The sequence below is a fragment of the Ranitomeya imitator genome, chromosome 7 (genome assembly GCF_032444005.1).
Source record: "Ranitomeya imitator isolate aRanImi1 chromosome 7, aRanImi1.pri, whole genome shotgun sequence".
NCBI lineage: Eukaryota > Metazoa > Chordata > Amphibia > Anura > Dendrobatidae > Ranitomeya > Ranitomeya imitator.
The window spans coordinates 166,566,598-166,638,686 of record NC_091288.1 but is presented as its reverse complement, the minus strand read 5'-3'; the positions used below and the strand labels follow the sequence as shown (position 1 = coordinate 166,638,686).

At 43.0% G+C, this 72,089-nt stretch overlaps 2 protein-coding genes across 5 annotated transcripts in view; one reads left to right on the top strand and one right to left on the bottom strand.

Moving 5' to 3' along the window:
- Nucleotides 1–15,331, top strand: part of USP7 (ubiquitin specific peptidase 7) — a 91,183-nt gene extending 75,852 nt beyond the window's left edge. For both annotated transcript variants that reach the window (XM_069734024.1, XM_069734022.1), the window contains exons 23-31: nucleotides 2,151–2,218; nucleotides 2,522–2,630; nucleotides 2,714–2,791; nucleotides 3,318–3,418; nucleotides 10,592–10,691; nucleotides 10,856–10,975; nucleotides 11,112–11,183; nucleotides 12,394–12,484; nucleotides 13,976–15,331. In XM_069734024.1, the coding sequence (XP_069590125.1) occupies nucleotides 2,151–2,218; nucleotides 2,522–2,630; nucleotides 2,714–2,791; nucleotides 3,318–3,418; nucleotides 10,592–10,691; nucleotides 10,856–10,975; nucleotides 11,112–11,183; nucleotides 12,394–12,484; nucleotides 13,976–14,082 (846 nt within the window). In that variant the 3' untranslated portion in view covers nucleotides 14,083–15,331. The remainder of the gene's footprint in view (nucleotides 1–2,150; nucleotides 2,219–2,521; nucleotides 2,631–2,713; nucleotides 2,792–3,317; nucleotides 3,419–10,591; nucleotides 10,692–10,855; nucleotides 10,976–11,111; nucleotides 11,184–12,393; nucleotides 12,485–13,975) is intronic.
- A 10,531-nt stretch (nucleotides 15,332–25,862) lies between these two features.
- LOC138645025 (lipopolysaccharide-induced tumor necrosis factor-alpha factor homolog) lies at nucleotides 25,863–58,190 on the bottom strand. Of its 3 annotated transcripts, none has more exons than XM_069734019.1 (6): nucleotides 58,068–58,190; nucleotides 35,920–36,020; nucleotides 33,593–33,736; nucleotides 29,885–29,950; nucleotides 29,636–29,786; nucleotides 25,863–26,046 (listed from the first exon to the last, which is right to left on the bottom strand). In XM_069734019.1, the coding sequence occupies exons 2-6, from the start codon at nucleotides 36,005–36,007 to the stop codon at nucleotides 25,938–25,940; spliced, it is 558 nt and encodes a 185-aa protein (XP_069590120.1). In that variant the 5' UTR covers nucleotides 36,008–36,020; nucleotides 58,068–58,190; the 3' UTR covers nucleotides 25,863–25,937. The 3 variants fall into 3 exon arrangements, with proteins under 3 accessions (XP_069590120.1, XP_069590122.1, XP_069590121.1); XM_069734021.1 differs by lacking the exon at nucleotides 58,068–58,190 and adding an exon at nucleotides 39,767–39,843; XM_069734020.1 differs by lacking the exon at nucleotides 58,068–58,190 and adding an exon at nucleotides 37,093–37,242.
- Nucleotides 58,191–72,089: the final 13,899 nt, after the last annotated feature.

Sequence of the window (72,089 nt, the reverse complement as noted above, 5' to 3'; positions counted from 1 at the left end):
ACCACGGCTGTGGAGTCGGTGTCTATTTTGGTGGAGTCGGTATAAAATAGAGCTTCTCCTAAAATATATATAAAATTGGGTTTAGTGGTACATTGTAGGATGTGCTGTAAATGTTCTCATAAGAATTTGGGAAAGTTATGAAATGTCGCAAAAAGCAATAGTGTAGATCAACCACACCATACAACACCCTCAGGATAAACAGATAAGGTCAGCTATGGAGGGTAACCATTATTAAAACGTTACTTTTAATACTAGATATACCTAAAATCATTGGAACCCAACAACAAACACCTACAAAAAACACAAAGTGCTCAAATACCCAGTGCTCAAAAAATAAAAATTGGAAAGGTCTCACCAATAAAGACGGACATATGGATATAGTAGTTGTTTTCAGCCTCTCAGGCTTTTGACTCCCTTGGACCATGACTCTCCAAAGCCTGAGGCTGAAAACAACTACTATATCCATATGTCCGTCTTTATTGGTGAGACCTTTCCAATTTTTATTTTTTGAGCACTGGGTATTTGAGCACTTTGTGTTTTTTGTATGTGTTTGTTGTTGGGTTCCAATGATTTTAGGTATATCTAGTATTAAAAGTAACGTTTTACCGTCACATTTAGCGACGCTGCAGCAATCTAGACAACGATGCCGATCGCTACAACGATGCCGATCGCTGCAGCGTCGCTGTGTGGTCACTGGAGAGCTGTCACACAGACAGCTCTCCAGCGACCAACTATGTGAAGTCCCCTGGTAACCAGGGTAAACATCGGGTTACTAAGCGCAGGGCCGCGCTTAGTAACCCAATGTTTACCCTGGTTACCAGTGTAAATGTAAAAAAAAACACTACATACTTACATTCCGGTGTCTGTCCCCCGGCGTTCTGCTTCCCTGCACTGTGTAAGCGCCAGCCGTAAAGCAGATTACAGCAGTGACGTCACCGCTGTGCTTTACGGCCGGCTGGCGCTCAGTCAGTGCAGGGAAGCAGAACGCCGGGGGACAGACACCGGAATGTAAGTATGTACTGTTTGTTTGTTTTTTTACATTTACACTGGTAACCAGGGTAAACATTGGGTTACTAAGAGCGGCCCTGCGCTTAGTAACCCGATGTTTACCCTGGTTACCAGTGAAGACATCGCTGAATCGGCATCACACACGCCGATTCAGCGATGTCTGCGGGAGTCCAGCAATGAAATTAAGTTCTGGCCTTTCTGCTCCGACCAATGATGTCACAGCAGGATCCAGATCGCTGCTGCGTGTCAAACACAACGATATCGCTAGCCAGGACGCTGCAACGTCACGGATCGCTAGCGATATCGTTGTTCAGTGTAAAGGTGCCTTTAGTTGAAATGATTCTGTGCTGCACTTTATGTACATGCTCAGTAGTGATTAGGGCTGTGGGGCTGGAGTCATGGAGAGGAATCTGTGCTGCACTTTATGTACATACTCAGTAGTGTTTGGGGCTGTAGAGCCGGAGGTTTGGCTTACCGACTCCACAGCCTTGCTTGTGACCTTGGCTCTGTTCACACGGTACACAGGACCTTGCTTCTGTGCCCAGGTGATATGCTGTGATTGTGTGAGAAATCCCTTAATACGGATTTTCCAGGCTTGAGCTAAATTTCTGCAGGCACTCAATAGCTACAGATTGGCAAGTGCTGACAGTGTGCATTATGCGCACTGTCAGGATCCTGATAATTGCCAGATTGAGTGTGTGGTCATGGGGCTGCCATTATTCAGTCTACTTTCTGGCAGTCTTTTGCCAACTAGTTTCTGATCTGCTTCTCTAAACTTTGGATTAGAAACTCTCAACGTTGATGGAAGCAGAGGAGAATCTAGTTGCCACGTGACCCCAATATGCAGGTCACATTCTACTGGTCACATGGCCTCTAGCTTGATCTGGTAGTGATGGCAGAAATTTGGCTCAAGCCTGCAAAAAGCCTTTTTAAGGTTTTATAACCAAGCTATAGAGCCCTTTCAACAGTGAAACAGTGGGTGGTCTAATATCAAACACCGGTGCAATATTCTTCCACGACTGACTTATTAGAAAATCATGGAAGTTAGGATTCCTGTGAAAGTCTGACTGGTGTTTAAGTTTCTGTTGGTCTTTTTTTCACAGTTTGGCTAATGAAAGCCTGTCTAAATGACTGTTTTTCAGGTTGCAAAAACTGTTGCCCAGAGGCTGAACACTGATCCCATGCTTCTACAGTTTTTTAAATCTCAAGGGTAAGTTTCATGGATGGCGAGGTTGGCACAGATGAAGGCCGTGTTCTCCGGGTTATACACGCCGTCCATAGGCACCGTCTATCCTTACGTTACACAGGATATATGGCTGCCATCAGTAAACTGCTGGAAACTGTACCTGTGCCTCCAGATTCGAGTAAACCATAGCTGGGGAATCTCCTGGTTTTGTCTTAATAAATAACCCTAAGCCTTAGACTTGGTAGCATGTGATTGATACACAAGGTGTCATACGGACTTCTTGGCCACTATAATTGAGGGCTCCCACTTATAAGTGAATGTTTGCAGTTACAGGGATGGTCCTGGGAACCCTCTTAGGCATAACTACGAAGGAACTTTGCGGGACCTTCTGCAATTCTTCAAGCCTAGGCAACCCAAGAAACTCTATTATCAGCAGGTATGTAGTCCTATAGAAGACGAGCTATATCCTGGGCTGGAACATTGGCGATCGGTGTGACTTACATTATACTTTTCTTCCAGCTGAAAATGAAGATTACAGACTTTGAAAACAGGAGGAGCTTCAAATGTATATGGCTGAATAGCCAGTTTAGAGAAGAGGTACGGATTCCTTTTTGCTTAACATCCTCTCATCTTATGACGTGATGATAACGGTGATCACAGGGATGTAGTGCTGCACTTGGCTTCCTGCAGATGGCGCCACTGTCACAGGGAGCTGCACTGTGGCTCTGATCAAAGAGAAAGGGGCCAACTGTAGTTCCTGCACAGCAGGGTGGTCAGGACCCCACTATGAAAGCGGGAGACGGCCTGTACAGCACTGCAGCGCACTCAGCGCAAACCCAGGCCTGTCATAGAAGCTGCATATGGCTACCAGGTGCCATTCTTTTGATACAAGTTCTAGTGGCTGTCACACACAGGTCGTAGTGTTTATTACAGCGCTTCAGTCTCAATAGAAAACCCCTGCACTATAGATTTATTTTTGATGGTTGAAAGTGTTGTAGGAAGTCAGCCATATTTCTCCCAACTGTTAGTACAATATACATGACACCGAATTCTAGAATTGCCATTCTATCACCGTGTGCTCACAGCCTAATTGTTCTGATTTGTTTTCTGCCTATGTATGCAGGAAATAACACTATACCCAGACAAGCACGGTTGTGTACGAGACCTTCTAGAAGAATGTAAGCGAGCAGTTGAACTCTCTGAGAAGGGGTCTGGTAAATTGAGGTAAATTACTCTGTCCCTTTTTTTTTTTTTTAATTTCTTTCTTTCTTCATTAAAGGGCCACTGTCACCCCCTCCAGCCATTATAAACTAAAAGAGCCACCTTGTGCAGCAGTAATGCTGCATTCTAACAAGGTGGCTCTTTTAGTTTTTGGTTCATGTATTCCCAAAGTAAAGCTTTTTCAAACTTATATAAAATACCTGTCTTTATCCAGGGAGGTAGGTCCTCACCCCCCTGCTTGAACCGCCACACTGCCATCACTCAAATCTTCAGGGGCTCCGGGTGCCGCCCCTCCACGCTGTTTTCGCTTGAAATCCGGCACCTGCGCTGTGTAGTACTGTCTGGTGCAGGCAGTGCGGCCACCCACCTTGGGAATCCCAGCCCTGCAGTGTGTTATGCATTATGCACAGTGCGGGGCTGGGATTCATAGGCAGGGCGGCCGCACAGGCGCAGTCTGCAAGCCTGGCTGTGACGTCAGACGGCCAGAGCTCTTTGCGCCTGCCCCACACAGTAGTACACAGCGCAGGCGCCGGATTTCAAGCGAAAACAGCGCAGAGGGGGCGGCGCCCGGAGCCCCTGAATATTTGAGTAACGGCAAAATGGCGGTTCAAGCAGGGGGGTGAGGACCTGCCTCCCTGGATAAAGAAAGGTATTTTGGATAAATTTGAAAACGCTTTATTTTGGGAATACATGAACCAAAAACTAAAAGAGCCACCTTGTTAGAATGCAGCATTACTGCTGCAGAAGGTGGCTTTTTTAGTTTATAATGGCTGGAGGGGGGTGACAGTGGCCCTTTAAGTGACTGACAAATTACTTCTGGGAAAAAAAGAAATCATTATTAAGTGTTGGTTACACTAAGGACAAAGACCATTGCCCGGGCTCTGCACCACTATGATATAAAGGCGCTGGCTACACGAGGGACACTGACCATTGCCCGGGCTCTGCACCACTATGATATAAAGGCGCTGGCTACACGAGGGACACTGACCATTGCCCGGGCTCTGCAACCCTATGATATAAAGGTGCTGGCTAGACTGGGGACACTGACCATTGCCCAGGCTCTGCGCCACTATGATATAAAGGCGCTGGCTAGACTGGGGACACTGACCATTGCCCGGGCTCTGCACCACTATGATATAAAGGCGCTGGCTAGACTGGGGACACTGACCATTGCCCGGGCTCTGCACCACTATGATATAAAGGCGCTGGCTAGACTGGGGACACTGACCATTGCCCGGGCTCTGCACCCCTATGATATAAAGGCGCTGGCTAGACTGGGGACACTGACCATTGCCCGGGCTCTGCGCCACTATGATATAAAGGCGCTGGCTAGACTGGGGACACTGACCATTGCCCGGGCTCTGCGCCACTATGATATAAAGGCGCTGGCTAGACTGGGGACACTGACCATTGCCCGGGCTCTGCACCACTATGATATAAAGGCGCTGGCTAGACTGGGGACACTGACCATTGCCCGGGCTCTGCACCCCTATGATATAAAGGCGCTGGCTAGACTGGGGACACTGACCATTGCCCGGGCTCTGCACCACTATGATATAAAGGCGCTGGCTAGACTGGGGACACTGACCATTGCCCAGGCTCTGCGCCCCTATGATATAAAGGCGCTGGCTAGACTGGGGACACTGACCATTGCCCGGGCTCTGCGCCACTATGATATAAAGGCGCTGGCTAGACTGGGGACACTGACCATTGCCCGGGCTCTGCACCACTATGATATAAAGGCGCTGGCTAGACTGGGGACACTGACCATTGCCCGGGCTCTGCACCCCTATGATATAAAGGCGCTGGCTAGACTGGGGACACTGACCATTGCCCGGGCTCTGCGCCACTATGATATAAAGGCGCTGGCTAGACTGGGGACACTGACCATTGCCCGGGCTCTGCGCCACTATGATATAAAGGCGCTGGCTAGACTGGGGAAACTGACCATTGCCCGGGCTCTGCGCCACTATGATATAAAGGCGCTGGCTAGACTGGGGACACTGACCATTGCCCGGGCTCTGCACCACTATGATATAAAGGCGCTGGCTAGACTGGGGACACTGACCATTGCCCGGGCTCTGCACCCCTATGATATAAAGGCGCTGGCTAGACTGGGGACACTGACCATTGCCCGGGCTCTGCACCACTATGATATAAAGGCGCTGGCTAGACTGGGGACACTGACCATTGCCCGGGCTCTGCGCCACTATGATATAAAGGCGCTGGCTAGACTGGGGACACTGACCATTGCCCGGGCTCTGCGCCACTATGATATAAAGGCGCTGGCTAGACTGGGGACACTGACCATTGCCCGGGCTCTGCGCCACTATGATATAAAGGCGCTGGCTAGACTGGGGACACTGACCATTGCCCGGGCTCTGCGCCACTATGATATAAAGGCGCTGGCTAGACTGGGGACACTGACCATTGCCCGGGCTCTGCACCACTATGATATAAAGGCGCTGGCTAGACTGGGGACACTGACCATTGCCCGGGCTCTGCACCCCTATGATATAAAGGTGCTGGCTAGACTGGGGACACTGACCATTGCCCGGGCTCTGCGCCCCTATGATATAAAGGCGCTGGCTAGACTGGGGACACTGACCATTGCCCGGGCTCTGCGCCACTATGATATAAAGGCGCTGGCTAGACTGGGGACACTGACCATTGCCCGGGCTCTGCACCACTATGATATAAAGGCGCTGGCTAGACTGGGGACACTGACCATTGCCCGGGCTCTGCACCACTATGATATAAAGGCGCTGGGGGCACTGACCATTGCGGGTGCTGCACCATCATCAAGTACTCTCCACCATTGTGTGGATATAAAGTAGAACCTGGTGTTCTCTGTAAAGGGAATCTGTCATCACTTTACCTAACCACAGACAATGGGACTGATGGCGATCTATTCCCACAGTAGACATGGTGCCCTCTGGATAGATCTCTATCTGGTCCCTCATTACAGGCATGGCGTTCTCTGGATAGATCCCTCTCTGGCCCCACATTACAGGCATGGTGCCCTCTGTATAGATCCATGTCTGGCCCCTCATTACAGGCATGGTGCCCTCTGTATAGATCCATATCTGGCCCCTCATTACAGGCATGGTGCCCTCTGGATAGATCCATATCTGGCCTCTCATTACAGGCATGGTGCCCTCTGTATAGATCCATATCTGGCCCCTCATTACAGGCATGGTGCCCTCTGTATAGATCCATATCTGGCCCCTCATTACAGGCATGGTGCCCTCTGGATAGATCCATATCTGGCCCCACATTACAGGCATAGTGCTCTCTGGATAGATCCATATCTGGCCCCTCATTACAGGCATGCTGTCCTCTGGATAGATCCCTATCTGGCCCCTCATTACAGGCATGGTGCCCTCTGGATAGATCCATATCTGGCCCCTCATTACAGGCATGGTGCCCTCTGGATAGATCCATATCTGGCCCCTCATTACAGGCATGGTGCCCTCTGGATAGATCACTCTCTAGCCCCTCATTACAGGCATGATGTCCTCTGGATAGATCCATATCTGGCCCCTCATTACAGGCATGGTGCCCTCTGGATAGATCCATATCTGGCCTCTCATTACAGGCATGGTACCCTCTGGATAGATCCATATCTGGCCCCTCATTACAGGCATGGTGCCCTCTGGATAGATCCATATCTGGCCCCTCATTACAGGCATGGTGCCCTCTGGATAGATCCATATCTGGCCCCTCATTACAGGCATGGTGCCCTCTGGATAGATCACTCTCTAGCCCCTCATTACAGGCATGATGTCCTCTGGATAGATCCATATCTGGCCCCTCATTACAGGCATGGTGCCCTCTGGATAGATCCATATCTGGCCTCTCATTACAGGCATGGTACCCTCTGGATAGATCCATATCTGGCCCCTCATTACAGGCATGGTGCCCTCTGGATAGATCCATATCTGGCCCCACATTACAGGCATGGTGCCCTCTGGATAGATCCATATCTGGCCCCTCATTACAGGCATGGTGCCCTCTGGATAGATCCATATCTGGCCCCTCATTACAGGCATGGTGCCCTCTGGATAGATCCCTATCTGGCCCCTCATTACAGGCATGGTGCCCTCTGGATAGATCCCTATCTGGCCCCTCATTACAGGCATGGTGCCCTCTGGATAGATCCATATCTGGCCCCTCATTACAGGCATGGTGCCCTCTGGATAGATCCCTATCTGGTCCCTCATTACAGGCATGATGTCCTCTGGATAGATCCATATCTGGCCCCTCATTACAGCCATTGTGCCCTCTGGATAGATCCATATCTGGCCCCTCATTACAGGCATGGTGCCCTCTGGATAGATCCATATCTGGCCCCTCATTACAGGCATGGTGCCCTCTGGATAGATCCATATCTGGCCCCTCATTACAGGCATGGTGCCCTCTGGATAGATCCATATCTGGCCCCACATTACGATACGATACACTTTATTGATCCCGTGGGAAATTATGGTATCACAGCAGCACGACTTAAATCATAAAAATCATAAAGGAATTACATAGTTGACATGACAGTTTGTTGACAGAAGAACATTATACATTAGAATAGGACATACACAACGAGTGAACTGAAATGTAGAGAAATAAGTAGACATTCACCATGGTGGTTTAACCCTAATGTTATTGTTGTACATTCCCATGGCAGTTGGCACAAACGATTTCCTATATTTTTCCTTCTTACACCTCAGAAGTATAAGCCGGTTGCTGAAGGTGCTCTTCTGTCTCATGAATAGCTCATATAGTGGATGTGCATTATTGTTCATAATCGCCACACACTTTCTCAGAGTTCTTCTCTCCACTACCTCCCCAAAAGAGTCCAGATTGCAGCCGACAGCAGAACTTGCCTTCTTAATAATCTTATTCAGCTTATTAGCATCAGAGGCCCGCACACTACTACCCCAGCATGTGATTGCAAAAAAGATGGCACTTGCCACCACAGACTGGTAGAACATTTCTAACATTTTGCTGCACACATTAAAAGACCTCCGTTTCCTTAGGAAATAGTCTGCTCATCCCCTTCTTGTAGACAAACTCTGAGTGGCATCTCCAGTCCAGTTTGCTATCCAAATGGACCCCCAAATATTTGTACCTCTCCACCTGCTCTACCTCCTGACCAGCAATAGTGATCGGTAAGCATTCCATCTTTATCCTGCTATAGTTGGCCACCAACTCCTTAGTTTTCTTAACATTTAGTTGTAGATCGTTACCATTGCACCAATCCACGAAATTCGACACCACCCTTCTATATTCCTCATCCCCCTGATCTCTCCTAATGCATCCCACAACCACAGAGGGCATGGTGCCCTCTGGATAGATCCATATCTGGCCCCACATTACAGGCATGGTGCCCTCTGGATAGATCCCTATCTGGCCCCTCTTTACAGGCATGATGTCCTCTGGATAGATCCATATCTGGCCTCTCATTAGACATGGTGCCCTCTGGATAGATCCCTATCTGGCCCCTCATTACAGGCATGGTGCTCTCTGGATAGATCCATATCTGGCCTCTCATTAGACATGGTGCCCTCTGGATAGATCCCTATCTGGCCCCTCATTACAGGCATGGTGCCCTCTGGATAGATCCATATCTGGTCCCTCTTTACAGGCATGATGCCCTCTGGATAGATCCCTATCTGGCCCCTCATTACAGGCATGGTGCCCTCTGTATAGATCCATATCTGGCCCCTCATTACAGGCATGGTGCCCTCTGGATAGGTCCCTATCTGTCCCCTCATTACAGGCATGATGTCCTCTGGATAGATCCATATCTGGCCCCTCATTACAGGCATGGTGCCCTCTGGATAGATCCATATCTGGCCCCTCATTACAGGCATGATGCCCTCTGGATAGGTCCCTATCTGGCCCCTCATTACAGGCATGATGTCCTCTGGATAGATCCATATCTGGCCCCTCATTACAGGCATGGTGCCCTCTGTATAGATCCATATCTGGCCCCTCAATACAGGCATGGTGCCCTCTGGATAGGTCCCTATCTGGCCCCTCATTACAGGCATGATGTCCTCTGGATAGATCCATATCTGGCCCCTCATTACAGGCATGGTGCCCTCTGTATAGATCCATATCTGGCCCCTCATTACAGGCATGGTGCCCTCTGTATAGATCCATATCTGGCCCCTCATTACAGGCATGGTGCCCTCTGGATAGGTCCCTATCTGGCCCCTCATTACAGGCATGATGTCCTCTGGATAGATCCATATCTGGCCCCTCATTACAGGCATGGTGCCCTCTGGATAGATCCATATTTGGTCCTTCATTACAGGCATGATGTCCTCTGGATAGATCCATATCTGGCCCCTCATTACAGGCATGGTGCCCTCTGTATAGATCCCTATCTGGTCCCTCGTTACAGGCATGATGTCCTCTGGATAGATCCATATCTGGCCCCTCATTACAGGCATGGTGCCCTCTGGATAGATCCCTATCTGGTCCCTCGTTACAGGCATGGTGCCCTCTGGATAGATCCCTATCTGGCCCCTGATTACAGGCATGGTGCCCTCTGGTTAGATCCCTATGTCTCATGTCTCAGAAGTATCTATGGTGAGTGTAGGCCTAAACCCACTGTAACTTTTTACATTCGTTCATTGCAAAATTTATGGTTTGTTTCTTGTCCCCAAGTACTTGTAAAGTGTCAACTGAATATTGGGGTGCCTGGTCAAAGGGAAGGGAGAGATTGCCCTTATAAAAGCTGAAGTGGCCTATTGATTGGTGACACTTGGGGCTCATGTAGATGTCTGTGGAACACTGTCTGATCATGGACTGAAATGCACGGACCGGTTACGGACTCCAGACTAGAGCATGACCACTTCATATAATTTTCTGGAGCTGTCGCATGCCGGTCAGGAGACCTGCGGCCGTCTGAGCACTGCAGTCGGACTGTGTTGCACGGATGTGTGCATTAGCCCTAAGCTTGTAAGTATGACACTGTTTCGGGAGTTGTACCATGGGGACAGGACAGTAAATATGCTTATAGGTACTAGAAAACGTGTAAGGACCGAAGAGTCCTCAGCAATGGATGTGCACGACCGCCAACATTTTACCAACTGTTCACTATATTACATGTGTTTTCTAGAGCTGTGCCATTTTTTTGGATGACTTATTTTTCTTATTTTTCTCCTTAAGGCTGCTAGAAATTGTAAGCTACAAGATAATTGGTGTACATCAGGAGGAAGAACTACTAGAGTGCTTATCGCCTGCTACAAGTCGGACTTTTCGAATAGAGGTAATGTCTTCTATTGTAACGAGCTTTTCTTCCTTTTCTGCCGGTGTTCACATGTCCCATACATGGCAGGGTTTCTGTCCAAACATCAGAATAGGCTTATTTAGACAGAATCAATGTGGCACGACCTATGGAATCAGGATTTTATTTGCTTGGTCATATTGCAGGAAATTCCTTCGGACCAGGTGGACATCGATAAGGAGAGTGGCATGCTCATTGCTGTGGCACATTTTCACAAGGAGGTGTTCGGCACATTTGGGATCCCATTTTTGCTTAGGATACAGCAGGTATGTCACGTGTCATTTCTCACTGTTGTATTTGATTCAGCAATATTCGTGGCTGATTAGTTCTCTCGTAAGACTAATATCAGTTATCATTATGACACTGACATTGTTGTAAAGCTCATGCATATTTTTTCATTAGGGTGAGGCATTCAGAGAGGTGATGAAGCGGATTCAGGCCATGCTGGAAATTCAAGAGAAAGAATTCGAAAAGGTACACGTGGGGGTAAAATCCACCGAGGGGATGCGGAGTGCCTCCAGTCTTTACTCCAATCACCTAGTTGGCATGGTCTAGGCTGTCCATACTGTTAGTAAATAGCTGTGCTCCCTGCGATCTAGTTTTTCCGGATTATGACAGCATGGGAAAACGCTTTCTTCAATCATAACTTTTAATAATTCTGTAGTACAGTCTTGTAGGACAATTGACGACCAACAACGGTAGATTTACCCATATTATCTGCATACTGACCAACGTGCTTAATGCGTTTAAACTACATATGTCGGTATTATTACTATTGTAACAAGTACGTGGTCTTACGCTGATGTAACTAGGATGTGATGCAGAAAGAATAACAAGGCTGCCGAGTCGTAGTGTGATGTTAATGGGGTCAGTAAAAATTTACAAATTCCAGATTAAGCACCAAAGTTAATGTTGGTTAATTGGCTTTCATAAGAATTTAGGTAACTTTATAAATATTAGTTTCGTATTTTCCGGCGTATAAGACGACCTTTTAACCACTGAAAATCATCTTAAAAGTCGGGGGTCATTTTATACGCCGGGTGCAGACCAATGTGCATAAGGTGGGGGGGGGGGGGGGTGGTCCCGATGACGGAGAGGGGGTGTCTCACAGAGAAGTGAATGTGGAGTATCCCCCTATTACCTCTTTGTGCCACATGGGGTTTCTGTGCTGGTGAGCGGCGGCTCCTCTTTGTGCCGCGTGGGTGCTCGGGACGAGATCTGAATCTTGAGCATGCGCCACCCCCAGCGGCCATTTTCCCGGAGGCCACCGCATCGCAGCAATGGAGCTGCCGGTGCCTTCAGGCTTTGAGGAAATGCCGGAGGAGCCCCGACGTTGCACGAAGATACGCCGCCCCACAGCACAGAGCCCTGACGCTGCACGAAGATGAGCCGCCGCTCACCAGCACAGAAACCCCACGCGGCACAAAGAGGAGCCGCCGCTCCCCAGCACAGACACCCCACGCTGCCACAATGAGGCAATAGGAGAATACTCCACTCGCACTTTCCTGTGAGACGCCCCCTCTCTTCGTCATCGGGACCCCCCCCCCCCCAAAGGCACATTAGTCACCCGCCCCAGTCAATATAGTAATTATTGGTCATTTACGAAGGAGCAAGGGTCTGCACCTTGGCCTACAGACTCCACGGACTCGTACTTGCTTATGGAGAACGTTTCTTCTTCTTGCAGTTCAAGTTTGCAATCGTAACGATGGGCCGACATCAGTACATAAATGAGGAGGACTATGAAGTGAACGTAAAGGACTTTGAGCCCCAGGCTGGTGAGTGTATTCAACATCCAAAAAATAAATTGTTGAACTGTACCTAAAGTGCATATATTTTATTAAATTATGCAGGAGCGAGCCACATAGCATTTATTGGACCTCATGTGCTAGAAAAGCGAAAACCCTTCTTGGCAGATTACTATGCTCAGAATATTGGTGATCACACCCCTTGAAGGACCCCTAAAATGAATCTCGTTATAGAAGAACTATTAGTGTGGTTCCAGTAGCTTCCAAAAGTGACTGTTTGCAACGTGAACACTTTGCTAATGAAATCAAGTCTCCCCAATGTTATCACCGACATCAGATCATTTACTTGAACTCTCTGCAGCTTCTGTCCATTTACATTTTGGAAACCATTGGGTAAGAAACTGCAGACTGGTTCAAGTAAATGTTGGCAACATGACTGTATGCAGCAAAATGTAAATGTTTTTAGCTTTTTAAGGAACTTAAAGGGAACCAGTCACCGCAGAAATGCTATTTACCTGCGGATATAGGGATAATTTGCATTACAATGCTGCCCGGCCGCCTTACTGGAAGTGTAGCTACCAGGAGACCATGAACTTATCTCCTTCCTGGAGCCGTCGTCTCGGTCATGGGGTGCACGGGGCAGCTCCAGTCACCACTCACTGTATTGTGGGCAATTGCTGTAAGCACACCCCAGGACTTGGACAGCCGTGCTGCAGCGCTGTCTGACAATCAGTGGTGAGGGGTCTTACAGCCACCGGCCACAATATAGTGCGTGGTGACTGTGGCCGCCCCGTTCGCCCCATGACTGGCAGCTGGCCGCTTTTGAGAGGATACAAGTTCATTTTTTGCTTAATAGCCTCACTTTAGAGTAAGATGCCCTGAGAGCATTCTAGCGCCTTTATATTAACCTGCAGATTAACCCTATATATGCATGTAAATGGCATTTTCCAAGATAACGATTTGCCTTTTAACTAGATAAATTGCACTTACTAAATCAGTGTCTCCATTTTCAGGGCTGTGCTTGGCTAACTATATCCTATGTTTGGTCACTTTTTTTTGTTTTTTATCTTCTGGTTTGCTGCGCATGTGATGATTGTTAGATTAGTATGGACCTCAATGCTGGTATTTACAATGATCACAAGCAAAGTGGACGTTTGCCCCCCATTCTTCCTTGGCCCCACTACTGTACTTACTGTCTGGTCTTCTGATAAGTGTCTGCAGTCAGTATATGTGACTTCTGAATCCTTACAGCCCTTATAGCACTTGTCTTGATTCTAGTCTGACTGTGGCTGAAAGTATACAAATGTCATTATGGCGGCACATGACTGCCTGCTCTCACTAGCAATAGCAGAGAATCCCGACAGCATGTCCGTGGAGCTGTAAATTGTCAGGATGATGGATGGATGCTGGAGTGTTTCGTACTCCACTTTTTTTTACAATCTCATCCCTGCATTTAGCTGTGTTTGTGATAAAATTAATTTCTGGTTGTAAATGTCATCCTGTCTTCTCATCTTTCCTTAGGCAACATGGCTCATCCAAGGCCTTGGCTAGGGCTTGACCACTTCAACAAAGCCCCAAAGAGAAGCCGCTACACATACCTTGAGAAAGCAATTAAGATCCATAACTGACTCACCGTAACCAAGTTTATCCAAACCAAGGGACATATAAATGTGTGTGTGTGTGCACCTTTCTAACAAAGCTAGAACTTTGGTACACGTGCACTATGTTTGAAGTCTACAGCAAGAAGATTTGCTGCTGATGTTAATTTTATTTTGTTGAGGCTGTTCCGTTTGGCTTCTCTGTATCTATTGACTGCCCTTTTCGAGGAAAATGAAGGTGTTTTTATAAAGCTTGAATGCCAATGTAATATTTTATGGTAGCTGTAAAGCAAGACAGAAAAAAGAGGATTTGGGAAAAATGTAGGCGAACAAAGGATCTGCCCCAATTTGTTCCTAGATGTTCTATTATGTGAGGCATAAGATGGCTGGCTGCACGCTGACCCTGGTGTTCCTATCAACCGTCATTGCAGCACAACTCTTATGTTTCCACCGACAACAAGTTTCCTCCCTTTAAATTTCATCCTTGTGCATTTGTAAATTCAGAAACCCTCACTTCAATAAATGGCAATCTCTACTTCATCGTGTACTTTGTTGGCACTTTTTTGGCAAACGTCAGATTCCCAGCGCACAATATTCTCAATTATCTCCTTTTATTTGGCAAAGCTGTCAATCGGATCAAATCATAAGAGTTGCTGGAAATAATCCAGGGGTCCCCTGCTGTCTGCTCACCACGCAGAAACGCATCCAAACGTGGGTGCAAAAGTAAAAATAATGAATTCTATGTACACCCACTCGTGTGTGTATATATAGCTTTTGACGCTGATTGAAAAAAAAACACCATTTTCATTAACGCCTTGAGCACAGAGGGCATGCTCACTAGTGTTTAGTAGGATAACTTTGTACAAAAACTACAGACCTAAAATGTATATTTAATGAACATGTACAAATTAACACATGGAGGTTCATATTGTTGGTTGAGTCTGTCTTTCACTGATGTTGATATTCTTGTGTGTAGTTTTATTTCCTATTAGTTTTTCCTCCTTTATTTTATTTTTTTCTATTTTTTTTTTTGTTTCTTTTTTTTTTTCTTTCCCATCTCTTGGTTTTTCCTCCCACAACACATAAGGACAGAAGCGTGTCTAGTTTGAGTGCGGTAAATAGGTTGCAGCCATTCAAGAATAATTTTACTTTGTTTCCTGGTCTTTTATTTTTCTCCTGTTAGCAGCAGTGTACAACTCTACCTGTATATTGCCTTTTTTTGCTGGAAAATGTTGTCTGTTGAATAAAAGTTTTCTATAAAAAAACAAACAAAAACAAACTGATTTCTGTGAATGATATACACTTTAGGCGCCACTTGGAGTTACTGTATTCTGCCGCATTGGTTGGAACATTCTAACCCCTTGGTGACCAATTTTTACAAATCTAGCGTGTCCGCCTCTATATCTTAATCATGCTGGAGTGTTAAAACTTATCCAAGTAGTTCTTGGATTGATTTTTTTTTTTTTTTTTAGATAACACATTTTACTTTGGTAAGTAATAATAAATTTGGGTAAGTGTTTATATATTAAAAAAAAACAACAGAAATTTGAGAAAATTCAAAAGACTTCCAATATTTGAATCTTGAAAGGGGTTGTCCACTTCTCATGCCCCATACCTGTGGCTGGTCTTCAAAGGAGAACGTTATTTCTGCTGTGATATCGCTGCGTATAGCACAAGCAGTTTGATGATTGCATCTTCAGGTTCCCTAATGAAGCGAGCAAAAACAGTAAAAAATGGGGGAAGAATGTTAAATAAAATGAAACGCCCCAATCCCCCTCAAAAAATTTCATTCGGTCCTACTCCCCATTGAAGATAAAAATATTAATAAAAATGCGCATGTGGTGTCACGATGTTCAGAACAGTCCAATCTATCAGAATATAAAACCGATTAACCAGATCGGTAAACCTCGTCAATGGAAAAATTATCAGGAATGCCAAAATTGCAGTGATGTGTCATCAGTAACTTTAGGCCTTTTGGAGGTCATTTCACCTTAACCCCTTAGCGACCACCGATACGCCTTTTAACGGCGGCCGCTAAGGGTACTTAAACCACAGCGCCGTTAATTAACGGCGCTGTGGAAAACGTGAATAGCGCCTCCCAGAGTCGGATTTTCTCCGGGGTCTCGGCTGCCGGGGGTAGCCGAGACCCCAGAGAACATGATTCGGGGGGGTTTTAACCGACCCCGAATTTGCGATCGCCGGTAATTAACCGTTTACCAGCGATCGAAAAAAAAAAGCGATCTTTTTAATTTCTCTGTCCTCCGATGTGATCGCACATCGGAGGACCGAGAAAAGGGGTCCCAGGTGGCCCCCCAATACTCGCCTATCTCCCCCGATGCTCCTCGTGTCTCCCGGTGGGCGCCGCCATCTTCAAAATGGCGGGCGCAGTGCGCCCGCCGGCCGGCACCGGGAGAATCTTTGGGGTCTCGGCTGCCGGGGGTAGCCGAGACCCCAAAGAACATGATCGGGGTCGGTTTTACCGACCCCTGTTTTGCGATCGCCGGTAATTAACTGTTTACCGGCGACCGCAAAAAAAAAAAAGTAAAGTGTAATTCTCTGTCCTCTGATGTGATCGCACATCAGAGGACAGAGAAATAGGGGGATTCGGGGACCCTAGCATACTCACCTGTGTCCCTGGGTCCTCCTGCTGCTCCTCCTGGCTGCCGGGGAAAAGAAAATGGCGGGCGCATGCGCAGTGCGCCCGCCATCTGTCTCCATCTGCTGGCCGGCAGGAGAAGAGCAGTTGGGGCTAAAATTAGGGGTAGGGCTAAATTTAGGGTTGGGGCTAAATTTAGGGTTAGGCTTCTTTCACACTTACGTCGGTACGGGGCCGTCGCAATGCGTCGGCCCGACATACCGACGCACGTTGTGAAAATTGTGCACAACGTGGGCAGCGGATGTAATTTTTCAATGCAGCCGCTGCCGAATCTATGTCCTGGGGAGGAGGGGGTGGAGTTACGGCAACGCATGCGCGGTCAGAAATGGCGGATGCGACGTACAAAAAAACGTTTCATTGGACTTTTTTTGTGCCGACGGTCCGCCAAAACACAACTGATCCAGTGCACGACGGACGTGACGTGTGGCCATCCGTCACGATCCGTCGGCAATACAAGTCTATGGGCAAAAAACGCATCCTGCGGGCGCATTTGCAGGATCCGTTTCTTGTCCAAAACTACGGATTGCGACGGATGCCAAACGACGCAAGTGTGAAAGTAGCCTTAGGGTTAGGGTTGGGGCTAAAGTTAGGGCTAGGGTTGGGGCTAAAGTTAGGGTTAGATTTAGGGTTAGGGTTTGGATTAGGGCTGGTATTAGGGTTACGCTTGGGATTAGGGTTAGGTTTGGGATTAGGGTTAAGGTTAGGGTTGTGATTAGGGGTGTATTGGGATTAGGGTTAGGTTTGAGGTTAGGGTTGAGATTAGGATTAGGGGTGTGTTGGATTTAGGGTTTTGATTAGGGTTATGGTTAGGGTTGACATTAGGGTTGTTTTGGGGTAAGGGTTGGGATTATCGTTAGGGTTAGTGATTAGGATTATGGATCAGGTTGGGATTAGGGTTAGGGGTGTGTTGGAGTTGGGTTGGAGCTAGAATTGGGTGGTTTCCACTGTTTAGGTACATCAGGGGGTCTCCAAACACGACAGCCAATTTTGCGCTCAAAAAGTCAAATGGTGTTCCCTCCCTTCTGAGCTCTGCCGTGCGCCCAAACAGTGTTACCCCCACATATGGGGCATCAGCGTACTCGGGATAAATTGGACAACAACTTCTGGGGTCCAATTTCTCTTGTTACCCTTGTGAAAATAAAAACTTGGGGGCTACAAAATCTTTTTTGTGGAAAAATATATATTTATTTTTATGACTCTGCATTATAAACTTCTGTGAAGCACTTGGGCATTCAAAGTTCTCACCACACATCTAGATAAGTTCCTTGGGGGGTCTAGTTTCCAAAATGGGGTCACTTGTGGGGGGTTACTACTTTTTAGGTACATCAGGGGCTCTGCAAACGCAACATAACACCCACAGACCATTCTATCAAAGTCTGCATTCCAAAACGGCGCTCCTTCCCTTCCGAGCTCTGCCGTGCGCCCAAACAGTGGTTTACCCCCACATATGGCGCATCAGCGTACTCGGGATAAATTGGACAACAACTATTGCAGTCCAATTTCTCCTGTTACCCTTGTGAAAATAAAAACTTGGGGGCTACAATATGTTTTGTGGAAAAAAAATATTTTTTATTTTCACGACTCTGCATTCTAAACTTCTGTGAAGCACTTGGGCATTCAAAGTTCTCACCACACATCTAGATAAGTTCCATGGGGGGTCTAGTATCCAAAATGGGGTCACTTGTGGGGGATTTCTACTGTTTAGGCACATCAGGGGCTCTCCAAACGCGACATGGCGTCCGATCTTAATTCCAGCCAATTCTACATTGAAAAAGTAAAACGGCACTCTTTCTCTTCCAAGCTCTGCGGTGCGCCTAAACAGTGGTTTACCCCCACATATTGGGTATCGACGTACTCAGGAGAAATTGCACAACAACTTTAGTTGTCTAATTTCTCCTGTTACCCTTGTGAAAATAAAAATTTGTGGGCAAAAAAATCATATTTGTAGAAAAAATGCGATGTTTTTTTTTTTTTTTCTCACGGCTCTACGTTATAAACTTCTGTGAAGCACATGGGGGTTCAAAGTGCTCACCACACATCTAGATAAGTTCCTTAAGGGGTCTAGTTTCCAAAATGGTGTCACTTGTGGGGGGTTTCCACTGTTTAGGCACATCAGGGGCTCTCCAAACACGACATGGCGTCCAATCTCAATTCCAGCCAATTCTACATTGAAAAAGTCAAACGGCGCTCCTTCACTTCTAAGTTCTGCGGTGCGTCCAAAAAGTGGTTTACCCCCACATATGGGGTATTGGCGTATTCAGGAGAAATTGCATAACAAAATTTATGGTTACATTTCTGTTTTTACACATGTGAAAATAAAAAAAATGGTTCTGAATTAAGATGTTTGCAAAAAAAAGTTAAATGTTCATTTTTTCCTTCCACATTGTTTCAGTTCCTGTGAAGCACGTAAAGGTTTAATAAACTTCTTGAATGCAGTTTTGAGAACCTTGAGGGGTGTAGTTTTTAGAATGGTGTCACACTTCGTTATTTTCTATCATATAGACCCCTCAAAATGACTTCAAATGTGATGTGGTCCCTAAAAAAAAAGGTGTTGTAAAAATGAGAAATTGCTGGTCAACTTTTAACCCTTATAACTCCCTAACAAACAAAAATTTTGTTTCCAAAATTGTGCTGATGTAGACATGTGGGAAATGTTATTTATTAACTATTTTTCGTGACATATCTCTCTGATTTAAGGGCATAAAAATACAAAGTTTGAAAATTGCAAAATTTTAATAATTTTCGCCATATTTCCGTTTTTTTCATAAATAATCGCAAGTAATATCGAAGAAATGTTACCACTAACATGAAGTACAATATGTCACGAAAAAACAATCTCAGAATCAGCAGGATCCGTTGAAGCGTTCCGGAGCTATAACCTCATAAAGTGACAGTGGTCAGAATTGCAAAAATTGGCTCGGTCATTAAGTACAAAATTGACTCTCACTAAGGGGTTAAACTTGATTAGCTGTTCATCATAACGGTAAATTTGACCAGGGGTTCCCAAACCTTTACATGCAGTGCACTATATGTTCAGATGGGATGAGGCAAGAAAAATTTGTCTGTTTTAAGTAATTGTGTTCACTCTGCTTTTTTTTCATTTTCTTCTATCGTAAGTTAAAACTTTACACACAAAAAAACTGAAGATAAAACAAAAATATGGTGTGAGGTAAAACATTTTGTTACTGTCCTTTTAGATGGACCCATCTCTGCCCATTAACTAGCGCCAGTTGGCCCCATACCAGTCTATTGGTGCTCGTTACTTAGCCTACTTTACCTGAGCTGGCGAAAACCAGTCGAAATAGAACGCTTGTCATTACCCCCTTACATAATTTTGTCGACAACTCATTCCCTGTTTACAAAGGCAAAAAATGACCTGATCACCTGACAAGTGAGTGTTTTATTCATTCCTTGGGCAATCGTCAGCCTGTTTATACGGGCTGAGAATGAGCTTTCAGGCAATTAATGTCAAAAGGAAACGAGCTAAAACTTTTACAAATGTTACTTTTTTCAGTAGTTCACCCAAACTATGCAATGATACACAATCCATCTTGGCAGGTTTAGTAACTTTCATAGGTTTAGTAACTTTCATATCGATCTTTAAAGTCTGATGCTTTTTGCATTTCTGCATTTTTGTTAGTTTTCCTTTTTCAGATTCTCTTCTGGGTAACTGGGTGCATTTCCTCACCCTGTTCTCCCACACATGGGCGACCGAGAGAACAGTGTGGTGTCACCCACATTGTGTACCCTCTGGTCTGCTAGGCAGGACCTCTTGCCCTGTCACTTCACTGTGATTCAGGGTGATTCGTGGTGGTTGGTCCTTGCCTGTTCTCCACCCCAGCACTCTCTTCGGAGTGGGACGGGAGGAAGACATTGGTCACTTCTCCGGTAACCTTCCCCTTTTAGAGATCGGCAGACTTCTGCACTGTTTGGGACCATGACTGTGGGAAGGAAGATGCCTGTTTTTTCCAGTGACACCAACACCCCTCCTCACCTTGGGGCCGCCTGATGCTGTCCTCAAGGAGTTGTCGGGACTCACAATCAAGGTATTATCCCCTTCTCCAGTTCCTCCTCAAGACTGCGTGGGGAGCATAGATACAGTTGGCATTGTGTGACTTCCAATGCGCCACAACACCAGTTAATTTAGTCCCCTGCCTTTCCTAGGGCCTTCTCTTATGGTCATGCCCCCTTCCCTGGCGTTTCATCCAATCAGTGAGCGGCTACCTGCTCGCACTCTCATCCTACTATGGGAGCGATCGTCTCCTTTTTCTGTGTGGCAGGTCAGCACGCACTGGAGGGGTCGTGGACCAATCTGCACAAGGGCCCTTGCACGCATTTTCTGGCCTATGTTAACACTTCCTGCCAGTCACTCCGCACCCCCTCAGCAGCCCTCCCAATCATTGCTCACGCTTTTTTTTTTTTTTAATCCCGATATTGGAATGTCCAGTGGGGGTCTTGCAGTGCACTCCGCCTGGACCCACCTCCTCTCCCGCATTCCAGCTTCATCTAAGCAGCTCCACACTTCCCCGCAACACTTGTTCCGACAGATCAGCGCTGCCAAGGCTCTCTTCATCCAGGACTGGGTAGGCTCTGTCCAGGTTGTATTTTCCTTTTTTTTTCCCCCTAGGCTTAGCCCTCCTCAGCAGTATTCCAGGCCTTAACATATACCCAGACCTAGGGAGCCTCACTCCTGTCCCTCCCCCATTGTCATTCACTACGCCTGCTCCCTCTGCAAAAAGAAGTGGCCCACAGGCCATACCTCGACCTTCTAAAAAGCTTGCAGCTCTTGCACCATGCTAGCGTCACAGTATCCCTCCACCGCCCAGGATGAGCTCACTACCCATCCACTAGATTGGGCTGTTGCTATTTCTCAAATCAGTATCTGACCTAACAAAGTATAATAGTCCCTGGTGCAGGTCTTAGAACATTTACCTAACCTGTCTGCTGCCACCAGTACTCCGAACGTCCCTCCAGACGATTCAAAGGCAGCTCAAAACCACTCTCGGAAGGGCAGATCAAGGATTAGGTACAAGACGCAGGCTCACTATCTCTTCATCCAGCTCGCCATCCCCGTCTATGTCCACAATAACCCACGCCTACTCCCCTGAGGTGGCCCTGGGGTCCGAACCAAAGTCCCAGTCAGATTCTGAACCCAACGTGGATCAGACTTCAAAGCTTCTGTATATGGTCGACAGCCTCACATCAGCTGTTAAGCAGACGTTTAATATTGAGGACCAGTTTTTCCCTCAGGACCACTCTCATTCAAAAAGGTAAAACGTTCTTCCAAGATGTTTTCCAATCACAAGGAGTTTGGGAGTATCTTTACAAAACACTGGGAACATCTGGAAAAGCGCTTTTCCTGGTAGAAAACTATTGGATATCATATATCCCTTTAGTCTGGAACTTAGCAGGTGGACAAAGTCACTGGTCTCCCGCCTGTCTGCCCAAACTGTTGTGTCTATGCCTGATGGCTCCTCTTTCAAGGACGCCGACAGCCCCGTCTTTTTCATCAATTATCCCCACCTGGGGAGTGTCTCCCCGCTTCCAAATCCACCATAGCCCATGGGATTCATTCTGCTATACTGGAGGCCTATTGCATTAAAGATGGACCACCCCCTCTGGGAGTAAGGGTTCACTCCATCTCGGTGGTCGGGGCCTCATGGGCTGTTCACCACTTGGCCTCTGCAATCCAGATTTGCAAAGCTGCTACCTGGTTATATCTTCACACTTTCGCAAGATTCTACAGAGTACATATCTACACTTCAGCTGATTCCGGCCTGAGAAGAAAGGTCCTTCAAGCAGCAGTCGCCCAATGTCCGACCTGATTTTTGAAAGTTATTCTGTTCCATCCCTTGGAACTGCTTTATAAAGTCCCATGGTTACGTGTCCCCCAATGAAGGCTCCAAGTAATGCTGTGACACTTGAAATTAGTTTTTTTTAATTTTAATATTAATGACCTTCTACAACATGTTTAACACCTTACAAATTTTTTTCTTTTCTTCACCATTTCAAAATCCATAACTATTATTTCTGTCTCCTTAGCTGAATGATGACATTTTTTTTGCAGTAAAGATTCCTGTGTTTTAATTTCACGATTTACTGTTAAATATATAATTTTCTATTAATATTGTACAACAAAAATTTACCGTAAGAGATGAATGTCATATTCACAGCAATAACAAATGTATTTAGTTTATTTTCACTACTTTTGCAGGAACATTTTTTGTTTTCAGTGGTACTAATTTGGAGTCGATATAACTTTCAGATCTCTATTTAGAAGGCAAATAGATTTAAAAAGAACCCATTCCTCCATTTATCCTCATAGTTGCAGCGTTAATTATTGATCATGGCATGCAAGAGGTAAAATGGCCACTGTTGTGGAAAGTATATATAGCAGTTGTGCGTAAGGGTTTCATTTTGGATATGCAATCCCTTCTTTGCATGGAATATAATACTTTTAGAGCAGTATATTGAGCCTGTCTGTATTATTTCTGATAAGCGTTTTACTAGATCTTTTGTTAGGATCTCCTACTGCCACAGTACCCCACTGGCACTTCACAGTTGCATTGTGGGGGACGAAAGCGGCATACTTAGGAAGTTTCCTCTCGACAGCCTCTGTTCACAGCTGTTTTAACATGGTAGCGCTTGTATGTTAAAGCTGACGCCACTTGCTCATGAGGGGTGAGTTCAGTTTCTGTATATACACCATATTAATAAGGCATGGTGGGAGCTACCAGCCTCGGATTGGCCAGCATTGGGGAGAGGGGAATGCCCCGGTAGGCCCCACTACTTGATCTTCTCTTGGACACATGACACCTGATGGACTATATGCAGACAAACGCAGCATCTCCTCTAACAAACTACCCATTTTATAACTTAAAGAATAGACTGAAATTAAAAAGGGAAAACCACATGCCTGGCTAGATTTGTAGCTGAGGAATGGAACCCCAGAATCAATTTTACGGAGGGGCTTTTGGTACCGTAGTTTGACGCAGTTTGTATCCACTTGCTGAAAACAATGTAGATGAAAGTGGAGAGATCTTAAATCTGGAGGAATAGATTCAAAAGGTTGTTATAACATTACATACAACAAATAAGCTTTTATTATATGCCCAAAAGGCAGTAAACAAGGTATACGGGCAAAATTGAGGAGCAGGTAAAAAAGAGACCTCAATGGAAAATATGGCTAGGGCAATGTGGCTACATCGGTGACTATTTTTGAACTGATGATGCCTAAATTGATTTTCATGTTACATGATCAATTGTTGTATAGTTCTGGCCTTAGTCATTTATATATTTTTTTCCATAAATCAATAGCACATGTTAAGATATATTATAAAATTACTTATTTTATCAGATAAAGCGGGACTGATTCTCACTCTCAATTCATGTGCAAAATCTATATTCAGCGAAGACCATAGAATGTAAGTCCGCAAGGACAGGGTCCTCTCCCCTCTGTACCAGTCTGTCATTGTAAATTTGTTTACTGTAAACGATATCTATAACCCTGTATGTAACCCTTTCTCATGTACAGCACCATGGAATTAATGGTGCTATATAAATAAATAATAATTTTCACATTACTGAGATAGGAGATGGCAGTTGGTATTTTTTTAATTTCTATGGAGAGTGGAGGAGCTAGAGGCATAAATCTATAGAATGTTATAAGCACCAATTGTCATCAACTATCTCCATAATGGGAAAGTCTGTTTTCACTGAAGACGGATTTTACCTGTAAATTGAAAAATATTTAGATTTTAGAGTCCTCAGTGGTTGATACCCTTTAATGGTCAACTGAAAAGACGGTAACAAATTGCAAGCTTTCGAGGTCTCATCAGGCTCAGTATAACAGAAAATCTGCAGAGTTACGTATTCATACAAAACAGGACACAGAATAAACAATACAAGTGACGTGAAGCAGAACTATCAATGTGGAACATGGCAAAACCGCTGTGACAGTAAATATTGGAGCAGGTCATAGATAAGGAATATGAAAGTTATATTGTCCTGTGATTAAGGTCTGGTAGAGGGTCCTGATGCCCCCAATGGGTCTGAGGAGCACATTCCTTAATTGAAGTAGAAAGACCATGCGACAGATTCATTCCTGCTCTGAATATGTCAAAGGTTATAAGTTTGCGCTCCCAGACTCTTCTGACTCTCTCAAAAATATATTTTCCTTGTACCTGTAAATTGAACATTTTGAGAATGATCAATCCAGGTGGATAAAGTGGATTTCTCCAATTTAATAAGCTCGACAAGTAATATAGCAAGTGGTTTCTCCAAATTCAACACAAAATCCCACTTTTAATGATTGCTGAAATTAGCCACCACTTCATGAATACAGTCTTTTAATATTTACTAGACCACCATTTGGGTGTTATAATCTGCTGGAATACCCTTGAATGACTGTAAAATACCTGCAGAAAGATTTGGTGGCAGCAGGTACTGAGGTTTCAGTTTGCACAAACAAGCATATGCTAAAGGTCTCCCTGCCTGAACTCCAAGATGTCCACCTCTACTGACTCATAAGGAACAAGAAAATTCTTCAATATACATGGAACCATAGGAATAAGCTACAGAAGTTTGTGGATTCTGTTATGTAGAATGATGAAGCAAAACTGGAAGTTTTTGACTTGTGGATTTCCAGGTTGACTGTAGGAAGAAATAAATGCTGAAAAGAACACCCTGCCTACAGTGAAGCATAGCGGAGGCTTGGTGATAATCTAGGCCTGCAGTCAAGACTAAGGGAAAAAATTCATCTAATGATGGCTGATAACAAAAAAAATGTGGCAAGACTTATTAAAGAGTTGATATTGACTTTTAGGATTGCTACATTCATTAGGTTGCACTAGAGATCCTGTCCTCTTTCTCTATGAAGAGGTAATTTACATGATCGATAAACTGATACTTTGTAGCAAAACCGATAAATTTTAACAGCTGCAGTACCATACATTTCATGGAATGCAATGTATCCTATTTCAACGGCTTGAATACGAGTCACAAAAATGTTTGAAGCTTAAAACTCCAAAAGTAGGCCCCTATTTATGAATATTCCAGTTTGCAGCCCCGTTTCTCTTTCACTGAAACATCACTGAGTAATAGGAAATCTTTCACTTAATATTACACATTTTGTATTAAGTGCAATTAAAAGTAGTAATTTGTACCAGTTTTTGTTTATTTGATGGAATTCTGGTTACTTTCCAGAACACATGGGACATGCCGGCATTGCCTATATGCGCTTGTATTTGTAGATGAGGTGTTTACAGTTGGGACAGTAGTGGTTCACGTCTTTGCAGCCTTTGACACAGCAAGGTATTAAGAAGCAGCCTAGCACACATCTGAAAGAAAGAAAAGTGAAAAAATAAATAAATTCACATCCATATGTAAACCCTTCCTGGAGAAGACAATTTTTGTTTTCATAATTTTCTTCTTCCGATGGTCATATATTTTTTATTATTCCACTGACACCCTGACATACACACATGAGGTTTTATTTTTTTCATGATGATTTGTAGCTCCGAATGACAAACTCATTTGACCACATATTGTACTGGAAAAAGGGGGGAAGAAAATGTCACGTGTTGAAATTGCAAAACAAAAAAGCAATTCTGCCATTTTTTTTTTTAATTTTGTAAAAATGACCTGGAATCTTGATTAACACATCAGTATGATTAGGGCAATGCCAGACTTTTCCAGTTTTTTTTTTTATATATATTTTAATGGTGAAAAAAATGGGAAATTTGGAAAATGTACTATTGATTGATCTGTGTGAGGGATTGTATTTTGCAGGGAACGGTAGTTTTTATTTATGCCATATTGCTATTGATATAACATTTTCATGGCTTATCACATTTTTGCAGAGTTGTAGAGAGCAAAAAAAAAAAAATCTGCAGTTCTGGCGTTTTAATTTTTCTCTATTTTGAGAATTTACCAAATGTTTTTTTGAGAATTTACCAAAGTTTTTTTTTTTTCAGAATTTTCTATTTTGATATACTAGAGTTTTGAGTCAGTGATATATAAAAAATATATATATTTTATATTTCTGTAGTTTTCATGGGGTTAGTTGTGGGCGATTCAATTTTTTATTGCTGCAATTTTCTGAAGTTTTAAACTTATTTTAGTCTCATTAACAAAGTCCCTAACAGGCAAGTATAAGAAGAGATGATAATCTGATTCCCATGTTTGTGTGAGGCTGATCAGTGATGAGCGAGTGTGCTCAGCACATTTTGACACTCTATCGAGCATTGGGGTGCTTGGGCACACTTGTTACTAAGATTGTGTATCCCGGGTGCTTGAGCGCCATGCAGGGTCCAGCATGTTTCGCGGCTGTTAGACAGCCAAACAACATGCGGGGATTGCCTGCCATACAAAGTAATGCAGTAGCCACGTTGGCAGCTGGCATTACTGTGATTGGCCTGTCGCATCATGTCATGGGTAAATATTCAATTTCAATTTACATCTGATTAACTGGGCAGCATGTGGCTCTCACTTCGACCAGTGCTGACAGATGAAAAATCAAATACTTAACGTGTGCACATAGCCTAATGCTATGTTCACACGTTGCTGCTTTTTTCTGCACCCAAAATCTGCTCTCTTGGCAGTAAAAAAAAGCTCCTAACAAAAAAGCAGATTTTGGTGCGTTTTTGCTGTTATTTTGTGGTGCAGTTTTGCAGCATTTTTTTGTGCAGATTAAATGGCTCTTTATTTTAATAAAGTTACACTATGCATGCAAATATTTTTTTTTTTTTGGCTGCTTTTTGTCTGCAGCCAAAACCTGCACCAAAACACACAGAATCCTGATTTTTGTTAGCTTATTTACTGCCAAGAGTGCAGGTTTTGGCTGCAGTAAAAAAAAAAAAAGCAGAAAAACACGTGTGAACATAGTAAACAATAATAGATGTGCCAAAACTGGTGCTTGACCTCAGCAATTTCTATCATTTACCAACGTATTAAAGAAAAATAAAAAAAAAAGCTCCCACACCAGCCTGGTGTAGTCCATGGATTCCCACAAGGTCCCTTGTCATCCAAAACCTATGGAGCCTCATTCTGAGAACAAAGCCACTGCTGGGTCTCATGCTGCACTCTGAGAGACCCAGCAGCTTTGATGAGTTGTGACGTCCGTAAGGTTTCCACAATTCACAGCCGCCAGGTCACACAGACACCAGAACGAGAGCCGAAATGATGAGCGATGACATCATCATCACTCATTTTTTCAGCTCTTGCACTGCTGTCTGTGAGACAGCAGCTGTGAACTGTGGTAATAATACTGAAGCCACCATTCATCACAGCCACTGGGACTGTGTTTACTTCTTTCTTACTACAGGGTGTGATAAAGTCACTGGGAAAATGCTGAAGGGGAGATATGTTTCATAGAGGCTATAGGGCTTCAGTGATTTGAAACCCAGAAGTTTCCTCCAGCACACTATGTGCTGAGAGGGTTAATTGGCCATTTTAAGGGCTGGGTTTTTGTGGCCAAGCGTAGAGCGGGTGGGAGGTTGTCCACCTTATCTCCAACCCATGGTGTTGTCTTGAGCTTAAATGGTTGGCATTCAGAGTTCAGTGGTGCTGGAGAGAGGAACTCCAGCAGTTTTGTGTCCTGAGAAGGAACAACTGAACCAGTGAGTGATTATTGTTCTGAGCAATCGAATCCCGGCAAATGCAGACACTGCTTGCCATTTTGTTTTCTTCATCCTGTTTTTGCCCGAAGGGCTGTTTACTTTCACGTCACACTGGTTTATGCCACATGTCTAATAAACCAATGGAAAATGTAGAGAGACAGTGTACCTGTGTCTACCTCCATGTGCAGCTCTGTGAGCCGATGTGCCACAAGGGTTAGTAATAGAGGTGTCTGACAGACAGCTTTTCCATCACTTAGCCAGCTGCTGACATCAGCCCCCAAAATATTACCCAGGGCAATCGCGAAGAGCCAAGGCAAAGCCTTGGCACATCTAATGTCATGCACAATTTCTGGGGCACCTGAGGGCTGGTATATTTAGGCTGGGAAGGACCAGATATTCATGGACCTTCCCAGCCTGTTAATATCAGCTCACAGCTGTCTACTTTGCCTTTGCTGGTTATCAAAAATGAGATGCACCGTGTCAGTTTTTTTAGGGCCCCCCATTTTTTATAACCAGCAAAAACAAAGCAGATAGCTGTGAGCTGATTTTATCAGGACGGGAAGACTCATGGATATTAGACCCTTCCCAGCCTACTAATATCAACCCCCAGCTGCCTGCTTTCTTTTAGCTGGTTATTAAAAATGGAGGGTACCCTGTATCGTTTTATTATTTTTTTATTTCTTCTGTCAGCACTGGAGAAGTGAGAGCCATGTACAGGCCAGATAATCAGATGTAAATTGAAAGTTAATACTCACTGCTCCCCACGCCCACCTCTCAGCGTCAGGCCAGTGATAGCAAACTGGCACTGGCAACGAGAGGTGAGCATGGGGAGCAGTGAATATTAATTTTCAATTTACATCTGATTAACTGGGCAGTGTGGCTGGGTGCTGTTTCCATCCATTTAAGTGATTTTCTGCCCCCCCCCAGCCCTCCAGTTAGGGTCTGCTGATAAACTTCTTGAGTCTATCATTGAGTTCTATTAGACTTGGTACCCGAGTGTCCGACCTGCCCGGTTCGAGTACCAAATACTTAAGCATTTTAGCGCTCGCTCATCACTAATGCTGATATTTGGGATATGCCATGTGACTACAGTATTTGTCAGTTACCCTGAGAAGCTACCATGGCTCTAGGCTTGTGCCCTAATCTCTTGAAAACCTAACAACATATCTGACAAAGAAATTATATGTCAATTACATGAACCAATTTCTTTCATATAATCTCGCCTGTAACCTGCACCACAGAATATACAGTATGATCAGATCATTGTCTAGCTGGCATTAAATTAGTAAATGTGAACTGTCCAACTTACCCAAAAAAAAACAAAAGACAGCAGAGGAGGATGGTTAAACAGCCAGATTTATACTGGACGCTCGTAGTGCATGGCACATTGCAGACAGGGCACACGGCCAGTCCTGGGTTATCGCCTAACTCAGTCTTAAAAATGACTTGAGGCAGAATGACTATAGAGGGTATAAAAATAATATTTATTAACATGAACTCTTCCAAAGTCAGATTTTTTTCATAATCAAGATTTTAGGCTTGTGTTCTGCAGACTTACTTGGTTGTGGATTCCCCGGTATCTCATTGTATCCCGGTGGTGGGGGATAAACTGCTGGATTCCAGCCTTTGAGAAAGATGTAAAATGTCAACTACAGTAATAATTAAGAATAAGGCTTAATTCAGATGTCTTGTTTTTTTTTGGTAAGCATGAAGCAAAATGGTCAGAGTGCCGTCAGTGTTTTGGACCAGAGTGCCGTCAGTGTTTTGGACCAGAGTACCATCAGTGTTTGGTCCGTATGTCCGATTTACCAGCAGTGTTTCATCAATGTTTTTCACGCATGGACGAATAAAAAAGGAATTCCAGAGCTTCTCCTATCGACTACAATGTCATTTACGTACAAAAAATTGGCTGCACATTGACGCCATCTGTGTGCGGTGTATGATTTTTACAGAACCGTAGACTTGTATTGGTTCTTTTCATACACTATGCCAGTAAAAATGGACAAGCCTCCAAGGTATTTTTTACCGAAACACAGTCTACAAAAAACATGGATATGTGAACAGTCCCATAGACTATAATGGATACATGTTCTGTCTGTGAAAATCATGACTAGAGCACGTACATGGAAAATGGACATCTGATTGAGGCCTAAAGAAATGATTTCAACACCTCTGACTGTGTAGTTTATGTGCTTAAAACTACTGGCTCTTTGCATTACGTTGGAAAGAAAATCATATTGGTGCAAGTATTACGGATCTGTTTGTGTGCACACAAACAGCAAAATCAATGAATTGTAAAAAATAAATCTTATCCACATGCAGCAGGAAGTTTACACTAAAAATATTCTGCAGTTTGCATTTTTAAATCGGCATCATGTCAATTATTGCTATGGATTGATGAGCGGGAGACCAGAGGGATGGTACCATGGCAGCAAGAGAAGTGAATTTAGTCGGTTTTCCAGATGTTTAGGTTTTTTAATGCAGGGAATTCAGAAACAAGATTTATATGGATGTCTGCAGATTTTTGTTGAATTGCACTCAAAATTTAAACTTACTCTAAGGCAGAGGTGTCAAATTCATGTTCACTGAGAGCCACATCCACATTATGGTTGCCTTCAAAGGGCCAATCGTAATTGTAAGGGCTCATCCAGACTTCCGTGCAACACAGTACAAGCATGGACTGGCCAATAGCTATAAGAGAATTGTCCATAGGTTGTAGAGCTAAGAGAGCTGTCCTTGGGTAGTAGGGCTAAGAGAGCTGTCCCTGGGTAGTAAGGCTAAGAGAGCTGTGTCTGGGTAGTAGGGCTAAGAGAGCTGTCCCTGGGTAGTAGGGCTAAGAGCTGTCCCTGGTAGGGATAAGAGAGCTGCCCCTGGGTAGAAGGTCTAAAAGAGCTGACCCTGGCTGGTAGGGATAAGAGAGCTGCCCCTGGCTGGTAGGGCTATAAGAGTTGCCCCTGGCTGGTAGGGCTAAAAGAGTTGCCCCTCGCTAGTAGGACTAAGAGAGCTGCCCCTGGCTGGTAGGGCTAAGAGTTGCCCCTGGCTAGTAGGGCTAAGAGAGCTTCCCCTGGCTAGTAGGGCTAAAAGAGCTGCCCCTTGCTAGTAGGGCTAAGAAAGCTGTCATTGGGTAGTAGGGCTAAGAGCTGTCCCTGGGTAGTAGGGCTAAGAGCTGTCCCTGGGTAATAGGGGTAAGAGAGCTGTCCCTGGTAGGGCTAAGAGAGCTGCTACTGGGTAGTAGGGCTAAGAGAGCTGCCCCTCTATTTTAATACTAAGAGAGCTGTCCCTGGGTAGTAGAGCTAAGAAAGCTGTTTCTGGGTAATGGGCCTTAGAGAGCTGTGCCAGGCAAAAATTAAGAGACCACTGCAAAATGTTAAGTTTGGCTGATTTTTCTCTTTATAGGTATAATTTTTAAGTAAAATTTAAATTGTTCTTTTATTCTATAAACTTCTGACATGTCTCCGAATTTGCAAGCAATACATTTTGTATGTTTTTTTCTGAAAAGGAGAAATTGTCAAAATTTAAAAAAGAAAATTAAAAATTTGTTTTGCGCTGAGCAAAAACAATCTCTATAGACATTACCGTATTCTTATATGTCCCCCATGTCCTCTAGCATATTTAGAGTACCAAATATAAAAATGCCTAATAAGTAGTTGTCCGGGAGAAACGTAGATTGTCAGAGAGAGAGATTTCTTCAGGAATGTAGTCCCGGCCGGTGACTCACATCCCCCTCTGGTAATATCCCCGCTGGCGATGCAAAGATGGAGCCGGTGTGTGCTCGGTGCACGTTTGGAACCTGTGGCGCTGCAGACACCGAAGCAGGACCTAGCGTGACGTTGGGGATCACGTGCTTGTCCAAAGTAAGGAACGCTGTTTTGACCAATTCCTACGCGTTTCGAAGATCACGGTCTTCTTCGTCAGGGATGGTCCACCAGGGTTTGTTAGGTCTGTCCAGACGGATATAATCGCCAACGGGGATATTACCAGCGGGGATATTACCAGAGGGGGATGTGAGTCACCGGCCGGGACTACATTCCTGAAGAAATCTCTCTCTCTGACAATCTACGTTTCTCCCGGACAACTACTTATTAGGCATTTTTATATTTGGTACTCTAAATATGCTAGAGGACATGGGGGACATATAAGAATACGGTAATGTCTATAGAGATTGTTTTTGCTCAGCGCAAAACAAATTTTTAATTTTCTTTTTACATAGTATTCACTTTGGACAACGTTGGTGGTTGGTGTCCTGTTTTTTGCAGCGGCAATAACATCTCTATTATACTTTGCGCCAACCATATTATATTACATATCTTAAAATTTAAAAAACCCCAGTGCTTTCAGACCTTAAATAATGCAAAGAAAACAAGTTCATAATTCATTTAGATACAACAATACTAATGTTTTAACTCAGGAAGAGTTCAGAAATCAATATTTTGTGGAATAACCATGATTTTTAATCACAGCTTTCATGCGTCTTGGCATGCTTTCCACCAGTCTTTCACACTACTTCTGGCGCTATAATGTAAGCAGTTCTTCTTTGTTTGATGGCTTGTGACTATCCATCATCCTCTTGATTACATTCCAGAGGTTTTCAATGGGGTTCAGGTCTGGAGATTGGGCTGCCCATGACAGGTGTTTGATGTGGTGGTCTCTTTTTAATTTTTGCCAGAGCTGTATATAACAATTAAAATTTGGAAAGGGTGGGAATGAATAGCCAAATGAAAAGCAGACGTAATAAACAGAGACAACAACATAACATAAACATAAAATATAAACATAACATAACATAAAATATAAATAAATATGCATAGAGCTGATGGAGATGCAAATACAACGATAAGGCAAATGAAAGTACCGACCAAAAAATGGACCGTAGTACAAAATATTAGCATGAAGTGCATAAGTGTATACCAGTGACAATTTGATTCAAATGCCTGAATGGAAAATTGCAAGCAAATGATATGGCAAGTATCTAATTACATATTGTATATTACAACCCAGGTACTGTAAGTAGAAATCAGATAAAAGTGCATGTGCATAAAGCAGATAGTAAGGTAATGGTGCTTATATATGCGGATAGTTAGTTTATTTTGAACCAAGTGATATAAGGAGACACATATAAACCAATGTATAACTGTACTGGGGAAAGTATTACATTACTTGAGTGTCGATATGTGTCCCTGGGGTGGACGTATCCAGGAAAAGATTTCACAAAGCGATTTAACATTTACATTTTGTTTTCTTAGTCTTATCCCTTTTGATACCCTACCTGCTGCCTGGTACAGGTAGTTTCCTTCAGCTGGGGCGGCATATGGTGGGGCGGCATATGGTGGGGCGGCATATGGTGGGGCGGCATATGGTGGGGCGGCATATGGTGGAGCTGCCATGTTGAATTGGGGTTCTGGTGCTGTAGCTGTGTACATTGAAAACATAATTGTGCATATTAATATCTATACTCATTTGTATTCATTATTAAGAACATAGAAATGGACACATTCAACAGATTCTGCATGTTCCAAAACAATTTGGGATTTTTTTGGGGGGTGATATCACCTCTCTTTCCACCTTACCACTACTCTGTGGGTGGTAGGGAGCATGGAGGGCCTGATTTCCTCTTGTGTATTGCTTTGGTCTATCCTTTTTCCTTATACTTGTACAGCTCGGCCCCTCATCTATTGGGCAGTGTGTTGTCCTCCCTCATCCCCAATGCAGGTGCTATAATAGGCAGTACATATACTGCATTTTATGTGAAGTAAATTTTTTGTCACAACCCTAATATATCTGTATTACATTGGCGTTCCTTTTAATTACTTACCACTTTCTTTTTACTGTTTGCAAAAATCCTCTTGCTGCTACCTGGAAACTATCAATAAGCAGGTTTGTTGCTGTTTGAATTGATCTTTAAAGGAAATCTGTCACCAGCTTTTTGCTACGTAATCTGATAGCAGCATAATGATAGGGGAGAGACACTGATTGCAGTGATGTGTCACTTACTAGGCTGTGTTTTGCTGTTTCAATAAGATCAGTATTTTATCAGCAGGAGATTATCACTACAGGACCAGTGGCCTCATGCCTCCTAGTCCAACCCCACCCCCAGGACTGATTAGCAGCCCTTTTTTCATTATACAATGTGCTCAGAAAGCTGCTAATCAGTTGTGTGATGCAAGGCATAATGTACTGTGCTCTGTTAGATGTACAGCAGAGAAAATGGTGAATCTAATTTCCAGAACGGTGGTGCCAAAATAGTCAGTACACCCATAGATGTATTCTCTGAGTGTGATTTGCAAAATGGGTAAATATTTGGGGTTTTCTGCCATTTTGGCACCTTAGGGGCTCTGCAAATAGTGCCCGCAAACTACACCCGCCCGCAAACTTGCTGTTTTGGCACCTTGGGGCTTCTGCAAATGCGAAATGGCGGCGTCAATGTATTCTTGCAAAAACGTGCGATCAGAAAGCAAATAGCGCTCCTTCCCTTCTGAGCCCTCCCGTGCGCCTTAACAGTAGTTTGCAACCACATAAGAGGTATTATTGAGCTCATAAGAAATTGTGTGGCAAATTGTCAGATCCTTTTTCTCCTATGTACCGCTTTTGAAACTGACAATTTGGGGCTAAATCAACATTTTAGTGGAAAAAAAAAATCAAATTTTTCATTTTTATAGATTCTAAAATGGGGTCACTTTCGAAGGGTTCCTGCTGTTCTGACACCTCGAGGGCCTTTCAAATGCAGCCTGGTGTCCACAGTCGATATTTCAGCCAAATTTCCTCTCCAATAATAAAATAGCGCTCTTTTTCGAACTTTAATGTGCCCAAAAAGTTTCAGACCACATATGAGGTATTGCAGTGTTTGGAAAAAGTTACAAATTGTGAGGTCCATTTTCTTTTTTCTACTTTTATATACTATTTGAATTTTTCATTTTACCGGAAGGGGTAATAAACTACTTGAATGCGGTTTTGAATATTTGAGGGGTTCTGTTCTGTTTTTCTGATATGTAGCCCTGCAAAGTCACTTCAAATGTAATGTTTTGCTCTAAAAAAAACATAGGAATTGTAAATTTACTTGAAAAAAAAATGAAAAATAGTTTTTTCATTTTTTTTTTTTACATTTTTAGCCCTTCTAACATCCTAGCAAAAGAAAAATACATTTGAAAAATGATGCTGATGTAATCTGACTCCTAGTAAATATTATTTAACTAGTTTATGTGCTGTGACAGTCTGTCTTAATTTAGAAAATGTCTAATTTTCCGAAGTCTTCTGCCAATTTCAACTATATTTATATAAATAAATGCAATACATATCGACCTAAATTTGACGCTAACATAAAGTACAACGTGTCCCAAAACTCAATCTCAGAAACACTGGGAGTTATCAAATAAAGTGACGCAAAATTGAACAAAATAGAAAAATGTCTCTCTGTAAGAGATTAACGCTTCAAGAAGTAATTTTCCCTGCCCCTCGCAACGGTTACAAGATAATCGGTGCCATTTGCGTAATCGGTCAGTGGTATTAATGTTATGGCTGACCCATGTATAATCTTACTACATCATTGTGTTTTATACAAAAGGCATAACAAATTACTTATGTGACTTCTACAAATACCTGTTTGTGCCATTTGAGATGAGTAAGCCATATTAATGGTTGTTGCTGGATATTCGGGAGCTGGACTTAGTTTTTCTCCGTCAGACATGTTTCCAAGGTTACTGTGGACGTAAGGTAATTATTAAAACAGAAGATATTTTTCTAAAGATTAACCACGTAAAAACCCATAAAACGGAAAGAATTGATAACATTTATCAGATGTCTGTAATGGAGGAGTATAGGAGCAGCCGCAGGATCCTCGAATGATGGCCTCGCTCTTCAAATTGTCAATGCAACTAACTAGGCTTGAATATTTTGAAATTATGAGTTTCCACCAGTGTTTGCCGAAGATCTGCTATCAGTAAAGATAAAGTATGTTCTTAAAGGGAATCTGTCACCAGGTCTTTGCCGCCTAATCTTTCAGCTGCATGATGTAGAGACAGAGACAGAAACCCTGATTCCATCGATGTGTCACTTAATGGGCTGCCTAGTATAGTTTTGATATTATCATAGTTTTATCAGCAGGAAATTATCACTAAACGACTAGTAAACATGCTGTCATGTAGTCCTCCATATTCATTAGCTCTGCATAACCCCACCCCATCACGGATTGGCAGCTTTCTGCCTATGCACACTATACACAGAAAGATGTGCCAATCAGTGTTGTGGGCAGGGTTATACTGAGCTCAGCATTCAGAGAACCGCCTCAACAAAAGAGTGACTTTATCAAAATGACAGCAAGCAGACAAGTAAGTGGCCCATCAGTGGAATTAGAGTCTCTGCCTCCACATCATGCTGCTCTTAGATGGGATAGCAAAAATTTGATGACAGATTTTATTTAAAGCCCCATTCACTTATTTACGATATCAGGTTTTTTTTTAACCTATGAAACATTATAGTCCATGACCCTTTTCGAATTTTCTTATTTATGTTTCGGGCTTATGATGGCAAATAAAAAAAATAAAAAAATTAGTTTTGACGGAATTCACAATATTGCAGCTTGTGAATCCATTGCTATCCATTTTTTACTTTTCCTAGACGCTTGGGAAATCTTCATATTTTTTTCATATGCAACAAAAACAGATAACACTATTATGGTAAAAAATGGACATGGACTAAAAACGGGTGATAATTAGATTGAGCGTACTAAAAATTCTTACTTTAAAAAAAAAAAAAAAAAGATTTTGACCTTACCTGGAGCTGCCACAAAATCATAGCAAACTGTGTACGCTTTTGCCACGTGGTCCATTAATGTGGCACAACGCAACTCGTAAACTTAAAAAGTAGCCAACACTAAAGATAAATTGCCTACAGACTTTTTAAGACATTTTTAAAAATGTGTATGGGGACAATATTGGATTTCTGTGCTGCTTCCCATGTGGACTTAGATTTGAGAGGACAACAGGATCGTGACACTGTATGCGCCACCCGAGAAGGGAATTGGGGTTGGGCTGGTATGCTTATCTACACGTGAAGCACATGTCTTTATGACACATTGCTTATCAACCGCTTTCTTCAGATAAGTAGAAAAATACCTCCAATAATTCATCTCAACCTGAGTAAAGGTCCTTTTACACGGTGTAATACGTCCTATGTAGTGATGAGCGAATAGCATTGTTGCTTTGGTTTTTCCGAGCACGCTCGGGTGGTCTCCAAGTACTTGTTCGTGCTCGGAGATTTAGTTTTCGTTGCCTCAGCTGCATGATTTACAGCTGCTGGACAGCCTGAATACATGTGGGGGTTCCCTAACAATCAGGGATTCCTCACATGTGTATTCAGCCTGTCTAGCAGCTGTAAATCATGAGCACTAACAAATACTCGGAGACCACCCGAGCGTGCTGCGGGAGACCCGAGCAACAATACTATTCGCTCATCTAGTCCTCTACATTTGCCGGTCGGCGGTCATTTAATGGCCAATTTACAGAGGCGGACCCCGAGTCAGATACACACTGAATGAACAGTAATACATTGTTTCAGTGTGCATAAGCCGCTATTGTTCTCGGCAGCGCAGGATGATGTGCCGTCGAGGACGATGATCCTTTGCGCAAACCAAAAGATCATTTCACCAGAAGAACGAAGGTTTTGCCCCTTTCGTCAGGTCATGAACTGCAGCCTATTTAGACTGCGTGATTAACGTGATAGTAGCGTTCCTAAGAAGGCGGATTTACAATAATCATGCAGTGTAAATTTACCATAACTTATAATAAATGCATTCTTTTGTATTTTTTTCTCAAGGGATCAGGTAAGGCAGGGAGAAGTGCACTCTTTGCCTTTCCCGCCAAACCCTTTCATTTATCTAGACTTGTAATGTTCCGCTTGATCTATCTGAAAATGTACAATCTTGTAGCTGCAAAAAGAGGGAATAGTAAAATAAATGTATTTTCCTCAGGTATTCCTTTTTAAAGGGACACTGTCACCTGAATTTGGAGGGAACAATCTTCAGCCATGGAGGCGGGGTTTTGGGGTGTTTGATTCACCCTTTCCTTACCCGCTGGCTGCATGCTGGCTGCAATATTGGATTGAAGTTCATTCTCTGTCCTCCATAGTACACGCCTGCACAAGGCAACATTGTAAATGTAAATCCAAGTGTGTTGAAATTGCAAAGAAAGTGCAATCCCACAGTTGTTGTTTTTTTTTTTTCCCATGTTCACTAAATGCTGATACTGACCTGCCATCATGATTCTCCAGGCCATTACGAGTTCATAGATGCCAAGCATGTCTAGGTTCTTTTTTAAGTGGTGAAACAAATCCAAACTGTTTTTTGGTAAAAAAAAATAAAAAATGGTGCCATTTTCCGAGACCTGTAGCGTCTCCACTTTTTGTGATTTTGGGCTGGGTGAGGGCTTACTTTTTGTGTGACATTTTTATTGATACTATTTTGGTGTAGATACGATCTTTTGATCGCCCGTTACTGCATCTTATTGCAATGTTGCGGTGACCAAAAAAACGTAATTCTGGTGTTTTGAATTTTTTTGTCATTATGCCGTTTACCGATCAGGTTCATTTTTCTATATTGATAGATCGGGCGATTCGGAACGCGGCGATACCAAATATGTGTGTGTTTGATTTTTTTTATTGTTTTATTTTGAATCGGGCAAAAGGGGGGTGATATGAACTTTTATATTTTTAAAATATTTTTCAAAACATTTTTTTTAACTTTTTGCATGCTGCAAAAGTCTCCATGGGAGACTAGAAGCTGCAGTTGTCTGATCGGCTCTGCTACATACAGGCGATGATCAGATTGCCTATACGTAGCAGAAATGCTCACTTGCTATGATTGCCGACCACCTGGCAGCACTCTTAGCAATCCGGCTATGATAACCATAGAGGTCTGCTGGAGACCTTTGGTTGTCATGCCAACCCATCGGTGACCCGGGATCACCGATGGGCGGGATTTCCGGTGCGCTTACTAGAAGCTCGAACTAAATGCCGCCGTCTGAGATTGACAGCTTCATTTACCGGATAACAGCCGCGGGTGGATCGCGATTCCACCCCCGGCTATTAGAGGCACAAGTCAGCTGTTCAAAACAACTGACATGTGCTGGAAAAGATGTGGCTCAGGTCAGAGCCCACATTAAAGGGAGGGATTCCGGCGTGGATGTACTATTACTCGCAATGTCGGAAAGGAGTTAAAGAAGCACTGCCATCAAAGTTTTGTATCCTCTTAATATATTGCAATCATCACATTATGTACTGTGTACTTACAATTGCTCATATTGTCTTTCTACCCAGTTTAATTCTTCTTTTTACTCTGCTCTATGTAGAAACGGGAAGTCTCTGTCCCTTAATTTATCATTCCCCTTTTCAACTCCAGATCCAGCTGCTCGCTCCTCCTCCCTGCCAGAGAATTGTGTTGATTTTGACTCACCCAGGTAAAATTGACTTCCTTTTTCTACAAAGAGCTTAGAAGGATTCAGCTAGTCAGTTTTTAATCATGTGATGTCATAGACCTAATGGAAATGAGAAGAATTAACTGGGTAGAAAGACAAAATGAGCAATTGTAAGTACACAGTAAAAAATAATATGATGACTGCAATATAATAAGACAATACAAGTTTTCAATGGGAGTGCTTCCTTCAGCAGCCAGCAATACACTGGGGAAAGAAGAACATGCTCTTCAATAGCATTGACAAACAGTCTGCTCTCCTCTCTGCAGAGTGATAACATGTGCTGTAGCACAGCAGAGCTGAGTGTGAGTAACTGACAGCTTTCAGCTCATTTCTAACAGTCAGTATGGCAGTGCTGGAAAAGTTGTCTCATTACAAACACTTGTAGTATCCCTTCTCTCATACAAGTGCTATCAGCTCTGCCAATCATAAGCAGGCATCTACAGGTCCTTCTCAAAAAATTAGCATATAGTGTTAAATTTCATTATTTACCATAATGTAATGATTACAATTAAACTTTCATATATTATAGATTCATTATCCACCAACCGAAATTTGTCAGGTCTTTTATTGTTTTAATACTGATGATTTTGGCATACAACTCCTGATAACCCAAAAAACCTGTCTCAATAAATTAGCATATTTCACCCATCCAATCAAATAAAAGTGTTTTTTAATAACAAACAAAAAAAACCATCAAATAATAATGTTCAGTTATGCACTCAATACTTGGTCGGGAATCCTTTGGCAGAAATGACTGCTTCAATGCGGCGTGGCATGGAGGCAATCAGCCTGTGACACTGCTGAGATGTTATGGAGGCCCAGGATGCTTCAATAGCGGCCTTAAGCTCATCCAGAGTGTTGGGTCTTGCGTCTCTCAACTTTCTCTTCACAATATCCCACAGATTCTCTATGGGGTTCAGGTCAGGAGAGTTGGCAGGCCAATTGAGCACAGTAATACCATGGTCAGTAAACCATTTACCAGTGGTTTTGGCACTGTGAGCAGGTGCCAGGTCGTGCTGAAAAATGAAATCTTCATCTCCATAAAGCATTTCAGCCGATGGAAGCATGAAGTGCTCCAAAATCTCCTGATAGCTAGCTGCATTGACCCTGCCCTTGATGAAACACAGTGGACCAACACCAGCAGCTGACATGGCACCCCACACCATCACTGACTGTGGGTACTTGACACTGGACTTCAGGCATTTTGGCATTTCCTTCTCCCCAGTCTTCCTCCAGACTCTGGCACCTTGATTTCCGAATGACATGCAAAATTTGCTTTCATCAGAAAAAAGTACTTGGGACCACTTAGCAACAGTCCAGTGCTGCTTCTCTGTAGCCCAGGTCAGGCGCCTCTGCCGCTGTTTATGGTTCAAAAGTGGCTTTACCTGGGGAATGCGGCACCTGTAGCCCATTTCCTGCACACGCCTGTGCACGGTGGCTCTGGATGTTTCCACACCAGACTCAGTCCACTGCTTCCTCAGGTTCCCCAAGGTCTGGAATCGGTCCTTCTCCACAATCTTCCTCAGGGTCCGGTCTCCTCTTCTCGTTGTACAGCGTTTTCTGCCACATTGTTTCCTTCCAACAGACTTACCATTGAGGTGCCTTGATACAGCACTCTGGGAACAGCCTATTTGTTGAGAAATTTCTTTCTGGGTCTTACCCTCTTGCTTGAGGGTGTCAATGATGGCCTTCTTGACATCTGTCAGGTCGCTAGTCTTACCCATGATGGGGGTTTTGAGTAATGAACCAGGCAGGGAGTTTATAAAAGCCTCAGGTATCTTTTGCATGTGTTTAGAGTTAATTAGTTGATTCAGAAGATTAGGGTAATAGGTCGTTTAGAGAACCTTTTCTTGATATGCTAATTTATTGAGACAGGTTTTTTGGGTTATCAGGAGTTGTATGCCAAAATCATCAGTATTAAAACAATAAAGGACCTGACAAATTTCAGTTGGTGGATAATGAATCTATAATATATGAACGTTTAATTGTAATCATTACATTATGGTAAATAATGAAATTTAACACTATATGCTAATTTTTTGAGAAGGACCTGTATATACAAGTGCAAAAAGAATACACCCTCACTATAGCATTGACAGACAGTTTCCTTGCCTTACTGCAGAGTGATGACATGCTAGAGCACAGCAGATCTGAGTATGACAGACAGCATTCAGCTTTCCTCTCTAGGAGTCTGTGTGGGGGAGGGGTAGTGCTACAAAAGTTGAGTTTCATTAGGAACACTTCTAGTACTTCTTCTTTCAACTTTATTGACAGGACCAAATGCACATTAGCATTGCCAGGGCAAGGGAAGTGCTGTCAACGCTGCTGTACTGCACGTCCCCCCCGTACTGACTGCTGGAGACAAAAGTTGTTAATCACACTAAGGTCTGCTGTGTCACTATGTCTTACATAGAGCCAGTTCCAAGCTATAGGGTCGTGTTCTTTTTCCCCCTTGTATGTGGATGCCTTCTTAGATCAGCAGAGCTGGCAACTGTAGAGAAGAGATATAAAGAAGGGTTTGTAATGAGACTGCCAGAGATGAGAGCTGCAAGATATCAGTTAATTCCACTCAGCTCTGCGGTGCTCCAGCACGGCATCACACCGCAGTGAGGAGAGCAGACTGTTTGAAAATGCTTTTGTGTGACTGTGTTCTTCATTTCCCAGTGTGTTGCTGCCAGCTTATGATTGGACAGCATCACAAAGAGGAAGAAGTACACGCCTCCAGTGAAATCTCTCTGATAATGTACATAAATTAACTGTTTAACACTAGAAGTCCCGGGAATTTCAAGATCCCCCCTGAAGTCCTGAGAGAGGGTCAAATGACCCTCAGTCCATAGTGACACCTTAATTAGCATCCTTTCATTTGTAAATGTGCTCTTGCCTGAGGAATCTGCAGGGGGGATTATCTAAGATAAGAGTGTGTAAACAGAATAATGCAAGCTATTCCTGAGTGTGGGGGTTGCTGCTCACAAGAAAAACCTATTTTGGTTTCTCCCTGAGTGTGGGGGAGAAACCTATTTTGTTCACAGGAAAGAAAATGGAGAGAAGGCACACCATTGAAGAGACATTGGAACTGATTCTGAGCAACACAAACCCTTCAGACTCAGATGGAGAAGACATAGTCCTTCAACCGGCACATGTGGGGTCTGTGCTGACACATGCCGTAGGCACGGACATACGGGACACATGTTCCCCTATGGCCCCATTCCGCACGAACTGTGTCTCTGTGTGGAGCACATGCGTGTCCGTCTGCTCCACACAGAGACATGTCCGTTGTTTTGCGGAAGCACGGACCGCTTTTTGCCGAAAACATCCATGCACACAGATGTCATCCGTGTGACTTCCGTGTGCACGGACAACGGAGGAAAGTGAAAAGCCTAAAAATAAAGAATTTCATATTCACCTCAGTCCAGCGCTGACAGTTCCTCTCACTTCCGGTGCCGCTCATTAGGCTATGAATATTCACTTCACTGAACCCAAGAGTGAACCAGAAGTGAGAGGAGAAGAGGCGCTGGAGGGAGGTGAGTATGTGGTGACAGCAGACAGCGCTATCTGTGGATTCACGGATAGCACACGGACATCACCCACGGTGCACGGGGGCCAAAAGGGATCCTGTCTTGCTTGTTTCAAAAACGGACGGAACAGGATGCCAAAAAAGGCAGTGTGAGTTACCTATTTTATTTCCTGACTATCTTTTTTATTTTGAACCAAAACAAAATGCTTATTTGAAATTATTTATCTTGCAGATGAGGAGACTCCTCCTCTACCAAAAAAGAGAGCTCGGTTGGCGAGTGAGCCGACAGAGACCGCAAAAAAAAGCACAGTGTGGCATGAAGTACAAGTGGGGAAACATCTCCATTTGACCCCAATAGAACCGTACCCTACAGATGGAGAGCCAAGTGCTAAGGCCAGACGAAGTGTCAAGAGTCGCCTTCCGAGCTTCCTCTGTTTTATCAGTCTTGACATGCTTCGTAGCATTGAAGAATGGACTACTCAACATGCACGTCACACGGAGCAGGTGGATTGGTTCATGGGTCTCCCGGAACTAATGGCATTTACTTCAGTCATTATCTTGCGGGGGGTGACGAAGATTCCATCACTACGTGACAGCTGGTCAGCAAACCTGGGAAACCCAAGGATCATTGCCACTATGACCCGAAACCGCAGAACTGTAACCACGGACAATTTCTTTACATCATTGTCACTTGCACAACGACTGCTTAGCCGGGAAACAACTATCCTCGGCACAGTCAACAAGAGTCGCCGGGAAATTCCTCAATCCGCTAGACAGATGGACCGCACTGAATTCACCACTCAGGTGTTTTCAACCACTGGTGCCACACTGACAGTGTATGCACCCAAACGAAAGAAGGCCGTCTACATTCTCAGCAGCATGCACAGCGTGGTTGAAACTGAGGATACCAACAAAAGGAAGCCAAACACGGTCACACAATACAACCACACAAAGTGCGGTGTGGATGTAATGGACCAAATGGTGCGGGAGTACAGCATGCATGCAGGAACACAGAGATGGCCAGTCGCCGTGTTCTACAACATGATTGACATGGCAGCACTCAATGCTCATGTACTTTATCAGGCATGCACTGGGGTGCGGGAGAGACGGGTGGACTTCCTGGTTGAGCTTGCAAAAGAGTTAGGTGGCCGTCATGTGACTGAAAAGAAGGCACGCAAGGAGAAACTCCTTTGGCAACTTCCTTCCACACCCAGCCCTGGCAAAAGGGTGAAGTATCAGGTAAACCATCGATGCACGAACAATTGTGCAACTGAGAGATGTGTTGACTGCTACAAATACACGTGTGGCAAATGTACCAGGGACATACCCAGGCAGTGCCAGGTATGTTCCGACATGTTCAGATAGACTGCTGAGTGAGTGCTGAAATGCTAGTCACACAAGGACATGCCACTCACACACACACAGCCCCCCACTGCAGCCTATGGAAAATATGTGTGGAATTGTTTTATTCCTTGTATTTTTTTAACATTTTTATAACAAAAATAAAAAGCAACCTTTGATGCGTGCTCCTTTACTCCCCTACCCCCATGTATTTGTCTTTACCCTTTCCCCCCTCCCCTCTTCCCACTCCTCCACCAACATCCCTCCCTGTTGTATAATTTGATTATATTGTTTTCTTGTTCACTGTTTTATCACATTTGTTTGGCCATGCCGCTTATACACTGCTCATCTTGAAAATGTGACTATTTGTTTGATGTTGGTGTGAAATAACCCTTTAGTGAAAAAAAAATCTTATTGGTTTTTAAAAAAAAATTAAAAGCATCAAAACAAATAACAGTTGTTCTTTTGTATATTTTTCACACTAAAATTTAAGTCCTCTTGTGGGAATTTTTTTCGCGCCAAATTTGCACAAGAATGAACATGCTGCAATTTTTTTTTCGCTAGTGTGATTGAGGCCTAAAGGTACAGTTACACGTTACGATCTCGTTGATGATATCGTTTGAAAACGTCACATGATCACGTCGTTCATGCAATGTCGTTTTCACATCGTTGCGTGTAACGTGAAGATATCGGACGAACACATCGTTGGATCGCTGATCGCAGATTTAAGGTCAGGATCTCAAATCTGACGATCCTCGTCCAATTATGTGTCAGAAGATGTGCAGCATCGTTCAGTGTAACGCTGAGATGAACGATTTTGGTCTAAATTCTCCTATTCCTGCCATTGTGAAAAATCGTTCTGCAAACGTTTGCAATGAGGCTAACGCGGAGCCAAAATTTACATCGTTAACAAGATAGTTGCATGTGACGCCTCTTGGACGATGTGAAACTGATTGCACAAACGATGTGATCACGTGACATTTCTAACTATATCGTCGACGAGATCGTAACATGTAACGGTACCTTTGACCGCTGTGGATCCGCAGCAGTTTCCCCTGAGTTTGCAGTACAATGTAAACTTATGGGAAACAAAAAACGCTGTGCACATGCTGCGGAAAAATCTGCGCGGAAACGCTGCGGATTACATTCCGCAGCATGTCACTTCTTTCCTGCGGATTTTCACCTGCTCCAATAGGAAACTGCAGATGAAAACCTGCAGAAGAAACCGCAGTAAAAAACGCGATAAATCCGCAGTAAAACCGCAAGGGGTTTTCACTGCGGATTTTGGAATTCCACTGCGGAAAAATCCGCAGTGGAATCCGCAAAGTGTGCACATAGCCTTAGACACAAATGCTTCTGGTCATTACTCACAGCTGTACCTTGCTCTAAAATTTCTAATTCTCTCTTTAAAATATATAAAAAATGATTAATTGTTTCAGCGCTTTTTTGCACAAATAATACTAAACTAAATACAATATGTATAGTCTTTATATTATCAAATACAATAAACTGAACAGAACTAACTTGAAACTTGAAACTACATGGGTAAACTGGATGGAAAACAGCAAACAACCTCCTGTGGTGCAACAGTAATGGCCTTAATTATAGAACAAAAGACAGTGAATAGAGATAAGATAAGCTATAGATAAAATCCTTTAGGTCATTTGACCCTTCTCTGGGTTTCAAAGGTAGAAATGTCAAATGACCCGTCTCTGGGACTTCTAGTGTTAAGTACCAAATACTTTGATTGTTAATATTTCCGCAATGTGGAAGTGAATTTTCTTTTTTTTAGAAAAGTGTTTTGTTGTGCTCTTTAGCCACTAGTACATCGCGTGTCCAGATCAACATCAAAGATCTGATGAAAGATCCTCTTTAAGCACATAGTGTTAAGCCACAATAAGTATTTCAACGTGAAAAACTGCACAAAATGTTTAACATATTGCTTTTCCAAAAAATTACAAAAAAATCGAAATACAAGGACCACACAGTAAGTGGCAGTGATTTTGTGCTAGCTTGGACCAAATAGATAAATTTGACATCAACATTGAAGCTGAATTTTTTTTTTTTTTTACATATGTTCGTGATTATTTTAATTTAACAAAATGTAATAACATTTCACCTAAGTTCAGTCTGTAATCTTCATTCATTCATTTCAGGGACAATCTGTTTGTAGCCTGATCTAAGTTTGAAATTTTGCATTTATGGGACTGTCTCTTCCAGTAATGCAGGCTGGATGTTAGCTCTATGTGCACCTACTGCCCAAAGTACTGCTGTCTTCGTTGACTCACTTACCGCCATTGCTCTACCGTATACCCAATTTCTCTTCATGTGTTTTCCTCCTTATCTGTATCCTATTTTCTCTCCTCTCCACGAGACTGTACTCACATTCTTCAATGTCTATTCTCTTGAAATCTGTGTAAAACCCTACATTTGTGCTGATGCAGCTACGTCCACACCAGCTTTAGATAATTTCCTTTCCCTTTATCACTGTAGCACATTCTGCAAGACACATCCATGGTACATCACCACATACCCTAAAGGTACCGTCACATTAAGCGACGCTGCAGCGATATAGGCAATGATGCCGATCGCTGCAGCGTCGTTGTTTCGTCGCTGTGTGGTCGCTGGAGAGCTGTCACACAGACAGCTCTCCAGCGACCAACGATGCCGAAGTCCCCAGTAACCAGGGTAAACATCGGGTTACTAAGCGCAGGGTCGCGCTTAGGAACCCGATGTTTACCCTGGTTACCATTGTAAATGTAAAAAAAAAAAACTGTACATACTTACATTCCGGTGTCTGTCCCGCGCCGTCAGCTTCCTGCACTGACTGTGAGCGCCGACCGGCCGTAAAGCAGAGCGGTGACGTCATCGCTGTGCTTCACGGCTGGCCGGCGCTCACAGTCAGTGCGGGAAGCTGAGGCCGGGGGGACAGACACAGGAATGTGAGTATGTACTGTTTGTTTTTTTTACATTTACAATGGTAACCAGGGTAAACATCGGGTTACTAAGTGCGGCCCTGCGCTTAGTAACCCAATGTTTACCCTGGTTACCAGTGAAGACATCGCTGAATCGGCGTCACACACGCTGATTCAGCGATGTCTGCGGAAGATCCAGCGACGAAATAAAGTTCTGGACTTTCCACAGCGACCAACGATCTCCCAGCAGGGGCCTGATCGTTGGTCGCTGTCACGCATAACGATTTTGTTAACGATATCGTTGCTACTTCACAAAAAGCAACGATATCGTTAACGATATCGTTATGTGTGACGGTACCTTAAACCAGATACTCTAAATGCAAAAGGCTTGATCTAATATTGGTTTCCATCCAGTAATTAGCGAATCACCACCCAAACTCAGCCTTATGTTAGAGCTCTTTACATTATATAATAGGTTAGGCAATATATTGAAGACAAATTTCGCTGAAACAAGGAACACCACTGACGTCATTTGACTTCTTGGTATATTTCTAAAAATATAGTCCAGTCGCATGACTTTTATGGCAACAACTATCTGTCAATAACAACGTTATCATTGTCAGGCCATTTCCAAAGGTTTATTACCATCTGTCACAATTTTAATAATCAACATAAAAAATGCTAAAGATACCCATATACATTAGATAGCCATCGGGAAAACTCTGGTTCTGCCCCCAGTGTTATCTCCGAGATCCCTCAATATTTACGCTCTCTTGGCTTGGCTGCACATTTAAATGTTCTGAATAGTGTAAAAGGTATAAGCAGCTGCCAAACTCCTTTGGCAACAGCTTATCTTATTGGAGAACATACTGTAGGAATGAGCTATGAAATTCAACATGTATGATCATTTCATCATCTTTTAAGGGAAGATCAGGAGTTAATTATATAAATTAGAGCTCTAATATCTAACATGCTCTTTTCACGCACAACCATAAAATTGACCTTCCAGCTGTTTTTCATTAGTATCACATACTTTTCCAGCCGTTTCTTAACCCTGGCCCAACTTTTTTTGAGATGTGTCGCAGCCATCAATTTCTAAATGAATTCATTCTCTTAAATGAAATGGAAAAACGTCTAAAGTTCACCTTCTCATATATGTTCTATGCTTTGGCTAAGACATTTCCAAATTTCTGCATTCTTGTTTTCTTTATATTTTACACAGCGTCCCAACTTTTTTTGCAATTGGAGTTGTATTTTGGGATAATGCTTTCGAGGACACAGAGCAAATAAATAGTTTCCTGAGTTTTTGATCTGACGTTGCAATGGTCATCCTGGAACAAATATTTGTTGTAACACTGTAAGGCTACGTTCACATTTGCGTTGTTGGGCGCAGCGTCGGCGACGCAACCAACAACGCATATACACAACGCAGCATTTTGTGACGCATGCGTTGTCATAAGATAGTAAAGATCAGGAAATTCGGAGCAGGGAAAACACTAAAAGTAGCGTTGTCTGCACCCTGTCTTGTGCGTCAAAATGACGCATGCATCGTAAAACGCATTACAACGCATACCGGCGCATGTCCATGCGCCCCCCATGTTAAACATAGGGGCGCATGACGCATGCGTCAGTATCTGTCGCCGACGCTGCGCCCAACAACGCATATGTGAACGTAGCCTAATTTCACCCAAGAGTTTGGGTCATTGAGCACAGTGTTGACCATCCACTGTGACCTACATATCTCAACTCCACAAATCATTCTTTTGAAGTTTAAGGTGGTAAAGTCATAAATATCTGAGGGATTTGTGACACTAATAGAGATAGAGCATTGAGTACAAAAGTTGACCAAACCTACTGATTTGGAGTGACTGGCTGGTCATCTAATGTTTACGGTAGGCTCCAAACAGTGCCCAAATAGAGGTTACAGAAGAGAAGGTTTGATCAGCAGAGATGAGAAAATCTTTTGAAGCTCGAATTCGCTGGCTTTTCCCTCAAAATTTGATATGCAGTGAATACATTTGTGTGAATCCTAATATTGGAAGGCTTGCTATTGTTTGGAAATTACATGTGAAGGAAAGAGAGAAAGAGAGAACTTCGCTGACCATAGTAGGCCCACATAGAGCTTACACCATAGTAAGCATAGGCATTAATGTACTGTCCTGGAAATTCAACCAAACCAAGATGTTTGCTATCTTACGTTTTTTTCCCAAGTCAGTACTGAATAGAAGTCGACTAGGAAACAAGCTGATCAGAACATACTCCACATCAGTGCTACCATAGGCTGCCTAATATTAATGTGTTTTCAAGATGGTGGTATTATACTCACTTATTGTTTTCATATTTTTTACAGAAAATATTGCATTACATACAATTTCAATGAAAAAAAAAAACCACAGGAGCGTGAAAACACTAGAGGAATCCACACCTGTTGCCCGGTGCCCAATTAGCGCTGGCGTCACTGTCTCCACCTTTGGATAAACTGAACATGAAGAGGAAGTCGGGTTACGGTTGATCCCTGGCTTCCTTTTCATGTTCAGTTTGTCCGAAGGCAGAGACAGTGACACCAGCGCTAATTGAGCATTGGTATTACAACATTTGGGAGAGTAAGTGCTTATTTATTATTTTTTCCTACATTTAGTTTAAGAAAGGGTTGTCCTAGTAGTGGACAACTCCTTTAACCCTTATCCGGCTGAATAGGTACAATTGTAACTATTCCGTTTTAAAATTGCAATAACTTTTTTTTGAAAAGACGTAGAGGGCTGAAATTTCGTGACATCTCTACATTTTTGGTCCAGAATATATTGGCCAAATTTCAATAAAATATCTCCACCTGCTTCCGAGATAAGGGGTCGAGATCTTTTTGCATCCATAACAAGCTGCATAGGTACAAATGTACCTCATATATTTTGAATGAAGATAATGCAAGGGAAAAAGCATAAATTTTTTTTTAATGATAATGCTATTTAACTATTATAAACAAGTAAAAAACTGTTCATTTACATTATAAAAGAAAATGTAAGAAACTTTTTTTTATTGATTTTCTTTGCAAGTAATGCATGTTGGCTTTGCTACAGAGTGTTCATCGCAAATGGGTTTCACACAAACCACACAAGACTTTCTAGTCTTGCGTTGTTTTCGCCTCAGGTCTCTGCAGACATAGCAACTACCAACAACAGGGGAGGGTCCACGACTACCATGAGGTATTTTGGGGCCAGCTGCTGGCTGCGATGCTACCACAATGCATCGTCCAAGCACCATTTCTACTGCACCTCGAAGAAAATGGTTTCTCATTATCATTTTGTTTGTACTACGATCTTCAATTGCAATCATACACAGCTGATTTGCGAGATCTTTCAGGAACTTTCTTCGTTGATCCTTTGCCCTGAAGCTTTGATTGTGTTCTCTGTAGATGATGTAGGATGCTAACCCACTGACATCAATCATATTGTAGAAAAATGCCAAAGTCCAACGTGATGTTCGTCGTTTCACAGTGTACTCTCCCAACATTTTATCCATAACATCAACGCCACCTTTTGTTATGTTGTAGTATTTTATTATCTCTGGCTTGGCTGCTAGTGTCTCTTCAACTTCTCCCGTCATGTGCATAGATGATAGAAGCACGACTGATTTGTTCTTCTTTGGTACATATGAACAGACTGTTGCATCATGATTGTAGGCAAAATTTGTCGAGTATACAGGCTTTTCTTTGGCAGGCTGCATGTTGTTAGGTAGGAACCTTTTGTTTTTTCTCACTGTACCAACTAGTGTCATGTTCCAGGAGTTCAATACCTTAGCTAGTTCCATGGTTGTAAAGAAGTTATCGGTGGTGACATTTCTTCCAGAGCCTTTATACGAGCTCACTAGGTCCAATACTGTTCGTTCTCCAATGTTTACTTGTCGAGGACCATCAGTTGGTTTCCCAGTGTAGAGCTGACCTTGTAAAGGGTAGGCATTTGATGAGTCACAAGCCCAGAAAATCTTTATGCCATATTTAGCTGGTTTTGAAGGTATATACTGGGTAAATTTAGTATGACCTCTAAATGGAAATAATTGCTCGTCGACGGTGATACAATGATATGGCTTGTAGGCTCTCTCCAGATTACTGTTCAGCATTGTCCAGATATCCCGTATTGGTGCAGCTTTATCTGTTTGCACACGTTCTGCACGTGTATTTTCGTTGTCAAACCTGATAAATCTGAGTATCATCTTGAAGCGGTCACGAGACATGGCTGCACGTATAAGAGGCAGAGCAGCAACATTCCACATTTCCTCCAGATTCTCTTTGTTGGCTCTGTGCACACCAGCAGCAATCAGTATGCCCAAAAATGCATGAAGTTCAGTTTCAGTAAATTGCTTGAATGTTTTTTGTGGTGGCCGTTTGGAAGAATCAGGAAAACGTTGTACCAGTTCATTGTTGTAAGCATCACAAACTCTCTTGGCCTTTCGATTCGTTTCCCGTAATATGATGTCACACATCTCGGGAGTCATGATGGACTTGAATAGCTCTTTTGCTGTATATAGGTTGCTGATTGCTGCAGGGCCACCTCTTTGTCGTAGGACATTACGAGATTTTGTTTGTGCATTTGGCAGTGGATTACTGCACCATTGAGTTTCATCCTTAGCAGTCCAAATGTCGCCTGCACTTTGAGGCACAGAATCATCCTCAACACTTTCGTCTGATTCGTATTCATTTTCATGCTCTATGACCATTTCTTGTTCAATGTCTGAATCTTCTTCAGTAACATCCACTTGTGGTACATAGTTTTCATCATCAGATGGAACATATGGTTCATCCTCATGCTCAGAATCAGATTCTTCTAGCATTCGCATTATTTCGTCAGACGTAAATCTGTAAATATGAAAAAATGTAAAATAAATAATTTTCCGAAATACTACATTATTGGCTTTTCACAAAATTATACTAACCTGCAAACACGTTTTCTTGGATTATGGCGGAAACTAGATCCAGCATTACTATCACTCATGATGACTTGCTAGATGAATTTTGGCTTCGTATTTTGTGCTGAATATAAATAAAACATCGTAAAACAATATGTAGATACTAATTATTATCCATTTTTCGTATAAAAATTATACCTATAGTGATAAGTTTCATACAAAATATATGTAAGCCAAGTCCAGGCTGAAAGACAATTTGACTGTTCTGTCCCCACATAATGAGAATAAAGGTATAACTGGCTGTTAGATGCTGTGAGACTTTCCTACCTTCGTTTCCAAGAAATTGAAGACTTCACAAGCCTAGAAATGTGTGCTCACAGCAATGAGATGAACAGCAAAATGGCTAATGAGAGGAGGGAGGCAGGAAGACAAGTAGAAGCCACTCCCAGTTTGAATTAACTTAATTGACAGCAACATAAGTGACCAGTAACAACACTGAACAATAGATATCAGCATAACATTTGTAGCTGAATGAACTTTAGTTTCTGAAACCAAGTAAAGTCTTCCCACAGTGGAGGTATATGTGAAGGTACAATTGTACCTATGCAGCCTGTTAAGGTTGTAAAATTATGCAGCCTGACAAGGGTTAAAGCTAGCTTCACACTGAGGTTTGCTTAGGATTTATTAAAACAACAACAACAACAAAAATTTCAAACACTCTTTGAATACACGTTCTACTCATTTCAATGGAAAATCCACTTTATTGTTTATTCAACAAGATTTTGGGAAGTTTTATTTATTATTCAATGGCATGACTTTTTTGAGGCAGATTTTTGTGGAAACCGATCCAAACTTGATGATATCAAGTCAAAAGGTGGCAAAGCAACGCGTAGAAAAAAAGCTTCAATAAGCACCTTCAGGGACATTCCAAAAGCAAACATATTATATATAGTACAGACCAAAAGTTTGGACACACCTTCTCATTTAAAGAATTTTCTGTATTTTCATGACTATGAAAATTGTAAATTCACACTGAAGGCATCAAAACTATGAATTAACACGTGTGGAATTATATACTTAGCAAAAAAGTATGAAACAATTGAAAATATGTCTTATATTCTAGCTTCTTCAAAGTAGCCACCTTTTGCTTTGATGACTGCTTTGCACACTCTTGGCATTCTCTTGATGAGCTTTAAGAGGTAGTCACTGGGAATGGTTTTCACTTCACAGGTGTGCCCTGTCAGGTTTAATAAGTGGGATTTTTTGCCTTATAAATGGGGTTGGGACCATCAGTTGTGTTGAGCAGAAGTCCGGTGGATACACAGCTAATAGTCCTACTGAATAGACTGTTAGAATTTGTACTATGGAAAGAAAAAAGCAGCTAAGTAAAGAAAAACGAGTGTCCATCATTACTTTAAGAAATGAAGGTCAGTCAGTCCAAAAAATTGGGAAAACTTTGAAAGTGTCCCCAAGTGCAGTGGCAAAAACCATCAAGCGCTAAAAAGAAGCTCACATGAGGACCGCCCCAGGAAAGAAGACCAAGAGTCACCTCTGCTTCTGAGGATAAGTTTATCCGAGTCACCAGCCTCAGAAATCGCAGGTTAACAGCAGCTCAGATTAGAAACCAGGTCAATGCCACACAGAGTTCTAGCAGCAGACACATCTCTACAACAACTGTTAAGAGGAGACTTTGTGCAGCAGGCCTTTATGGTAAAATAGCTGCTAGGAAACCACTGCTAAGGACAGGCAACAAGCAGAAGAGACTTATTTGGGCTAAAGAACACAAGGAATGGACATGAGACCAGTGGAAATCTTTGCTTTGGTCTGATTAGTCCAAATTTGAGATCTTTGGTTTCAACCACCGTGTCTTTGTGTGACGCAGAAAAAGTGAACGGATGGGCTCTACATGCCTGGTTCCCACCGTGAAGCATGGAGGAGGAGGTGTGATGGTGTGGGGGTGCTTTGCTGGTGACACTGTTGGGGATTTATTCAAAATTGAAGGCATACTGAACCAGCATGATTACCACAACATCTTGCAGTGGCATGCTATTCCCTCCGGTTTGCGTTTAGTTTGACCATCATTTGTTTTTCAACAGGACAATGACCCCAAACACACCTCCAGGCTGTGTAAGGGCTATTTGACCAAGAAGGAGAGTGATGGGGTGCTACGCCAGATGACCTGGCCTCCACACTCACCAGACCTGAACCCAATTGAGTTGGTTTGGGGTGAGCTGGACCGCAGAGTGAAGGCAAAAGAGCCAACAAGTGCTAAGTATCTCTGGGAACTCCGTCAAGATTGTTGGAAGACCATTTCTTAAAGTAATGATGGCCACTTATTTTTCTTTACTTAGCTGCTTTTTCTTGCCATAATACAAATTCTAACAGTCTATTCAGTAGGACTATCAGCTGTGTTTCCACCAGACTTCTGCACAACACAACTGATGGTCCCAACCCCATTTATTAGGCAAGACATCCCACTTATTAAACCTGACAGGGCACACCTGTGAAGTGAAAACCATTCCCGGTGACTACCTCTTGAAGCTCATCAAGAGAATGCCAAGAGTGTGCAAAGCAGTCATCAAAGCAAAAGGTGGCTACTTTGAAGAACCCAGAATATAAGTCATAATTTCAGTTGTTTCACACTTTTTTGTTAAGTATATAATTCCACATGTGTTAATTCATAGTTTTGATGCCTTCAGTGTGAATGTACAATTTTCATAGTTATGAAAATACAGAAAAAAGTTTAAATGAGAAGGTGTGTCCAAACTTTTGGTCTGTACTATATATACATACATACATATATACAGTTAGGTCCAAATATATTTGGACAGAGACATCATTTTTCTAATTTTGGTTACAGACATTACCACAATGAATTTTAAACAAAACAATTCAGATGCAGTTGAGGTTCAGACTTTCAGCTTTCATTTGAGGGTATCCACATTAAAATTGGATGAAGGGTTTAGGAGTTGTAGCTCCTTAACATGTGCCACCCTGTTTTTAAAGGGACCAAAAGTAATTGGACAGATTCAATAATTTTAAATAAAATGTTCATTTTTAGTACTTGGTTGAAAACCCTTTGTTGGCAATGACTGCCTGAAGTCTTGAACTCATGGACATCACCAGACGCTGTGATTCCTCCTTTTTGATGCTCTGCCAGGCCTTCACTCTGGTGGCTTTCAGTTGCTGTTTGGTTTTGGGCCTTTCTGTCTGAAGTTTAGTCTTTAACAAGTGAAATGCATGCTCATTTGGGTTGAGATGAGGTGACTGACCTGGCCATTCAAGAATATTCCACTTCTTTGCTTTAATAAACTCCTGGGTTGCTTTGGCTTTATGTTTTGCGTCCTTGTCCATCTGTAGTATGAAACAACGACCAATCACTTTTGCCGCATTTGGCTGGATCTGAGCACACAATATGGCTCTGAATACCTCAGAATTAATTTGGCTGCTTCTGTCCTGTGTCACATCATCAATAAACACTAGTGACCCAGTGCCACTGGCAGCCATGCATGCCCAAGCCATCACACTGCCTCCGCCGGGTTTTACAGATGATGTTTTATGCTTTGGATCATGAGCTGTAGCACGCCTTCACCATACTTTTCTCTTTCCATCATTCTGGTAGAGGTTGATCTTGGTTTCATCTGTCCAAAGAATGTTCTTCCAGAACTGTGCTGGCTTTTTAGATGTTTTTTAGCAAAGTCCAGTCTAGCCTTTTTATTCTTGATGCTTATGAGCTGCTTGCACCGTGCAGTGAACCCTCTGTATTTACTTTCATGCAGTCTTCTCTTTATGGTAGATTTGGATATTGATACACCTACCTCCTGGAGAGTGTTGTTAACTTGGTTGGCTGTTGTGAAGGGGTTTCTCTTCACCATAGAGATTATTCTGCGATCATCCACCACTGTGGTCTTCCGAGGGCGCCCAGGTCTTTTTGCATTGATGAGTTCACCAGTGCTTTCTTTCTTTCTCAGGATGTACCAAACTGTAGATTTTGCCACTCCTAATATTGTAGCAATTTTTCGGATGGGTTTTTTCTGTTTTCGCAGCTTAAGGATGGCTTGTTTCACCTGCATGGAGAGCTCCTTTGACCGCATGTTTACTTCACAGGAAAACCTTCCAAGTGCAAGCACCACACATCAAGTCAACTCCAAGCCTTTTATCTGCTTAATTGAGAATGATATAACGAAGGGATTGCCCACATCTGTCCATGAAATAGCCTTGGAGTCAATTGTCCAATTACTTTTGGTCCCTCTAAAAACAGGGTGGCACATGTTAAGGAGCTAAAACTCCTAAACCCTTCATCCGATTTTAATGTGAATACCCTCAAATGAAAGCTGAAAGTCTGAACTTCAACTGCATCTGAATTGTTTTGTTTAAAATTCATTGTGGTAATGTCTATAACCAAAATTAGAAAAATGTTGTCTCTGTCCAAATATATATGGACCTAACTGTATATATATATATATATATATATATATATATATATATATATATATATATATATATATATTAATCTTGAAAAACTGGAGAGATTTTACAATCTCAAAAAATCTGGATCTCGCTAGTAAATGTTCTCCTTAACTAATGAGATTCTATAAAAGATAATATCTCCATATAATTAAATGAAAGCTGAAAGTCTGAACTTCAACTGCATCTGAATTGTTTTGTTTAAAATTCATTGTGGTAATGTCTATAACCAAAATTAGAAAAATGTTGTCTCTGTCCAAATATATATGGACCTAACTGTATATATATATATATATATATATATATATATTAATCTTGAAAAACTGGAGAGATTTTACAATCTCAAAAAATCTGGATCTCGCTAGTAAATGTTCTCCTTAACTAATGAGATTCTATAAAAGATAATATCTCCATATAATTAAAAAAAAATCCTCATGCTCATTCCACATTACTTGTCAGGTACCGCCGCATCTTCACATCACCACTGCGCACACCAAAATCCCCCGAGATGACTTTGTGCATGGTGTCATGACGAGCACATGCACAGAACACTCCGGGGTCTCTTCAGGGTCGGAAGTCCCAACCCAGAGTGAGAGGTCCAGGGATTTCAGCACGAGTGGCAACGATCTAAAGACGCAGTAAAAAACCAGATTTGAGATAGTAACAAGTGGAAGAGTCGGTAAGGTGAGTATAAGGTTTTTTTTTCTGCTTTTTTTGGCATCTACGCAAGGAACATTAAATTTGAGAATACATTTTCTACTAATCAAATTTCCCAGCAAATCGAATTTGAATTTTGCTTGATCCACTCATCTCTCGTACTAAAGATACAAAAAGTTGGGGTAGGCAAGAACTCAGATTAGTGAATAACTGTTCTACTGTTGAGCCGGACAAATATGTTCATGACAAGTGCACTATAACAGACTGAATATTTTTGGCATACAGTATATATCATATTATGTAGCTTTAGCTTTACAATAGTTCTTCTTTGGGGGTCACATAAATATTGTATTGTAGACGGCAGCTCTCCACTCCCAGAACAAAAGTCACGCATTTATAGTCATAAATTACTACTATTAATGGTTTTCATTTAATAATTAAATTTAAGACAATTGCTCCAAGTGGATAAGTATTAAATGCTCGTACCTGAAAATATCCTGATCCTCTATCCAGTCTGCTCAGTGATCTGAAGAAACAAACCTATGCTGCCATAAAGCCGAGGAGAGGCGAGTCAAAGTTTAACCAACTCATCAGATAACTTAATAAAGAATGGAAAGAGTGACAGGGTATTACACAACTTATTACAGTCCCTTCACATTTGTCATGTTATATGACCACAGTTCACTGCAGAGCTCAGATGTGACAGGGTAGTGAATGGGACTTTTACATTCACAAGCATAAAACACAATGGTAACATACTTTGCTAAAGCACAATATTTACCAGATGCCTTTCTGGTTGCAGTTATATTGGAGTTTTCACATATTGACTTTAATTAGGAAAAAAAAGAATTGAAAACCCTCTTGTATAATCCATAGCTTTTATGATATGACATTACGAAATTCCATGTTTTTGTGCAAATATGATTTATTTTGCTCTCAGCTTACTTTTCAATGTAGAGTTGGACAGAGTAGTAGAGTGAAATACCTATACAGAAAAAAATACCATAATTATATTAATAAAAATTGAATAAAAAGCTAATACCAAGCACGATATACAGTATATCACAAAAAAAAAGGTATTCAAAGAGAAGATAATAAGAAATTTATCACTTTATTAATAATCATAAAAACATGATTCCACAAAAAGATATTTTATAGTAAAATATACACATACAGGAAACAATTGATGACACGAGAAGAATTTATTATTAAAAAATGGTAACATAAAATAAGATTAAAAAATATCTACTATATAAAGCTGAATGTGTGTGTGTGTGTATGTCCGGGATTGGCATCTGCACCGTCGCAGCTACAGCCACAAAATTTTGCACAGTCACACGTCTGGACCCCGAGAGCGTCATAGGCTATGTTGTGAGGCGACATTTTAACCCCGCGTGTTCCAATTCACCAAACAATTTTGCCCCTATCTACATAATGGGGAAAAAGTGAAATGAAAAGTGTTGGAGGCGTCGCAGCTACAGACACAAAATTTTGCACAGTCACACGTCTGGACCCCAAGAGCGTCATAGGCTATTTTGTGAGGTGAAATTTTAACCCCGCGCGTTCCAATTCACCAAACAATTTTGCCCCATCTACATAATGGGGAAAAAAGTGAAAGGAAAAGTGTTGGAGGCGTCGCAGCTACAGCAACAAAATTTTGCAGTCACACGTCTGGACCCTGAGAGCGTCATAGGCTACGTTGTGAGGTGAAATTTTAACCCCGCGCTTTCCAATTCACTAAACTATTTTGCCCCTATCTACATAATGGGGAAAAAAGTGAAAGGAAAAGTGTTGGAGGCGTCGCAGCTACAGAAACAAAATTTTGCACAGTCACACGTCTGGACCCTGAGAGCGTCATAGGCTATGTTGTGAGGTGAAATTTTAACCCTGCGCGTTCCAATTCACCAAACAATTTTGCCCCTATCTACATAATAGGGAAAAAAGTGAAAGGAAAAGTGTTGGAGGCGTCGCAGCTACAGAAACAAAATTTTGCACAGTCACACGTCTGGACCCCGAGAGCGTCATAGGCTATGTTGTGAGGTGAAATTTTAACTCCGCGCGTTCCAATTCACCAAACAATTTTGCCCCTATCTACATAATGGGGAAAAGTGAAAGGAAAAGTGTAGGAGGCAAATTGACAGCTGCCAGATGTGAACAAGGGGGACTTAAAGAATGAGAGCGATGGCGCCAAAGAGTATATACCGTACAGTTGCTAAGGTGGGGCCCCGACATGGGATACTCACCACACGGGGATATGAACACACACAAAATGCGCCACACACTACCACGTGCTTGAACACATATTACCCTCAGCACACATTTCACCACACATACACCAACCTCGCCACATAAAAGTCGAAACACAAAAGTCGCCGCTCAAAACTCACCACGCGCAAAACTCTCCACATGCAAAAACTAGGCTCACGCAAAACGCACAAGTGCAAAACTCACCTCATGGAAAACTCGCCACACGCAAAACTTGCACACGCGGAAAAATTGCCACATGCACAAAATTTGCAACACATGCAAAAGTTGCCTCACACAAAACTTGCACATACTCAAAAGGCACCAGACATAAAACTCACCACGCGCAAAACTCGCCATGCGCAAAACTTGCTGCACACAACTTGCTACCCTAACCTGTCACATGCAACTCGACACACAAAAAGTTGCTACACGCATGTTGCCACGCAAAACTCATCTCACAAAAGTCGCTACATGCATGTCGCCACACACAACTCAACACACACAACTTGACAAACGAAACTCGCCCTAAAACACACACAAGTCTGGTATTAGCCTTCAAAAATAAAAATCTGATTAATAAGCAGACAAACTACAAGAGCAACAAATGTACCATATAGGAAATACGGCAGCTGTCAGTCACATGACCTGTCTATTATGTATATGTGTGAGCTAATATATACTGCCAGGGGGGAGGGCTTCCTGTTGGCTGGGGATCAGGCTGCCAATTAATCTTACAAATACTGAGGTAAAAATACTGAGCAAATAACGTGTGAACAAGGTCTAACACAGGAGATCACACAGGTATATACTATATACAGGGGAGATGACACACAGATATATACTATATACAGGAGAGATGACACACAGGTATATACTTTATAGAGGAGGAGATGACATACAGGTACATACTATATACAGGAGGAGATGACATACAGGTATATACTATATACAGGAGGAGCTGACACACAGGTATATACTATATACAGGAGCAGATTACCTACAGGTATATACTATATACAGGAGGAGATGACATACAGGTATATGCTATATATAGAAGATGACCTACAGGTATATACTATATACATGAGGAGATGACACACAGGTATATACTATATACAGGAGGAGATGACATACAGGTATATACTATATATAGAAGGAGAAGACATACAGGTATATACTATATATAGGAGGAGATGACATACAGGTATATACTATATACAGGGGAGATGACACACAGCAGGTATATACTATATACAGGGGAGATGACATACAGGTATATACTATATACAGGAGATGACATACAGATATATACTATATATAAGGGAGATGACAAACATGTATATACTGAGGTGAAAATGAGAGGTGTGAGGTGAAAATGAAAAGGTGTGAGTGCAAAATGAGAGGAGTGAGGGAAAATAGTGTAGTGATCGGAAAATGACAGATGTGAGGTCGAAATGACAAGTGTTAGGCGGGAATGAGAGGAGTGAGGGAGAAAATGAGAGATGTGAGGGAGAAAATGAGAGATGTGAGGGGGAAAATTAAAGATGTGATTGGGAAAATGAGAGGCGTGATGGGAAAATAAGAGAAGTGACGTGCTATAACTAACCACAGATATTTACTATGCCCAGGCAACGCCGGGCTCTTCAGCTAGTGTAAGAATAAATGTGTAGCAGGGGACAAGGAATCGCAGACTGTGTGGTAAAAAATATATATACAGTATATCTTAAAAATAATATATAAATAAATACAAAATGATGCATCAATATAACCCCTATAACTATGTACTGTGGAACATCAAAACGATGTGTAAAAAATAATATAGAAAAAGGGATAAATATCCAGTGGTAAAAAAAAATATAAAGAAATAAATGTGTTCTCAACAATGAAAAATGAATTAATCAATCAGGAAAATCGTGCAATTCATGAGTAAAAATTAATACCCATACAAGATAGTTATAGTGCACATATTTTAACCAGAAAAATTAAACAATTAATAATAAGACCATATCATAAGGTGATAAAAATTAATAGACAAATGTAGTGGCTATAGTGTACAATTAAATTACTGTAATCAACCAGCATAAATCCGAAATTGCAGTTAATACAAGTGTATATAAATAGTACCAACCAGTCTGAGACTCCACTGTCCCCTGTACACACCACTCCAACGTGTGTTTCGCTACCGCTGACAAAGTTACCGCACGAGCGCTGCCGGAAAAAGCCAAAGACTGACGAGTGTTAGAATCTGTTTAGTTTGTTACTATCCACCATTTTCTTGTGGAGTTCTGGCTGCTGGTCTTTTTCCTCTGGTGCTGGGTTTATCTTGGGTCAGGTGTTTGTTTCACTCATTATTAACCAGCACCTGCCTCCCAGTCCTTGCTGGACAACAGTGTTAATCTGCTTGAGCTATAGCTTGGTGCTTTGTTTTGTGTTCTGTGTGTGTTACTTGTGCAGTACTGGTACATCTGGTTCTGCTAGCCTTAGTTTCTGTTTTCTATTGGTTTCTGCAGCCTTCTACTAGGAGGTAACCCATTTTTGTACCCAGTCCTTAGTTCTTTTAGGGTACCCCTTCCCCTCATCTATAGGTCTTCGCTTGAGATTAACCTAGGATCGTCGGTGGGTCTATTCACAAGGAATGGGTCGCCCACTCCATCGTAGGGTTTCAGTCTAGTCATTGTGCAGGGCCAGTTTTCCCCCTTCTACCTTAGTCCTGTGTTGTAGATTCGTAACACCGAGTGCAGTGAATACCGCCGGAAGGTACTGAGTGGCCCCGGAAGCAGATGCCATATCTGTAAAGTCCAAGTTCGGGGTTCGGACGCAAGTTCGCATCATCTCTGCCCGCGAACTCGTACTTTACCAAAAAACTCGGGCGAACCCGCCGATCCTGAACATTGGGGGGTTCGCCCATCACTATCCATGGACCCGTCCTAGGCTATTAATATCAGCCCACAGCTGTCTGCCTAGCCTTTGCTGGTTACCAATTATAGGGAGACCCTACATCATTTTGTTTTTGGAGTCCCCCATATTAATAAAAAGTAAAGACTAAATATACATCTGTGAGCTGATATTAATAGTCTGGGGCTCTCCATGGGTATTACCCCCTCCCAGGCTATAAACATCTGTCCCCAGCTGTCCGATTACCTCTGCTGGTTAATAAATTGTCAGAGGATCCCGCGCCATTTTTTTTCAAAAATAATTTAGTATGCAAATAAATACATGTACAGTAAGCTACACAAGCACTGTACTAATTGTACATGTGATTGTCATCTTTATATCTATATATGCTGTGTGCTTATATCTATTCTACATATTCTGTTCGGTCAGGTCACGATATGATTTTACTGTACATGGCAGATGAATTGACGACTTTTCAAAGGACGAGGGGATCCCATTCTTTTTTTCTGAAAGGAATTAAAAAACCATGCACACTAAACTACACACAAAGCACTGATTATACAGGTCCTTCTCAAAAAATTAGCATATAGTGTTAAATTTCATTATTTACCATAATGTAATGATTACAATTAAACTTTCATATACAGTGGGGTAAAAAAGTATTTAGTCAGTCAGCAATAGTGCAAGTTCCACCACTTAAAAAGATGAGAGGCGTCTGTAATTTACATCATAGGTAGACCTCAACTATGGGAGACAAACTGAGAAAAAAAAATCCAGAAAATCACATTGTCTGTTTTTTTATCATTTTATTTGCATATTATGGTGGAAAATAAGTATTTGGTCAGAAACAAACAATCAAGATTTCTGGCTCTCACAGACCTGTAACTTCTTCTTTAAGAGTCTCCTCTTTCCTCCACTCATTACCTGTAGTAATGGCACCTGTTTAAACTTGTTATCAGTATAAAAAGACACCTGTGCACACCCTCAAACAGTCTGACTCCAAACTCCACTATGGTGAAGACCAAAGAGCTGTCAAAGGACACCAGAAACAAAATTGTAGCCCTGCACCAGGCTGGGAAGACTGAATCTGCAATAGCCAACCAGCTTGGAGTGAAGAAATCAACAGTGGGAGCAATAATTAGAAAATGGAAGACATACAAGACCACTGATAATCTCCCTCGATCTGGGGCTCCATGCAAAATCCCACCCCGTGGGGTCAGAATGATCACAAGAATGGTGAGCAAAAATCCCAGAACCACGCGGGGGGACCTAGTGAATGAACTGCAGAGAGCTGGGACCAATGTAACAAGGCCTACCATAAGTAACACACTACGCCACCATGGACTCAGATCCTGCAGTGCCAGACGTGTCCCACTGCTTAAGCCAGTACATGTCCGGGCCCGTCTGAAGTTTGCTAGAGAGCATTTGGATGATCCAGAGGAGTTTTGGGAGAATGTCCTATGGTCTGATGAAACCAAACTGGAACTGTTTGGTAGAAACACAACTTGTCGTGTTTGGAGGAAAAAGAATACTGAGTTGCATCCATCAAACACCATACCTACTGTAAAGCATGGTGGTGGAAACATCATGCTTTGGGGCTGTTTCTCTGCAAAGGGGCCAGGACGACTGATCCGGGTACATGAAAGAATGAATGGGGCCATGTGTCGTGAGATTTTGAGTGCAAACCTCCTTCCATCAGCAAGGGCATTGAAGATGAAACGTGGCTGGGTCTTACAACATGACAATGATCCAAAGCACACCGCCAGGGCAACGAAGGAGTGGCTTCGTAAGAAGCATTTCAAGGTCCTGGAGTGGCCTAGCCAGTCTCCAGATCTCAACCCTATAGAAAACCTTTGGAGGGAGTTGAAAGTCCGTGTTGCCAAGCGAAAAGCCAAAAACATCACTGCTCTAGAGGAGATCTGCATGGAGGAATGGGCCAACATACCAACAACAGTGTGTGGCAATCTTGTGAAGACTTACAGAAAACGTTTGACCTCTGTCATTGCCAACAAAGGATATATTACAAAGTATTGAGATGAAATTTTGTTTCTGACCAAATACTTATTTTCCACCATAATATGCAAATAAAATGATAAAAAAACAGACAATGTGATTTTCTGGATTTTTTTTCTCAGTTTGTCTCCCATAGTTGAGGTCTACCTATGATGTAATTTACAGACGCCTCTCATCTTTTTAAGTGGTGGAACTTGCACTATTGCTGACTGACTAAATACTTTTTTGCTCCACTGTATTATAGATTCATTATCCACCAACTGAAATTTGTCAGGTCTTTTATTGTTTTAATACTGATGATTTTGGCATACAACTCCTGATAACCCAAAAAACCTGTCTCAATAAATTAGCATATCAAGAAAAGGTTCTCTAAACGACCTATTACCCTAATCTTCTGAATCAACTAATTAACTCTAAACACATGCAAAAGATACCTGAGGCTTTTATAAACTCCCTGCCTGGTTCATTACTCAAAACCCCCATCATGGGTAAGACTAGCGACCTGACAGATGTCAAGAAGGCCATCATTGACACCCTCAAGCAAGAGGGTAAGACCCAGAAAGAAATTTCTCAACAAATAGGCTGTTCCCAGAGTGCTGTATCAAGGCACCTCAATGGTAAGTCTGTTGGAAGGAAACAATGTGGCAGAAAACGCTGTACAACGAGAAGAGGAGACCGGACCCTGAGGAAGATTGTGGAGAAGGACCGATTCCAGACCTTGGGGAACCTGAGGAAGCAGTGGACTGAGTCTGGTGTGCAGGAAATGGGCTACAGGTGCCGCATTCCCCAGGTAAAGCCACTTTTGAACCATAAACAGCGGCAGAGGCGCCTGACCTGGGCTACAGAGAAGCAGCACTGGACTGTTGCTAAGTGGTCCCAAGTACTTTTTTCTGATGAAAGCAAATTTTGCATGTCATTCGGAAATCAAGGTGCCAGAGTCTGGAGGAAGACTGGGGAGAAGGAAATGCCAAAATGCCTGAAGTCCAGTGTCAAGTACCCACAGTCAGTGATGGTGTGGGGTGCCATGTCAGCTGCTGGTGTTGGTCCACTGTGTTTCATCAAGGGCAGGGTCAATGCAGCTAGCTATCAGGAGATTTTGGAGCACTTCATGCTTCCATCGGCTGAAATGCTTTATGGAGATGAAGATTTCATTTTTCAGCACGACCTGGCACCTGCTCACAGTGCCAAAACCACTGGTAAATGGTTTACTGACCATGGTATTACTGTGCTCAATTGGCCTGCCAACTCTCCTGACCTGAACCCCATAGAGAATCTGTGGGATATTGTGAAGAGAAAGTTGAGAGACGCAAGACCCAACACTCTGGATGAGCTTAAGGCCGCTATTGAAGCATCCTGGGCCTCCATAACATCTCAGCAGTGTCACAGGCTGATTGCCTCCATGCCACGCCGCATTGAAGCAGTCATTTCTGCCAAAGGATTCCCGACCAAGTATTGAGTGCATAACTGAACATTATTATTTGTTGTTTTTTTTGTTTGTTATTAAAAACACTTTTATTTGATTGGATGGGTGAAATATGCTAATTTATTGAGACAGGTTTTTTGGGTTATCAGGAGTTGTATGCCAAAATCATCAGTATTAAAACAATAAAAGACCTGACAAATTTCAGTTGGTGGATAATGAATCTATAATATATGAAAGTTTAATTGTAATCATTACATTATGGTAAATAATGAAATTTAACACTATATGCTAATTTTTTGAGAAGGACCTGTATATCTGACTCAGATTTACATCTATCAATTTGTATCTATCTATTTACTTAATCTGTCTCTCTGTGTATAAATTCATGTTAAAACAGTATTGCAATCGGATCCCAATTGGATCTAAAATGGATACTATGTGTTAAAATCGGATTGTACTCGCATGAAAATTGCGTGACACTTGTCCCATTTATCTGGACTGGAATCGGACCTTTTTATCATGGTGATGGGTATAAACCCTATGGGTGTTTTCTGGAAACAAGCAACAGTGGATGCTGTTGAGTGAAAATGCAAGTATGCCATTGTAGTGCCTAAATATGGTTCCCGGCTTGTATTTCTTGAAATATGCACCTTGTAATTAAGTGGGCTCTCCTCACTACATTAATGAAGTAGATGCTATCTACACTTTTGGCACAGTGTGGGACTCAGGAAGAGGGTGCATTTGGATTTCAGAGAACAGATTTTTCTGGATTTCTTTTGGTGGGAGCCACGTCACTTTTCCAGAGCCATTATGCTACCAGTAGAGTGGAAGACCCGTATATTTTTGTTAAAGGATGACGGACCTGAGTAAGGACTTGTTTTTCTGCAGATTAAGATGAAGCTGCTTTGTATCATTTTGGGTAACAGAAGATTTTTGATCAGTTCACATTTATCCTGCACTCTATGCTGAGCACTTACATAGGTATTTCCATCTACAAAATACATGATTCAGATTAAACAAAAGGAGGGATCCATTCACTAATGAGGCAGCAGAGATACTTTGGACTGTGTGTGACTTCTGTTCTGTGGTATCCGCCTTTTAAGAGGTGTTTAAAACTGTGGTAGACTGCACTTTTATGCACGCCTAAAAAAGATGGACACCGCCAGATCATAGGCCATATAGCATCCACAGTGTCTCCATCTGCCTCATTATAGGGAATCTTCCATCAGGTGCTCCATCTGAATCACGTATTTCAAAGATTTACACATCCTGATGTAGGCACTCAGCATAGAATACAGGATAAATGTAAGCTAAGCCTTACTGCGATCTTTGGGAAGCAGAATAAAAAATCAATAGCAGGTCAAGAATTGGTTTTATTTATTTTTTACACCTCTCACAGTGTAATATAAGTGATTAGTAGTATTGAGCTTCCTGATACTGTAAGTATCGGGTATCGGCCGATATTTGCGGTATAGGAATTCCGATACCGAGTTCCGATACTTTCAGTATATCGGATACCGGAATCGGAAGTTTCCAAAAGCAAAGAGCCAGTTTCATTTAATTCAGCCAATGAGGGCACAGAAGTGTGGGCACATCCTGTTCTGCATGTTAGGCATGTAACTACGGGCATGGCTGTGATTGGCTGCTGAAATGATATCATGATGCACTATAAAAGTCGCCGCTGCCATTTTGGGTTCACTCTGCTGTGAATTCAGTTAGGGACAGGATGCTGTTTTCTGACTGAGGGCCAGTTTTGAGATAGCGATTTGCTTCATTGTGCTTTAGCCAGGCTAATTTAGCAACCGCTGTGTGAGAACCTTGTTTTTGCCACCGCTGGTTGTAGTCAGCTCAGGGTGAGTCACTGACTCATACTGTTCCATTGTCCTTTTTTCAATTAGTGCAGCCTGCTGCACATTTTTCAAATTTATCCTATTAGTGGGTTTCCATCCGTATCCTGCTAGATTGTGGAAAAACAATATATAGGATTACATAGAGGAGCGTTTTTTGGCCTTGCAGCGCCGTTCATGGCTGTCTGTACAGTCTCTGTGTGAGTGCAGCTCACTCTGTAGTCTGTTCTGCCGCCAAAGCTGGTTGTAGTCAGCTCAGGGTGCGTCACTGCCTCATACTGTTCCATTGTCTTTTTTTCAGTTAATGCTGCCTGATGCACATTTTTTCAAATTTATCCTATTAGTGGGATTCCATCCGTATCCTGCTAGATTGTGGAAAAACACTATATAGGAGTACATAGAGGAGCTTTTTTTGGCCTTGCGGCGCTGTTCACGGCTGCATGGTCTCTGTGTGAGTGCAGCTCACTTTGTAGTCTGTTCTGCCACCACAGCTGGTTGTAGTCAGCTCAGGGTGCGTCACTGCCTCATACTGTTCGATTGTCCTTTTTTTCAATTAATGCTGCCTGCTGCACATTTTTTCAAATTTATCCTATTAGTGTGTTTCCATCCGTATCCTGCTAGATTGTGGAAAAACACTATATAGGAGTACATAGAGGAGCTTTTTTTGGCCTTGCAGCGCCGTTCACGGCTCTCTGCACGGTCTGTGTGAGTGCAGCTCACTCTGTAGTCTGTTCTGCCACCACAGCTGCTTGTAGTCAGCTCAGGGTGCGTCACTGCCTCATACTGTTCCATTGTCCTTTTTTCAATTAGTGCTGCCTGCTGCACATTTTTTAAAATTTATCCTATTAGTGGGTTTTCATCCGTATCCTGCTAGATTGTGGAAAAACACTATATAGGAGTACATAGAGGAGCTTTTTTTGGCCTTGCAGCGTCGTTCACGGCTGTGTGCACGGTCTCTGTGTGAGTGCAGCTCACTCTGTAGTCTGTTCTGCCGCCACAGCTCATTGTAGTCAGCACAGGGTGCGTCAGTGCCTCATACTGTTCCATTGTCCTTTTTTCAATTAGTGCTGCCTGCTGCACATTTCTTCAAATTTATCCTATTAGTGGGTTTCCATCCGTATCCTGCTAGATTGTGGAAAAACACTATATAGGAGTACATAGAGGAGCTATTTTTGGCCTTGCAGTGCCATTCACGGCTGTCTGCGAGGTCTCTGTGTGAGTGCAGCTCACTCTGTAGTCTGTTCTGCGAAAAACACAAAAAGTTAATAAAGTTCACCAAAGACTCCACTTTACAGTTGTGTAGGCCACATTAGCTCATATTAAAGTCTAGTGCACACTTTATAAAATTAGTGTTTCTTATACCTGTTAGCAGCTGTTCAGGAATAAGCACACTAAGCCCTTAGTACTTTTCTGCCTATCTTTATCAGTCTACCAAGATGAAGAAGGCAGGGAGTAAGGCACGTGGTCATGGAGGTGGATCAGGGAGAGGACTTGGGACTTATGTGCCTGCTGTGGGTACCGGTGACTCATCATCCCCCAGTTTTAGCAGGGAACAGTCCTTCATGAGCAGCTGTGTAGGAGCTCACTGCACCCCGCTGCTGCGGGACGAACAAATTGAAGCCGTTGTCGGATGGATGGCAGCTAACGCATGGACTTCAATTAGTGCCACATCCTCTCAGGCAGAGAGCACTGAAGAGCACCCATCTGTCTCTTCACCACCTGCCAAATTGCCAAGGCAGTCAGAGAGCCCAGGACAGGAGTCATCTCTACTTCTGTTCTCTGAATCTCTTGGCTTGAAAAGAGGGTGCCAGCCAAGCAGCATTGGAGAAATGGAAGAAGAGGCAGTATGCAGTGATGCCTAACAGCTTTGTCTCTCTGATTCTGAAGAGGCGGGTGGGCCAGTGCCTCCGGTGACCACAGCACAGTACGCATCTGATGATGAAACTCAGGTGCCGCTTTCTGGTGCGTACTGTGCTGCCGAGACTACCCAGGAGAAGCAGTTTTTGGAAGAGGGTAGTGTAGATGATGAGGTCCTTGACCCATCATGGCGTGAGGTACAGGAAGGTGGTGGGAGCAGCTCTGAGGAAGAGATTCCCCGAACGGCCCAAAGAGGGAGCATTAGGAGCATGCCTCTTCCAAAAGCCAAAACGGGCGCTCCCAAGACTTGCAGTGCCTGGTCCTTTTTTGACACAGTTGCAGATGACATTTGCTTTGTCAAATGCAAGCTGTGTCATCAGAAAGTCAAAAGAGGGAAAAGTGTCAGAAACCTCAATACCACAAATATGTGGAAACGTGCGGACCAAGCACGTGGTGGAGTTACAAAAACACACTGAAGACCTAGGCTAACCTACAGCGGCACCTACCACCTCTTCAGCTCGTGTTGTAGCCTCTTCCTCCAGCTCACACACAGCTGGTTCGGCTTCCTCACAGGATCGCCATGGAAGAACCTCTGGCACTGTTGTACAGAGACACAGTGTAATTCCACCCACAGCACCATGTTCCCTGTCATCCTCACACTCCCAGGCCAGTCAACAGCCATCGGTAGCACAGACATGGGAGAAAAGGCAGCCATTCTCGGCAAACCACCCCCGAGCACAGGCTCTGAATGCTGGCATTGCAAAACTACTGTTCATTGAAATGCTGTCATTCAGGCTGGTGGAGACTGACACCTTCCGTAACTTGATGGCATTGGCAGTCCCACAATACAATGCGCCCAGCCGCTTTTATTTTAGCAGGCAATCCGTCCCTGCCCTACAAAAGCATGTGGAGGGAAACATTAAACATGCTCTACTATACGCCGTCAGTAGCAAGGTCCACCTCACCACCGATGCGTGGACCAGTCACCATGGACAGGGACAATACCTTTCCCTCACTGCCCATTGGGTAAATGTTTTGGAGCCGGGTACAGATCATGAGAGTGGCGCTGTACGTGTTCTGCCAACTCCAAGGATTGCAGGAATCCAGTCTGTACACTGACTCCTCCTCATACTCTAGTTCCTCTGAATCAGCACTGCAGGAGCCGTCACAGTCCACTTCCACATGGACCCGTGAACGCTTACCTGTTACGACCGATATGAGCACAGCCTTGGCCAAATGTCAACAGGCTGTATTGAAATTAATTTCTTTGGGGAATTGAAGCCACACAATGCAGGAGCTCTGAAATGCCATCAAGCAGGAGAGCGACGTGTGGTTTGTGCCAGCGAATCTCCAGCCAGGCATGGTAGTGTGTGACAATGGCCAAAATCTGGTGGCAGCTCTGGGCCTAGGCAACCTCACTCACATCCCATGTCTGGCACATGTGCTCAACTTGGTCGTGCAGAGTTTTTTGAGGGACTGTGCGGATCTTGATGCACTGCTGCACAAGGTCGGCCTAGAGTGTGCTCACTTGCGGCGTTCCAGCATGGCAAGATCACGCATTGCAGCTCTCCAGCGCCAATTCCGCCTTCCGGAACATCACATCATATGTGACCTACCCAACCAGGTGGAATTCAACGTTACATATGTTGGAGCGGTTGTGTTAGCAGTAGCCAGCAGTAATGGAGTACCGGCTGCATCAGGCGCAAAGAACTCGCACTGCGCGCCGTTCAGACTTCACAACCACTGAGTGGGCCACTATGAAGGACATCTGCCAGGTTTTGCATACCTTCGATGATTCCACGCGGATGGCGAGTGCAGATGATGCACTAGTTAGCATGACTGTCCCCCTTATCTGCCTGCTTGAAAAAACACTGCAAGCGCTAAGGGATGAGGTTGTAGAAGAGGTGGAGGATGAGGAGTCACAAATGCCATCTGCTTCTGGACAGTCTGCGTGACATGGTTCCTCACAAAGGCCTAGGCAGGAGACACTTTGTGAGGAGGATGAGGAGGAGTCAATGGAGGCGGAAGACATCTGTCCAGAGGAGGGAGTTACACAATTCTCCAGTAGTCAGTATGTAGAGCGAGGGTGGGGTGATGCAGAGCAGGCAGAGATCACGCAGGGGACAGCGTTTCTTGGCCAGATGGCAGTCTGCAGCACATGGTTGATTTCATGCTGCAGTGCCTGAGAAACGACCGCCGCATTGCCCACATTTTCAACATGGCTGA

Excerpts from the sequence above, each read along its gene's own strand:
- LOC138645025 (XM_069734019.1), bottom strand. The coding sequence starts at position 36,007 with ATGTCTGACGGAGAAAAACTAAGTCCAGCTCCCGAATATCCAGCAACA. Across the intron at positions 29,951-33,592 it reads CTACCTGTACCAGGCAGCAG|GCTGGAATCCAGCAGTTTAT; the intron begins GTAGGGTATCAA and ends TCTTTCTCAAAG. Across the intron at positions 29,787-29,884 it reads ACCGGGGAATCCACAACCAA|TCATTCTGCCTCAAGTCATT; the intron begins GTAAGTCTGCAG and ends TACCCTCTATAG.